The following is a 72089-nucleotide window of genomic DNA, read 5'->3' as shown; positions in this document are numbered from 1 at the left end:
TACAACAGGAGGGTCCATCCTACGACAATGTTTAATATCTCATTTCTTGAGGATGATGATTCTTAATTTCAATTTGTTCTCCACTTGGACTAATATATTGGTACTTGGTAACTAGCAAGCATAGCTCCTTGACCTTGAGGGCACCATACTCTGAAATTTGGTTGAGACTTGAGAGAGTCTAACGTTTTATAAAAAGTTTTATGCCAAGGTGATTTCTCTAATGTGAAACCAATTATTTTGTCATCCCCTTTGACAGACAGCTTCCCATGAATGCACTTTGCATCTGCAACACTTCATTTAATTATATTGCCCAAGTCTCATTGAAAGAATCATTTATGACAGAGTATAAATGTTTGGGTGTTCTCCCAAGAGTTATCCAAAGGGAGAAGTGTTGAAATAAATATAATTGATTATAACAAATAAAAAATAGTCCTTTATGGAGAAACGAATGAGACTAGTAGAATACCCTTGAAACAAGTTTTGTTGTTTAAGACTCAAATTGCTTCCCTTCAAAGGTTTGTCCAAAGGTCCAATGTTTGGGAGCAACATTGTAAGATGTAAGTGTGACACCATCACTGGAAGTAACCTCGAAAGAAAGAGGTTGGTTCTGTAGTAAGGCGCTTACATGCCAGTTTTGGCCCCAGTTCCTCCCCATAGGAAGCCAGCCAGTTCTTGAACCCTTAACTTTCACGGCAACAATGTCTCCTGTCCCAGCCACATTGCTGATCAGCACAGAAATGAAGATCCCAGAACCAGCGATCGTGAATCGGATTCCTCCTTCCCTTCTGCACTTTATCCTGCGCCAAACAGTAAACATTATGTATGCTTAATAAGTAACAATGTAACATAAACCAACCGATTGCATTCAACAACATCAAGATCCGTCTATGATATTTTACATAGGACTAAATCATCTAATAAATTTCATAGTATTTCAATATAATTCTTAAAAATAAACGTAAAGTAACTAACATTTTGTATTTTGTCTTGCATTTGAATCAACACTCTTTTCTTTTTAGGGAAAAAGACAGATAGTTCCTGACTTTTTAAATTTTTAACAAATACATCCTTGACAAAATTTAAATACAAAAAAGTCCCTGACTTTAACAAACGGAGGATAATTTCGTCCTTCCGTCTATTTGCCTCTCATACACCAAACGGAACTGGCTGACGTGGCTGAAACGGCGTCCAGGTGTCCGTTACGGTGCCACGCTGGAAGGAAAATAAAGTTCGAAGGACAAATAAGTCCTTCACGTCATTTTACAAATAAAGTTCCAAGGACAAATAAGTCTTTGAGAATTTTTTTTTTCCAAAATTAATAAACTCCTTTCCTAAATTCTCTCATTTATCTCTCTCCATTTTTATATTTCTCTCTACTATTTTTACTCTATATATAATTAATATTTTATATTAGTAATTTGATGAATCAAAATATGTCATTTGATATTTTTTTACAATTAAAATATTTTAAATGTAAAAGTATACACATTAAATTATTTTAAATTTTAGATAACGAATGTTAAAATTAATTATTAATAAAAAATTAGACTTTTTCATATAAAAATAATAACTAAAAATCTTATTATTTAATTTTTATCTGCGGATATTTTGGTCTTCTTAGTCATAAATTTTTGTCAACTTACGACTTTTTTGTAAAAGTAGTTTGATTTTATAAATCTTTTGTGTCATGCATAATTTATACTGTTAGAACAAAGTGAACTATAATTTAAAAAAAAATATTCTCGTAATGTTATTATGGATAAAAATACTAGTTCTAATATAATACACAAATACATTAATGCTAACTTAATACATGAATGATACACAAATGAACTAATGTTAACTTGATGCATAAATGAACTGATGCTAACTAATGCCACTGATATGATGAAAAATGAACTAATGCAATTTAACAAATTCTAATATAATACACAAATATACTAAAACTGAACTAATGCAATTTAAGAAAAAAAGTAGAAACAAAACAAGCCCAATTTCTGCAATTTTAATACAAATAATTTAAATTGCAGAATACAACAAGTTATCATAATAGAAACATAATAGAAGCATAATGAAAAAAAAAAATTCTCAATGATCTATTTGTCCTTCGAACTTTATTTGTAAAATGACGTCAATGACTTATTTGTCCTTCGAACTTTATTCCCCTTCCAGCGTGGCACCGTAACGGACATCTGGACACCGTTTCAACCACGTCAGCCAGTTCCGTTTGGTGTATGAGAGAGGCAAATAGACGGAATGACTAAATTGTCCTTCGTTTGTTAAAGTCAGGAACTTTTTTGTATTTAAATTTTGTGAGAGATGTATTTGTCAAAAGTTTAAAAAGTCAGAAATCTATCTGTCTTTTTTCTTTTTTTTAATATTAGTTTCCTAAAATGCTTCATTGTTAATATATTTATGAGCCACTTTTTGTTTTTTTTTTTTGTCAGGAAACACTCCTGGACTTAATATTTCTTTTCTTTGGTCATGTGGACTAAACGTTGATATACTGTCTACACAATTAAAACCGTTAACTACATCTATAGATCTGCCCAGATGCTTCTACTTTGGGCCCCGGGCCCCGGTCCCCAAATAAATTTTTAACTGTCACAAATATAAGACCAGAAGCAAACAAAAAAAAAGACCGAAATAAAAGTTGTACAAACAAAATGGATCAAACTACGTTTATAAAGACAAAAAATAAGCTTCTCAGCACCTACTAATACCAAAATGGGCTTTTTGCCCCTTCTAATACCCAAAAAAAGAGACAAAAAATAAGCTTTATAATTAAACTCATAATATAAATTATTTTGAATCTACCTCACGTATTTGATTTTGAGGAGTTCACTCTTGGGAGAAGAGAAACGCTCAAATATTAAACTAGAATAATGAATAGAATAAATTAAGAAACCTATACATTACGGATCTAGATACACTGGGCACTGGCTCTTCTATAATTTAATTGATAATGAACTTTTAGCGGAAAGTGAACGCCAATCCCTAGTTTGATGAAAACCAAATCATATCCAACTAAAAAGTTATACACACTTTAACCAAACCATAATCTATGAGGCAGCAGCTAATAATAACACATGGAGAATGCTAGAGGGAAAATGACTTTGTTGAACAATATGAATAACCACCAATCAAATAAAAATACACTACATCTCAAAATTAATCCTCTAAATTTTAATATTAAAATAACCATCCGTAAAATGAACGTAAAATGAACATTTGATATATTTATTGTTTACATTGTTTAATATTTTCATTATTTATCTATACTTTTCAATAACACAAATACAGACAACACAGGCTCTAAGCAGGCTGATATCTGATTTTGAAGATTTAAAATTACTAGTTACGTATTGTTTTAACTAATATTTAGTGTGACATTTTTTACTGTTATGCAGGTTGAATAATAATTAAGAAAAAAACAAGAGTAGATTAGCACAGTAGCCAGTAGGTACCTCCGATACTGAACCGGCAGGTTCCCTTGCTTCCAGATCGCGATCTTCTCGAAGGTGTCAACGGGGACCACGAAGTGCTGCTTCGGAGGGTTGCACCTCCCGCCGCCACTCTCCTCGTCGGCGTCGACACCGTAATTAGGTGCACAGAAGTCTGTCGCCGTTACCATCACCGACCTTCCGGGGATGCACCACCGACGGTCGAACGGAGAATCCTCCTCGGCACACCGCAGCTCGAAGCAGGCACCACAGATCTGCCCCTGCTCAAACACCGCGTGGCTGAGGATCGCCGCGGCCGCCGCACCAGTGCCGTCAGAGTAGCCGCAGGCGCCTCCAAGCGCGTCGGTGGAATTGGCGGGGGTGTAGTAGGTGGCGTGTGCGGACAGCCATTCCGCATAAGGAGGAGAAGAGTGAGAAGAATGGGAAGAAGAGTTAAACGGCGCCGCCGGAGGTGAAGGAGAATAGTAGAGAGAGGTGGATGGTGAAGTGAGAATTACTAGTGTGATGGAGAAGATGGCGAGTATAGTAGATAGGGAGATTTGCATTTGCTTCCTTTCGTGTCTAGTTTGAAGGTTTAGGGTTGCCAACTTGAGAATCGTGACGATGATAAATAATGATGGTCGCAAAATTATTACTACTTCGTCTCCATCCCCACTCATCCCCATTTTGAACCCTCTTTTTATACCACTGCTTTCGATTCCCCTTTTTTTCTTGGATAAAGGAACACTAACTCACTGGCAGCTGCCATTCAATTTTTACTTGACCTTTCCACCAGAAGTAAAACACTTATTTTTATGGTAAATGCTATGGTGTCTAAAATGTGTGCCTATTTATTAAAAAGAGTTAAAAATTAATATTTAATTTAAAAATATAAAAATAAATTATTTTTAAAAATTCAAAATTTACTACAAAAAGAAAGTTAAGCAAAATTTAGATACTAAATCATAAGCACCATAGAATTGGCCTACTTTTATTCTGTTTGGTTAAACAGTTTGATTAAACTTCTTTTAAAAAAATAGTTTAAATAATAAATATTTATATTAAAAGTAACTTATAAATAAATTATTTTGTGTTTGATTATTTAATTCTAAAAGTATTTATTTTAAGAGAAGAACGATAAAAAAAATTATTATAAAAAAAACTATTTTTTTAACTTTTCTATAAATATTAAAATAACTTTTTTAAAAAATTATAATTTTATCCAAAATTAATTTATTAATAGAGATTAAAATCGTGATATGCAACATTATGAGTGAATGACATGTAATCCACAAATATAAATCTACCATGGCCAGTAACCTAAAAAATGTAGATCACGTTTTATTTTTAGAGACACAAAAAGCAAAAGCTGTAACAGCTGCAAAATGCAACTTGCGTTTGTCAGGAAGGACCATCCAGTTGACGAAACGTGTCCCAGCTCCCTGCAACCTGCTGTGTTGACCGCCTTGCTAATGCACCAAACGAATGTTGCGTTTGTCAGGAAGCAGTACAAAATCGCAAGTTGCGATTGTCAGGAAGCAGTGCATGCATGTGCAAAACGTGTTAAATGAGGGTCTTAAGCAAGCCTTTAAAATGAAAAACATAGGTAGAAAGGAGAAGAGTTAAAACAAAACGTAAGCTACCACTTATAGGGAGAGATTCAAACGCTTAGGGGAGGAAAAGGGTTTGGAGAATAGTGTGGGAGGAAGAAGAAGAATAGAAGCTTTAGGATTTTATTTTATAAAAAAAAAATAGTTCATAATTTTATGTTACTTGAAGAACACATTATTGAATATTTAGATCATCTTTAATGGATAATTTTTTTTATTTTATGATGAATGAATATATTTATTTATATATTTTTATTTTTGTTTCAACTAGTAATTTTATTATTATTATTATTATTAGTAGTAGTAGTAGTAATCGTTTTTATGATGATGATGATGATGATGATGATGATGATGATGATGATGATGATTATTATTATTATTATTATTATTATTATTATAGAGTGGCACCCAATAGATCGAGTTAGACGACAGTTTAGGTTGCAGCAGCTTCCACCAAATCCGCATTTTAGATCGGTCGTGATCATTGCAGGTGTTTAAGCAACGCCCAGAATCATGACTGGAGAGATCGGACCAGGGAATGACTTGACATGTGGCATTATGGCCGTTATGATTTACTGCAGGTAAGGGTGCACAGACCCGGTCCGGCCCGAAGGCCCGGCCCGGTCCCGAACACTTTAGGGGCTAATTTGGTGTGATTTTATCGGGTTTAGGACCGGATAAGGGTCTCAAAAATAGATCCGGTCATTATTTTGGGTCGGGTCCGGGCCATAGCTCGGGTCACCCGAAGTCGGCCTGGTGGCCCGGTGATTATACACAATTAATATTTTGTGTTATTAGTGATGAATCATGACTATTCTTATGTGGAATTTAAGTATTGTAAACCTTAATATTTTGTGTTATTAGTCATTATAAGACTATAAGTTAATGTTTTATGTTTAGAATGCATAAGACTTTAGACTAATGCATAATATTATGTTATTTGTATTGATTTAAATATTTGGTATTATTAGACGATATTAGTATTGATTGTGGTTTTGCTTTAGTATTGATTGTGGTTATGCTTTAATTTTAAAGAAGGGTTGGTTCTTGTTATATTTTTCTAAGTGAATTTTATCATGTTAAATAATGGTTGGAGTCTTGGAAATTTAGATATTTTTATATGTTAGCTTACAAGAAGGTATCAACGTAATGTAATGTTAACGGTCCAGTTTCACCTGGTTTTCACCCGGTATAATTGTGGCCCGAAAGTGTATTGGTTTCATCGGGTCTAGGGTCGGGTTCGGGTCTAATAAATAGATCCGGTGTATATTTCGAGTCGGGTCTGGGTTCCATCAAATCCGGCTTCGTCCGGCCCATGTGCACCCCTAACTGCAGGTAAGGGACGAGATTGTCGACTTCCATCCCCTCCCATTATACTATGACTGGTACACACAGCAGTACGAGAGTCACCTATGACTGTCAGATAGAGTTGCAGGTGAAGAGGTTGACACGAACGCTCAACAAGAAGATCCACCACAACCAGCTGGACCTCAGCATAAAGAACTGGCCTATGACCAAGGGTTTCAGGTATCATTAAGGTTTATTAGCATTAATGTTATAGTTGTTAATTATTATCATTATTGTTACCGTTATTGATGAGCATCATTCATTTTCATTTAGGTTCCGGCACATGACCACCACTTTCAGGCCCGAGCATATGAGCACCAGTTCATGATGTCGGGGTATGAGCAGCAGTATCAGGTGCCAGCATATGAGCAACACTTTCAGGAGCCGGCATATGCCCAACACTTTTAGGCACCGACCTACGGTCAACAGTGCCCGGCATATGAGGAGCAACAACCGTACATATCGGAAGGCAACGGGGCCCTACATATCACATATGGTAATTCCAGCAGATGGTCAGTTCAGTTCGTTGGGTGGGCTTGATTCGATCAGCTTATCTCAGCTCATGAGAGACACAACCTATCTATTTTCGGCGCCAAAGCAGTAAGGGCCTGCTGGTTCTGAGCCATTTGTTGGTCGTCGCGCCACATCAGATCATGCCAATGACTTCGAGATGGATCGATCGTCAGGTCATGTAGATCCTCCTTATGCTTTCGCACTATCGCGCACCGAGTTGTTCGACTTGAATGAATACCCGCAGCCAGAAAAGAGATTTCTGGGACATGACCTGCAGCAGGAGTCTCATCATGGTGGAGATAGTGCTCCGGGCATGAGTAGTTCCGATTTGTACGACACTGGCGGTGCCAGCATGCCAGATGTCGGTGTTGGTGACGCCGGTATTTCTTAGGGTCGTTTGTATAATTTACGGACACAGACTGCGCTACTGGATAAATACACCCTATCTCAGTATGTGAAGAAGGCGCCGAGGAAGTAAGTTGTTGTAGTTTAGTTCAATCCGTTTGAGTTTATCTTTTTATTCAGTGTTGTAGATCGTACATTATATTTAGATGTTTCTATTAGTCATCGTAGTTATTATTGTGTATTTAGATTTGTATCGTATTTTTATGTTAGAGTTCTGTCTGTTGCACATTTTATCTAACTTCATAGTTATTATTCAGTGTTTAACGCATACATAAATAGACTGCGCAAAGACATAAAAAGCTTACACACTAGTTTGAACTAGGTAATGAAGGTACATAGAAAGTTACATAAAAAGTTAAATAGGTCATAAAAAGTTAATGACTAGTTTAAAATGCGTTAACATATGAAAGACTTAATCACGATAGACCCCCGGCGGAGCTTGGACCTACGCGCTGGGGACATCGGCTTCGACTATGTCCCTCCCGTCCACTTATAGTACACCGGCGAGGACCATGCATATCCTGCGAATCCATCTCATTCAAGTATGGGCTTCATTTTGGTCTTCCTTTGGTCGGACGCCTTAATGTCCAGTTCGCGATCACCTTCGCTCCTTCGTATGGGAGCCCACGTAGATGGGTCACCCATCGGGACAAACTCGCATCTGTAGACCTTACAAATTTCAGACATCTTGTACACGTCATGCACATATACTTGCCAATCAATACACTGGTTAGTACAACATGCAAGGACGTGGCGATATGGGAGTCGTTCGACTTGGAAATGGCCACAATCGTAGTGTTGTTGCGCAAGGTTAACAGTGTAAATGGAACCATCTTGAATTTCGCGAACCTCAAATATCTCGTTGCGCCTGTCGAACCGATTGACCACAATGTTTCCTACACGTCGAAAACTTTCTTCTACTCTTTTGGTGGCAAATTCTAAATACGTGAATTCATTGCGGACACGTTCATGAGCCTCGACAGTGAATAATTCGTTTAGCTGATAGAAAGTAGACCTAATAATGGCAGTCACAGGGAGGTTGCGTGCACCCATCAGGACAGAATTAATACACTCTACCAAGTTTGTCGTCATATGTCCCCAATGATGACATCCGTTGAATGCCAACACCTATTTCTGAACACCGATGCCATCGCACCATTAAGTATATGCCTCAACCCACTCTTTAAGCCTTTGGTAGTTTTCATTGTACTCATGTTCTGTCCTATAATAGCATATGAACAAACCATGTAATCATAAGCAGATGATTAAAAATTACTATGAAAATACCCAAAACAATGAATGCAGTTACCTGTGTTAACCACGAGTTTATGCAAATATGGAGCCTTGAGCCTTTTTAAGAAATTGGACACGATGTGCCTGATACAGAACATGTGCCACGCTCTTGGTGGTGACCATACACCGTTACTGCGAGCTATTGCTGCGTCGATGGAGTTATGACAGTCAGAAATGATGCTGATGCCATCAATGGTAACAACATATCCCCGCAAATTGGTTAAGAAAAACTCTCACACGTGTAAATCCCGTTAAATTAGTAAATAATAAGTTGATAAATTAATTCTTAATAAATAAAATTAGAAATATGAATATTATATCAAATTAGGATAGAGATCATCGAAATAAGAATTTTGACACTAATTTCGAAGAAAACGGTCCAAGATTGGACTGAACAGGCCGAACCGGTTATACCGAGCTCCAACCGGCCCAGCAATTAAAATGAACCCAACCTTCTCATCTTCCCCAAATCAGCAATATACAGCGCTGAAACAAATAAGGGGGGAAGGAGAAGAGAAGCTTGCCGAAAACCCTTACGGTAATTCAAAACGCCATAACTCATCCGTCCAAGCTCCGATCGCCGCACCGTTTGTGGCCATGCGTCCACCACGTCTAGCTCTACGTTTCTACTGGAACAATTTTATAGGTAAGCCATTAATCACTCTCAGCCACTCTTTTCTCCCAATTTTCAAAAATTTTATAGGGGTATTGAATTTCTTTGCTTTTTGATGTTTTAGGATCCAATTAGCTTGAGGAAAATGTTCACTCTTGCTTATATGAAGCTTGGGTAAGGTGAGGATATCATAAATTTGATTTAAATTACTGAATTTATGTTTTGAGTATTAAATTGGGTATATATGTGTTATGAATGTGTATTAGGTTGTGAATAAATAATTAGAGTTTGAAATTGTGGACGTTGGAATTTTGATGGAGGCTAGGCATTAGTATTTTGATTGAGCTTTGGGGCTGTGTTTGTGTTGGGTGAATTGCTTTGGTCGCTATGTGGGAATCGGCCAAGGTATGGTTTATGTTTCTTACATTTAATATATAATGTTATGTGAAAACTTAGTCTAGATGACCGTATGATAGGTTGGAATGCATGTGTATATATTTATTGTTAGTATCTTGTGAGAAAACATGTTTGGCTTGGTGCTGGTTGATTAATTGATGATTTGGAGAAGTATGGACTTGAGGTATGTTTATGATGGTGGTTGTTGAGATGATAAGGAAGGCTATATTGTGTTATAGGTCTAGGATTTGTAAACTATGATTTTTGGTTGGTTTTGGTTGATGGATTTGAATATTGTAAGTGCATTATTGTTAATTTAAGGTAGGTTTATTGTGCTGATTATTAAAATGATGAGAAAGGGGTATATTGTATTGAAGAATGCAGGTTTAGTGGTGAAAGGAAGGGAGTTTTTGAATGAAAATCGAGGTTTGGGAAATTTTGCACAAGTTGATTTTTGGCCGAATTTCGGCGAGACATAACTTGGCTTTTGGACCCTCAATTTGCTCCCAACTTGTTTTATAGTAAAAATTGGGTTTGTGAAGTTTATGCTATTCGAATAACGGGAGAAAAATATTTTAAATCGAAGAACTTATTGTTGTTGGAAGATTGTACCTAAAAACTTTTTTTTTTTTGCAATTCTGTAGCGTTGCCATTGAATCTGTTTTTTTTTTAAAGAACGTACGTCCATGCGTACGCGTGACCCACGCGCACGCGTGGCATGGATTTTTGGCAATGCGTATTCGTAAGGAGCTAGCAAGCATGTTCACGCGTACGCATGACCCACGCGTACGCGTGACACGAGGGACTCACTTACGCGTACACGTGGCCCCTATTTCAGCAAACATGGTTTTCAGAATTTTAAACCGCACTTCAACCTTCTAAACCTCTATTTTCATTTCTCTAGTCATTAATAATAGTATTAAACCTGATAATCAGATGAAGTTAGGAAACGGGAATAACTTGGAGGTGAAGTAAAGTTGAAAAGTGATGAATTGATTATGAAATGTTATGGATGATCATGTATGATACTTGGCTTGATAATCAAATGAATGATCATGTATGATACTTGGTTTGAATGATTAAAAGATTTGAGGTACGAGATTCCCTGGATAAAGTACCGTGGCTTGTCACCACGACGTAAGGGTGACCAGACACCTATAAATTCCCGGGAATGGTACCCCCATTGAGCGATTTGATATATGTATGAGAAAAAGCTTTGCATAGACTCATGGGTTTGCCTAAGTGCATTTACTTTGTTAAGTGTATATTTGCTATCTGCAGTGCTTGTAACCTTCTTGTGTTTGCTTTTATCTGTTTATTTGTCTATGAAATGCTGACGGAGATAGAGGTATAGAGGAATGGTAGTATGGCACTTAGATTTAAGATTAAGTTTAGTTAGGTTTAGATACTCTTAGAAAACCATCTTTTATGGCTTCTATTTAATACTTTAAGCTCTATAATCTGAGTGTCGGCATTCTAGGATTGCCTTTGGCATTCCCAGGACCTTATATATTATGTGTGTGGCACCTTTACCATACTGAGAACCTCTGGTTCTCACCCCATACTATGTTGTTGTTTTTCAGATGCAGGTTGAGAGGCATCTCGTTAGGCGTCTGAACTCCTGAAGCGAAGTGGTTTCTAGGTTATTTTGTTGTACAGTGATGTATATATATGTACTTAGCTTTCTCTCCGCATAACTTGTTCTTTTTTATCCTCTTAGAGGTTTATGAGGAGACAGAATTTTGTTTATGTACATTTGGGGTTTTGGATATGTATATATATGTGTGTGTGTGTGTGTGTGTGTGTAAATATTCTCCGGCCAGCCTTGACTTCGCGGTTGAGTTAGGAGCTCGTTATTTTGTATCTTTGGCACTCTATTCCTACTTTTATTATCTTATGTTTGATAGTTATAGTTTTTTTAGCACGCAACTTAACTCGTTTCGTGAGCGTTGAGATTTTATTTTGCGATTTTTATTTCATCTATTCTTCAAAATTCCTAGTATATTATAATCTTCCTGCTATTATATGTATACATTATATTGTTGAGGTCGTAATACCACACCACCTTTGTTTTACGGCTTAAGTGTAAAGCTTAGTGTGGTAGGGTGTTACAACGCGTCTGCCGTCTTGCCCCCGACTATCGTAAACGCAATAGGCACAATGTTTTGATTCCTATCTTGTGCAACCGCCACTAGAAGTGCACATTTATATTTTTCGTACAGGTGTGTCCCATCAACCTGCACCAATGACTTGCAGTGTTTGAATGCTACAATACACGAATAGAAGTTTCAAAAAACGCGATAGATAACTCTTATACCTTGAACCTCCTCACTCTCGCGGTAAACGGGGAGTGTTTTGATTTGAACATGAGACCTTGGCATCTTCACAGTCATTACTTTCAACCATACTGGCAGAGTCTGCTAAGAAACTTTCCAATCACCGAAAACTTTTGCTACAAATTTCTGCTTTGCCAACCAAGCTTTGCGGTAACTTAAAGTGTATTTGAACTAGGATTGAACTTCTGCAATAATAGAATTTACCTTTATTGACAGGTTTGCTTCGACCAACGGCCTAATAGCATCTGCAATTGTGTCTGAGTCTAACTTGTCATGATCTTGTGAAATCATGCTCATGGTGCACGTGTGTTTGCCATTGTATCTCCTGATCTCCTAACAAGCTTTCTTTCGAATCAAGCTAGCTCGGATAAGCCAATCGCACCCTGCACAATAACCCTTGCATTTCGCATAGAATATCCGCGGCTCAGACTCATACACAGTGTAATCAACTCCTCTAAAGATAGTGTAGGTTTTTATTGCAGATATCACCAACTCTTTAGAACCAAATTCCATTATGATACTAAACTCAACATCTTTCGCTGCAACGTTGCCTTCACCTACGACATGCGAACCACCATCAGTCAAATAAGGCAAATAAAATGCACACGGGTAGTAATTTGAATTAATAATCATAACATACTCATATTCGCATACTCAGGAAATTCTGAGGCATGCATGGCTTCGAGATTTAGAGTCCGCATAAAAGACGAAACACCAAAGGGGTGCTGTCTTACAATCGCATCCGCTTCATTTTGTACTGCCGGATTGCCTGCCAAGTCTCCGAATCGTTTTCGTCATCGACTTCGTAGTTAGTTTCGAACTCCTCTTCACTGTCGTTGTTATCTTCTTCCCAAGCTATATCCCTGAGCTCATCAACATTGACCTCCTCACCAACCGCGTCCAGCCCCACTGTTGTTCGAACTCAACATACAGCTCTATCATCGGCACGTGAAATCGAATTTGTTGATAAATGCAGAACATCTGCTGCATACTTACGTCGTTAGTGATGGATATTATTTGAAGCTGTATCGGCCCACCAAATACTTATACAGGATTCTTGTATAACATGTTGCTCACCCTTTTCGAAATGTGACTTTGTATGTTATCACAATGACTATTTTGCAACTCTACAAAATTCATGGTGCATGGAATAGCTTGAAAATGGATATTCACAAACAAAAGTCACTCTTTCGCGTGTGTTTGGTATAATCTTTCCATTATAATACACTCGCAAATTTGCAACACCTTCCATAATTTCAACCTCACCTAACCCGACTTTTTTTACACAAATAACGGTAAAAAAAATTCACAACTATGACATATACGGAAGAGAATGGAATAGAAGTAGAAATAAAGTGAGGGACTCCAAATGAACTCCGAATCGTATTTATAGACAACACTCTTGATTAAAATATTTTTTCTCCTAAAAACGCAACCTACGATTTGCGTCCTTAAAAAAAACTAACACCAAAAAAAATGCAGCCTGCGTTTTGTTGTTTCAAAAAAATCTTAAAATATTGTCCATCCATAAAAATGTAGAATGCGTTTGGACCAAAAGAAAATTAAAAAAAATAATAACGTGAAAACAATAAAATAGAGGCTGCGTTTTATTATTTTGATGAACAAAAGAATATAAAAAACTATTGAAAATAGTAAAATGCAAGTTGCGATCTATACTAACACCGTAGCAGTAAAATTTTTGTTCATCCGTCTATTTCATTGCACTACATCATTATTGTTTTCGTATAAAAAAAATGAGCCTAATTTTATTTTGAAAATTATACCAAATATCAATATTATACCTTTTCATAAATTAAAAGTTAAAAAATAACTTATGAACCTATCCAAATAAAAATAAGGTTTAATTACTCTGTTAGTTCCTATAGTTTCACCAAATTTTTAATTAGGTCCATATACTTTTTTTCTTTCAATTGGGTTCTTACACTGTTTTTAATTTTATAATTACATCATTTTTATGTTAAAAATGTTAAAATTAACATAATATTTTTACCAAAATACATGCGGTCAAAGATTTAATTAAGTTTTTAATTATAAATACCTTCAATTTGCAAAGAAATATTCAGTTAACTCTAATATTTTTTACACTAGAAAGTACTTAATTACAAAATTAAAGAAGTGGAAAAATTAGGTCCATATACTTTTTTTCTTTCAATTGGGTTCTTACACTATTTTTAATTTTATAATTACATCATTTTCATGTTAAAAATGTTAAAATTAACATAATATTTTTACCAAAATACATGCAGTCAAAGATTTAATTAAGTTTTTAATTATAAATACCTTCAATTTGCAAAAAAATATTTAGTTAACTCTAATATTTTTTACACTAGGAAGTACTTAATTACAAAATTAAAAAAGTGTAGGGATCCAATTGAAAAAAAAAGTATAAGAACCTAATTAAAAATTTAGTAAAATTATAAAAACTAACAAAATAATTAAACCTAAAAATAACCATGGTTGCATTTTAATCTGATATAACCTAATAGTAGTTGTAGAAGCACTAAAACCCATGCTTTTCATTCCATTTATTAATTTTCATCCCAAGTTTTTAATATAAAAAAGATTTAGCTAATATGGTATATAATAAGATTATTAATAATAAATACATAATAAATATATATCTTTTTAAATTTGTAATTTTTAACATATGTATTTAGAATATAAAATAATAAAATTTATAAAAAAAAAATGTACAGGATCCAAAATCTACGCTGCAACACGACTTCTAGAATGCAGATGTGTTGCTACTTGCTAATGGTCATAGAAGGGCTATGCTTAGGGGTAGCAAACGGTCAAAATCCGCTTAATTCACAAAAAAAAGATAGATAGATTAAAAATTTAAAATCATCAAATTTAAAAGTTTGTCTAATTTACACTATCTAATTCGTGAATTTTGACAGACTTTAATAAGATAGGATAGACTTTTTTGGTGGGCTAAATATTTTTTTTATATAACTGTTTTTTATAAATTTTTATAATGTTATTGATTTATAATTATAAACAAAAATATTTATTTATATATTTTGGATAATATTTATTTTATTTTGGACAATATTAATTTTATTATTTTATTTTAAAAAATTTAATTTATAATTATATTTATTACATATTTATAATATAAAGATTTTAATATTTATGAAATTAAAAATTATAAATTTATTGAAATAATTATGAGATCATATATATATATTATTTAATATTTAATCATTTATAAAAAAAATATTTACGGATTTAACCCGCCAGCCCGCCGTTAGACAGAACGAGGGAAGAATTCAAGACCGTCTTACTAAGTAAAACAAGACGGCTGACAAACTTTTCAGACGGAACAAACTTTTCCATTTGCATCCGCCTACATTCTAAAAACGTTAGTAAAATGAGGCAAACCCCATTATTACTTAGAGTCTAAGACCATTCATTTCAAAATAACATAGAATAGAGAAAATTCCAAAAGCCAAGATACATATAATCAACCATATAATTTTGACTCATTTGCTTGAGATATGACTCCTACTATCCGCTTTCTCTAAAGTTATATTAACACTTTCGAGAAAAAAGCACATTATTAATCATCATTAAACTAAGATAGTAAAACCCACAAATAATACGTATTACAAATTTAAAAGAGATTAAAGCATCACTTTACCACTTTACTAATATTGTCACTTTAGAGGATCTTTTTTCTAATTCCTAATAAGTGAAAACTTTCATGCAGCTGTCTTTATGTGAAATTGATATTTGAAAATTGTTTAATGATTTGACAAGTTTAATTAGATTATCTAAATCATATAATAATTTTCAACTATCAACTTCATATGAAAATAGCGTCTTCATCGTAACAATGACCTGATAATGGTCAAGATGTAATGGTCAAGATGTAAAGACATTGACATACCTATTTATAACATCCAAGAGAGGGAGAAGATGAAAAACAGAAACAAATAAAATAGGAGTTGAAGAGAAAGGAAAAGTGTACGTGTGAAGAAACACAAGAACACACCAGGTCCTTAAAAAGTGCACCCTTAAGGTTACAAAAACAGACTGAAAATTTTGTTGGCAGATGATAAACTACCTCATGGACTTTGTCTACATAAGCCAACATTGGATAACTCCTCTTTAACAACCCACAAGAGATGCCTTGTTGGTAAAAACTGAAAGCCTATGAACAAGATATGTACCTTAACGAGGAACACTTCTAATGAGGACCAACTGAAAGATACAAACACTAGATAATTCACAGTTGAAATTAGGAAGAGAGAAGGGGTTAAAAGGAGGCTCAATAGAAAGCCTATCCCGACCATGGTAAAATGGAAAATAAAAGGTCGTCCTGGAGCTATATATATGAAAAAGAAAGTAAAGGCAGGTTTGTGGATATGAACAACTTGCACTTCAAGTATGCAGCACAAATGTCAAAAATTTCAGCTACTCTTATCTTTTCTACTCATCCCAAATCCTGATACTTCCAGCTAGCGCATCTCTCAAAGGAAAACCTGCTTTGAATATGATCTCATTGGAGGGAACTATAATGAAAGCCGGATGCCTTGCTCTTCCCTATCAGTGGAAGAGTGGTTTTTTTCTCTCTCAGCCATGAACCTTTTATATGGGACAAAACCTCTCCCACAGGTTTCAGTTCTCATTCTAGGCCTTAGCTTGGATGTTGCTCTAGTTTCGCTTGGAACAATATGGCTAGGAAGTTCCGATTTTCCTTCCCCCTTGCCAAAGCAATGCACATTTATGTGTACAGGAATTGGTTTGCATGCCTCAATTGATGAAGGTGAGGGTCTGCATGTGTTTGTTACCGATAGAGTCATCCCGAAAAGCTTTACAGTCTGACCAAATGATTCTTCTACCATGCTTGCTTTGATTTCTTTCTTGGATATCTGGATGTTACGATAAACAAAATAGAAAAGGAAAAGAATATGACATCATATATCTTTTTCTAAGGATTGCCAATATGACATAGTATTAATATTGGAGTCAATAGAATGAATTGGAATTGTAAGTACCACAAGAGGGTTCTCATTGTGAGCTGAATCGGCATTTAGTCCAGCTTCCTCGGATGGGGTTTTAGGTTCCACAAGTGTAAATCCACTTGAATTGACCCCGCTAACGGATGACATTGGGGATAAGCTTCCGTTAGGTGTATCTGAATCTGAGGAACCATGACTGTCTGAACCAACCCCAGTTAACACTGACTTGGGAGATTGGTTCTCTTGATCAAAATCTGCTTGTGACTTCAGAGAATTAGACCTGTTCGGCTGCTCTTTGGCGGAAGTTATTTTATTAGGAGTCCCTACTAGCTTACGGGGGTAAGGATGCATCGGCTTTCGTTTTGGTCTTGGAGGAGGAATTTCAATTGACTCTGCAGAGTTGATAATCTTACCACTAGAGTCACGGAGAACCTGCCATGAATATATAACATAGAAGAGTTAAAGTGAATTCAAGCATAGATTAGTTAACCCTTCAATACCAAAGAAGATATTACTTTGGATACACAGTGGTCATTAACATTCAAACATATTATGGTTACTAGAATAGAGCAGTAAACCTTAGAAAAAAACTTCTGAGCATGACTTCGAATCTGAACAGCAGTCTTTGTGCCAACATGTTCTGTGGTGAAACAATAGAGGACTCCAAAACTTTAGAACAACCACAATCAAACTTCTTTAATGCTTATTTATATCTTTCTTTGGCTAGAAATCCTAATAGTACACACTACACACTCCATAGAAAATGAAGTTTGAAAATTAATGATACCTTCGATACGACGCCAGGCCCTGCCATGTAACTTTAAAGCCTCAAGGAACTTCTTGTGCTCTTCATCCGTCCACCTCTCTCTTTGTTTCTTGATGGTGTACGGCTTCCTCACCTATTGAAGTACAGAGAAACTTGATCAAAACAAAGATGACGCCAGCACACAAAAATCAAATCTTAACATGCCAAAGCCACCAATAGATGAGAATCTAGGGAGAACCTTGAGAGCACCATCATTTGTGGTTGAAAACTGGTCTTTGAGTTGAATATCTGTAACAGAATGCAGTTCAGAACCCGAAGATACTCCATTTCCTACTGGAGGACTACCCTGTGATGTGTTAACTCGATTTTGATCCTACATTAGATTCAAACAGCATGTATATAGTTATAGTGTGATCATTATTAATTCATAACAGGAAATCATTTATCCACCAGTCATTAATCTTCCACGAAAATTCTTCACTTCACGTGAAAATACTTCCAAAAATTAATCAGTAATGAAAGCTTCTGCATTCTCTAAAAGGGAGGAAAGCAAAGCAGGTTCCTGCTCCTAATAAATTGTTTCTTGGGGCGAATCATTTAAAATTTACACTATCGTGAAGGAACGAAACCCATCTATATTTGACATTTGAAAACAGAAAAACCATAACATTAGAGTCCTATGTTTCCCATCATTTTGTCAAAACTCTGCTACCATTGACAATTTCAACTTCCACATGAACATGAGACTATGATAATATGTATAATTATCTATTATTGTTTCCATCAAAGGCCAAAAAAATGATATAGCAGGGAAAATTTTATACGTACTTGAATGGCCATAACTGCAGAAACCAGTGCTCAAACTCAAAAGTGCCAAGCTTTCTTCAACTTTGTCTTCCCTCGTCCAAAGACAGAAACAACAGACACCAAAAAAGCCACTCTTTGCTTACTCAAATCCCCACCCAACAATAGTATGGTCTACATAAACAATCAAATGAACAAATTTTGTACAGAAAAAAGGACCTTCTTCCCCAGTTCCATGTCTCACCACTTTCATCAAACACCAATTTTCAGCTAAAAAACTACATACAGAACCCTCTTGGCTATAAGATCCGGTGATCCCGCACTACAAAGCATGTTCATGAAAAAACAATAGTATCCACACAAATCTGGATCCTTTTGTATAGAGAACCAAGAAAACTCATCAGAATCTTGTTTGCAATATAGAAAAGCGGAAATGGAATGAGTCACCAAAAATTGAAGGAAATTGTGAGGGAAAATAAGCAAAAACAATAGGAGGAGATATTCACAAACACCTTGCAGGCAGAAATAGAAAACAGCGGGTTTCTTTTTTTCGATCACCGGAGCAACCAAACTCGTCGTGAATTGGCACCGGTGATCAATGTAATCAAGCTCCTAAACACACTCCGATGAGAAATAACCAAAATTGTTTGGTGTAAACTACAGAGAGAGAAAGTTCTAAGCTTTGAAACGTTAGGAGGAGAAGAAGTGAAGAGAAGAGGAAGATGGAAGTTACAAGTGAAATCTCTGACTCTCGAGAGGGCTCTCATGGTTGTGAGAAAAAAACGAAAAAGAAAAAGGGGCAAGGAGAGGGTGACTGGTGACACGTCAGATGCTTGATTTCTATTTTCATTTTACTTGAAAAAAAGAAGTCATATTTTTTTAAATATTCTAAAAACAGTATTAATAAATATTTTAAACGTATTTTCAAAAAAAATATATAAATAAAAATACTTTTTAAAATTCCAATAATGTAAACTGAAGAAAATTTTTTTGATAAAATATTTTTCTGTAGTACTAAGTATACAAATGAACAAAAAATATAGCATTTTTAAACATTTTTAAATTCATATTTTTAGCAATTAAAAAGACAATTATTAACTAAACTCGATTTATTATTCCGACATCGAAATCTCGAGAATTCAAAGGAATCTTGTGGCTCATGTCAAAGGAGTTTGCGCACACGTGGCGTTCAGTGGTGGCGTAGGTTCCTCGCTTTTTTGAAAAACGGAAATTTTGTTTTACTTCGGTGGGCGGAGGAAGCAGACTGTGGATAAAGCCGCACGCGCCAAATTTTGCTACGCGCGGCTTTGGGCGTGCCACGTGTGTCCATTCATTTCCCTGCACAAATAAGTTGTGGCCGATGTTCTTTTCCTAATTTTCAAAACAGATAAATGTCACTATTTTGAATTTATCCGTCTCCCATCAAATATTCTCCTTATCTTCTATTATTATTATTATTATTATTATTATTATTATTATTATTATTATTATTATTATTATTATTATTATGTGTATATTTTGAGAAAGATCTGATAATTAAGAATATCTATTATTCATCGTCCAAAGATATAATTTCTTCATTAAATTATCAAGAGTGTTTGGATTAATTATTTACTAATTTAAAAATTTAATTTGATGTGCACACAAAATTTTATTTATATTTCTTACTTATTTATAGTAATTTTGACTTTTTGTTATATTTTTTTCATATAAAAATGTCAAAACCTTTCATCCAATTATAAATACGAATAGTTTTTTTATTTAAGATGTATGTCGTCATTTTTGCCATGTAGATTATTAGATGTGTTTATTTTTGTTGTGACTTTTAGAATTGGTCTTTTTATTAAGATAAATAAAACGAATATAGTTTTTTCCCGTAAAAATTTTAATGTGAAAAATTCACAAAAATACACACAAAATAAAGCCTAAAATATAAAATACAATATAATAAAAAAGTTAAACAGAAAACTATGCTAGGAAAGAAGGAATTGAGAAACACAAATAGAATCGAGAGTGACTGAATGAGCCAGAGCTGTGCAAATGGTGCAGTACAGACATCACATGGATAAATATTGTAATTGAAAAAAAAAAGATAATTGATATAAAAAAATAAAATAAAATTGGATTCATTATATTATTAATGTGAGGATATTTTTTAGGCTAAAATATCTTGAGCCTCTGAAAAATAAGAAGAGTGTGGGTTGGCGAAGCCATGCATGATTTGTGGATCGAAAATAAAAGAGGGTCAGAGGGACCCTTGCGCTTTTGGCCACGTCACAGCCACATGCCGTCACACTTAAGAAACAGCGCCACGTGTCACAGCGGAAAGAAAATAGAGTTCGTTCTAGACCACTCGTTTCTTTTCTCATTTTTTATTAAGCTCAAAATTCTCTGGCCACATGTTTCTATTTAGGGTTTTTAATTTAATTAAATTAAATAAGAAAATGGTAGAGGGTAAGTATTAGGCAATGCCAGAGAGTGGAAGGCTGCCATCAGCGCAAAAAATGAGGCCCAACGCAGTGTCTGTGCGGAAGAGGAAGAGAACTGTCTAGTAGTGTGACTAATCTTTTTTGTGGACTCATTATTTTATTTAATTTAATTATATATTATTATATTATAGCTTTACTAGTAAGTGTTTTACAAGTAAAATATGATTATGATGATAATTTTTTTGAGTTTCTTTTATAAAACTTATTAACAAAATTCTTATTAAGTTATCATTAAAAAATATTACTTTTGTTTCATACTTTCATAAGATGAATAAGTATAACGATATAAAATAAATATAAGAAAAATGAGTTTTTAAAATTATTATATTAGCGGCAGTTGTCTTAATCATTGTAATATTAAAACTCAAAACAAATGTAAATGTATAATTTGAGAACAATGCAAAAATATTTTATATTTATCACATCATGGAAATTAAACTCCTACTAATATTAACAAGAATCTTGTTAACAAGTGTTTTTTATAGGTTCAATTTGCTTTTAAATTAAAGATCGGACTTTATTTTAAACGTATTGTGTAAAATTAAAAAACGATAATATTACTTTTATTTTCATAATGTTATTTTACACGTTATTTTTTGTAATATATATTTATATAAATTTATAAAAAATAATATTGTTAAAATAAAAGTGACAATCAAATCATCATGGGTAAATTTCAGGCTGTGAGTATATTTTAATAATTTAATCCATTGGTTTGGTGTCTCAATCTTGATTAACATTAATGAAGCCATATTGATGTTGTTCTGATGCTTGAAATAGCCGGGACACGTTGTTGAGTTTCAGTCCTTTGTTTTTGCTTTTGAGGTGATTAAGACTGGGTTTTATTGTTGCTTTGCCTTTATTAATTAATTTGACAATGATGATTGATAACCCTTGGCTTTTAAACTCTTCCCTAAAGTGGGATTCTTGATAGTTTTTCAACTTTAGCTTCAGACATATATATATATATATATATATATATAATGCTAAAAAAACATCTAAAGTTATTTTATATAATATAATATTTATAATTTTATACATATAATATTTATAATTATAATAATTATAATAATATTAATAAACATTAAATAAAATAATTTTAAATTATTTAATTTTATTTTTATTGTTTTTCAACATTATATACTGTGGCTTTATTTTCATGTTTACTTCTACCAAGTGGTTAAGAACCCCGAGGTGGGCAGGTGGCTGTATGCATTTGCTATTGTTATATGTTTGCTTTAATCAAGTTTTTACTAACTATTTTTGTTAAAAAATATGAAATATTATTTACAATTTGATTTTTATATTTGATTTATTGATTTCAGATTAATTTTGTAATGTTTTATAAGTGAATATTTTAGAATTATTACGTTATTTTCTTAAAGATAATTACAAGCAATGATTTAATTTAAAAAATTTATCTAATGTAAAAATTTAATTATAAAATTTAAAATGATAAAAATTTAAGTAAATATTTAATAAATTATATAGACTATTAGAGTAATTAGGTTTTTTTTTATCTTTTACAGTATTTTTTAATCAAATAGATTATGGATTAATCTATCGTGAATTTAAACTTTATTCAAGGGTTTGTGTTGGCCAATAAATTATTGTATATATAAAGTAAGATCGAACTACTTGTATTTTATTTAAGTGGACGAATGAACTAATTACTACTCCATTAACTCAAGTTAGTTTTTGTATTCTTCTATTATAAAAGCTACTACTATTTTAAAAAATAACTATTTTTATTATAGTTTCTACTAATTAAAAACACTAAAGTAAAATTTATTAGCATTATATTTGAATAATTTTTCGCTTTAGTTTCATTAAGCATGTCAAAGAGTCAAACCGATTAGAAATTAATCGTTTGATATTGGCCGAGAATACTTAGAGTTAGCACCTAGCAATAATTAGGGAGTAACTAACACTAGAAAAATAATAATATAAAATTATTTAATTTAATTTAATTTAATTTTTATAATTATATATTTATTATATCTAAAAGTTTTTTATTTATTTTAATAATAATTAAGAATTACAACACATTAAAAAAAAAAAACAAATTATGACTCCCTTTAATTTCAAACTATATACCCTTCTATCATTTTCATAATTAGGTAGTGCGTTGTATTTCATATAGAAATAATGCGTTTGGTTCAGTTAAGATTTTTATAGACATGCTGCGTCGAGTAGTCAAGTTACTTGAAATACCGAAACACATAATTAGAGTTGAGTGTGAGGATTGAGAGTTTGGAATTGAGCCAGCCAATGGTGGTGTCATTAGCTCTCAGGGATACGATATACTTGTAAAGATATCTAAAATAAATGAATAACATATAATGGTGCTATATATTTAAAGAATATCGGATGGAGTTATGGCTATGCTACAATATCGTGATTACAAATGCCCTAGGTGGAGCCGTGGCCGGTGGGTGAGCTTTCCACATTAGAAGCAGCAATGGATAGATAAAATTTGAACTCAATCATAATCTTATTTACAGATTAAATTTGTTGTTAGAATTCAATCTTATTTTATTGCGAATTGAAAACAATCTTAATTCTTACTTGCATTTAATTTACGAATATACATTGATGGTTTTTAGTGGCTAAGAGAAGGGGTTGAATTTTATCTCCTTTTTATTAATTACATTTTTTGATTTTTGAGGAGTTTTTTTTTATTTTTGTCTCGTTCCTAGTCACAAGACTTTTATTTTTGTCTCGTCACTTGGCACGAGATATTTTTAGTTTTAGCTCCTGTGCAGTAGAAACAGAAATGGGGTAGAAGAGAGAGAAAGTTACACCCAGATATATCCTGGTTCAACTGCTAAGTGCAGTGCAGCCTACATCCAGTCTCCATCACAACAATGATGAAATTTCACTATAATCAACCTGATTACAAACTGTAAAGTGCTAACCCAACTTACAAGGGGATTCCCACAGAATCATGAAATACAACATAGATGAACAAAGGAACTCTACGGACATCTATGGCTTTTTCTTTTAATTTTGCACTCTTTGCCTTTTTTTACTCTATGGCTTTTTCATACAAACCTCACTGTTTGCCTTTTTCCATGAGACTCAAGACATGACAAAATTAAACAGAAAAATACAAAAACATAATACATTGAAGGAGAAGAAAATCTGTAAGCTTAGGTAGCTATGAGACTTCTGTGCCTTGCACTCTTACACTTTTTCCTTGAATCAAACCGTGACTGTTCACCCCTTTTATAGAGAGGAGAAGCCTTCACAGTTGAAACAAAAACCAAGCTTAACTTCTTTTTCTTCACCCATAACCGGTTCGGCCAGAGAGAGAGAATAGGTAACCCATGCAAAATCCATCATGCAAATACCTCTAGTTCTTCCTTGGTCATCATCCTTCATCAATTCGAGCGCTCCATCCTTGGCTTGTTCTCCAAGATGAAATTCTGGTCCTTGATGCTTCATGATGATGATGATGGCTTTATATGCTCCATTCTCTGCCTCTTCCATCACGTAACCATCCTAGCTACCTTCTGTGGTGGTTGAGCAGAATCAGAGACAAGCCAACTCTTCAAGGATCTTCACCTTGCTGGCCAAGATCTTTTCTTCCATTTTTTTGGTATGAAGAAGCTAAGATCTCATCACCAAATCTTTCCTCAAGTGATAAGAATCTCAGCCACAACATACTTTATGTTTTCTTTTTCTTGCCATCATTGTGATGGTCTTGTGACTTACTTTTCCTTCTTTTCGGTGACTCAAAGTTACTTCCATGGTTTACTGTGTATTGTCCGAAAAGAAGAGAGAGATGAGAGAATAGAAAATGTAGAAAGAGAAGCAATCAAGTGTTTTTGAATAATTAAAACTAAAATGAATTAATTTACTTCCCTTTCTTTGCTATTGGTAGCGTGCAACACTATGGCAATCAATCAACTCAATTGCAAATTTCTCTCTCATATTTTCCATGCAATAAATGACAATTTAATGAAATTTGGAATCCATCACATGGTAAAATGCTTGGATCCGTTAGTAGCAATTTTTGCTTTCTTCTTCTCTTGATTTCGGATCAAGCATGAGGAACATTCATCAAAATTAAAATTGGGCTTAGTAGCAACAACATTTAATCTGGCCCAATAAAGTTTTGATTTATCCAAACTAATTGGGCTTATGGCAATGTTTGTGTTCTGGCCCAATTGATCACAAATTGCTTCAGCCACATATTATAGGAAACATACACCAAGGCTGAATGTTGATTTTGATTTGGGCTTGCAATATTTCTTTTATGTTTCGGCCCAAATAAAACCTGCATTGCAAAAATAAATTTATTCAAAACATATGATTTAATATTTTTGTAATTAATCATATTAATAATGTTTAGTCATCACAAATGTTAATTTAGAGTTTTCCAAACTCATCAATCTCCTCCTTGATGACAAACATTATTAAAATTGAAATGGAAAGAAATTTAAAATTGGGTAAAGAATACTCCATTTGAGTTTTGAATTTCTCCCCCTTTCAAATTGTCACATGGCTCCCCCTTAATATATGCCATTTTTACCAAGGGAAGCACTAACCTGTAACATTTTAATCAAGTCTCAAGTAACTATGTTATTTAGCATATTTATTACATGATGCTAAATGCTTGATTTATGAGCAGATTTGGATTGATAATCAAAACTCATTTGATATCATAAATTGATTTTCTGCTCAATCATACAAAATAATCAACCAAAATATCTTTGAAAAATAAGTTGCTGTTCAATCTATTTTAAAAATATTTTCTAATCAATAAATCAGAACAACACAGTTATGGTAGAAAAATATTTTAATCATGGCATGATCATTTCAATCACAGCAACTTTCAAAGATTTGATTTCCATATTAATGCTTAAAGGATCTGCCAAAAGATAAAGTATTCAGCAAGCATGTTTACCAAGATAAATCAAAAGTATATTTCTAATCCAAAGCATATTCATCAAGGTAAATCAATTGCCTCCACAGATACATATTTCTAATCAAACATCAGCAAGCACAGTACTAAATGCATTACAATGTATAACAGGGGTGATCATAAATCAATCCACAAGGATTTCATCTCCAATTTTTATAATTTTAATTTTCAGCACTTTCTCCCCCTTTTGTCATCAAAGGGGCACCTGCAAAAAGAGTTTGACACAAAAAACATAATATGCAAAATATAACAGAGTATCACAGAGTATCACAAAGTATCACAAAGTATCAAAAAGTATCAAACCCAACAAAACATAATATCAGATTGAGCCTACTTAAGCCAATATCCTAAACTAAACAGAGAATTAATCATCAGATAGATGAAGGTCAGATTCCTCAGCCCCGTCTTCACTTGCATCTCCCAATTCCTTCTCCAAATTTTCTAACATTAAACTGACCCTGTCCTTGCATCTCATCCAAGCTCTTTCACTTTCATATGCCAGTTTGCATGCCGCCTTGTGAGATTGGACCATGAATTCGGACATAGTTGAAAATTCGGTAAGAATTTCTTTGATGGACTCGGTGGTTTTGGATGACTCAGGTCTGCTCTCATAGTCACTCTTCGAAGCCATGGATTTCTTGCTCTTGGTTTCTTTAACAGCTCCACCACCTTTGACCATTGACACTTTGTTTTCTACTGCCTCATTCAAAATGTCAACTTTAAAAAATTCAAAGATACTAGTTAAGAACATACCATAAGGCAGATTTGCCTTTTTGGTGCTTCTTACCGAGTCCCACATATGGCGGATCATAAGATAACCGAAAGTAATGGGAGTAGAGGTAACAAGTGCAAATAAGATGAGAGAGTCAGAATATGTTACTCTATTGTGAGAGCCGCTTTGAGGAGTCAAGATGTGGGTGATGATCCTGTGAAGCAATGAGTTGGTGGGACCAATGGCCTTGTGGGTAGGAGTAGTTCCATCCAAGCCTGAGAGATTTTCACATATGTGTTGAAGAATAACCTTATAGGTGACGCCGACTTGTGAGTCCTACCTTTCGGCCATGTATGCTCTCGACCCTTCTTCTTTATATCCCAAGGCCGTCCCAATGGTGGCAGTGTCAAGAGTGATGTGAACTTTCTTCACATATGAGTGGATGGTGCCATCAATGAGTCTCATGTTGGCATAGAATTGTCGGACTAAGCCAGGGTAAACCGGTTTTTGAATGTGAAGTAATGGAGTCCATTGAAGCAATTCAAACAGAGGAGACACATTTATTCCTTTGTTGGAGAGATTGTCAAGGTTGACAAGGTAGGTTAAACAGAGATGACGCCTTTCCAGAACATCTTTGTGGAATTCAAATGAGGCGCAGGAGTTGAATCTGGCAGGGTCATAGTGGGAATGTGTTTTGCTGAACTTGTTCTTGAATTCCATGGATTCCAAGTTGGCAAGTTCAGTGGTGTCGTGCAGTGCAAAACCGTCTGTCTTCTGAGTACTTTTTCCAGGAGTAGCCTTCTTGGGTGATGAATGCGGTGGTGATGAAATGGAGGATGCTTGTGATTCCTCTTCTTCTTCCACAGGTTCCTTTTCCTTCTTCATTCTTGAAGAAGTTTTTTTGGCTATGACTTTTCTTCTCATGGTGTCTGTGTGTTTGAAGGGAGATGAGGGTGATGATGATGTTATGGAATGAATGTGTATATGTGTATGAGATTGGGGTGTGGACGATTTTTGAGAAAGAAGAATCCGTTCGCTTTTTCTAGGGGCGGTTTTCTTTTTCATGGTAGTAAAAATGGAGGAGTGGAATATGAGGAGGTTGGGTAGGAACCGAATGGAGTGAGGGAGGAGGGAAGATAGGGAAGCATTAAATGTAGATCGGAGAGAGAATGTGGAGGAAGTTAATAACCATTAAGAGCACGGTTAATAACCAGGGGATTTCCAAGAATTTGAAAAAGTGGTTTCCTTAAATCAAATGATTAGTTGGAAGGAAAGATTTGATTTGACACTATGCCTCTTTCAACTACATTTGATAAGACCACAAAAGGATTTTGATTTTTCAAAAAAATGATGAACTAACAAAACGGTCAAGGTGGGGTCAAAGAGATTTGGTATGGCCCACGAAAATTAATTTTTGTGTAGCCTCCCCCTAGATCACATCCCTTCCTTCATTCTTATTTTTATCTCGTCCATTCCTACGAGACAAAACAGGGCAGAATTAAAATTTCACAAATTATCAACAGAAATAAGATCAATCATTCCCAAGCTTTTTCTTAATAAACAGAATATGTCTTCACAGAGGGGTTTTGTAAAAATGTCAGCAAGTTGATATTCAGATTTTACAAATTGAATATCAATAGTACCCTTTTGCACATGTTCTCTAATAAAATGATATTTGATCTCAATGTGCTTTGTTCTTGAGTGCAAAACAGGATTTTTTGAAATATTTATAGCACTCATGTTATCACAAAATAATGGTATACTATTGATCTTTAATTTGTAATCTTCCAACTGCGTTTTTAACCAAATTAATTGTGAGCAACATGCAGAAGTGGATATGTATTCAGCTTCAGCTGTGGATAGAGCTACTGTGGCTTGTTTTTTGCTTGACCACATGTTGAGTGAGCTTCCAAGGAAGCAACACATGTCGGAGGTGCTCCTTCTATCCACTCTATCTCCCGCATAATCTGCATCACAAAATCCTACTGCACAAAAATCATCAGATTTTGGATACCATAAGCCATAATCACTAGTTCCCTTAATATATCTAATGATGCGCTTAACGGCCGAAAGATAGGATTCCTTTGGGTGAGATTGAAACCTTGAGCATACACCCACACTTTGAACAATGTCCGGTCTAGAGGATGTAAGATACATGAGTGATCCTATCATACCTCTATACCTTGTTTCATCCACATCTTTCCCATTCTTATCTTTTTCAAGCTTAGTGTTTGGATGCATTGGAGTTCCCATTGGTTTGGAATTTTCTAGGCCAAATTTCTTGATTAATTCTTTAGCATACTTTCCTTGGTGAATAAAAGTACCACTAGGAGTTTGTTTAATTTGGAGGCCAAGAAAGAAAGTTAGCTCTCCCATTAAACTCATCTCAAACTCACTAGTCATGAGTTTTCCAAACTCTTCACACAATGACTCATTGGCCGATCCAAACACAATATCATCCACATAAACTTGAACTAGAAGTATATCATCATTAGATTCTTTAATGAATAAAGTTGTGTCCATGGTACCCCTTTGAAATTTATTTTCCAATAAGAAGGCACTAAGCCTTTCATACCAAGCTCTTGGAGCTTGCCTAAGGCCATAAAGGGCCTTTGATAATTTAAAAACATGATTTGGAAAATTTTTATGTTCAAAACCGGGGGGTTGAGCCACATACACTTCTCTATCAATAAAGCCATTAAGAAAAGCACATTTAACATCCATTTGAAACATTTTGAAACCCTTATAGGCAGCATAGGTAAGAAGCAATCTAATTGCTTCCATTCTAGCCACCGGAGCAAAAGACTCATCAAAATCTATACCCTCTTCTTGATCGTAACCTTGGGCCACTAATCTAGCCTTGTTACGAACAACTTGTCCATCCTCACCAAGTTTATTTTTAAAAACTCACTTAGTACTCATAACTTTCTTACCATCCGGATGAGGTACTAGTGTCCAAACCTCATTCTTGTCAAATTGAGCAAGCTCCTCTTGCATGGCTTTCACCCATGATGGATCTTCAAGAGCTTGTTTGACATTATTGGGCTCCATTTGTGACAAGAGTGCAAGATGGCTTGGTTCGGATTGTCTTTTGGTTGAGGATCTCGTTGTCACACCTTGAGAGGGATCTCCAATGATAAAGTCATGAGGATAACCCCTCATAGACTTCCATTCTCTTGGCTTCCTTTGAGGTGTTAAGCTTTGATGAGCTTCTGTGGACCTCACTGTTTCAATTTCTCTTGCTGGCTCAGGAGACAAAATGGAAATGTCTCCTTCATTCTGACGAGACAAAACTGGACTGGCAGATTCTTCATTTTAGGCAGACTTGGGATTTTCTTTGCTTGTTCTAGCTTCTTCACAATCTGAATCACTATCTATCACAGTACTGGAAATTAAATTAGAATCACAAAGAGTAACATGTATGGATTCCTCTATGGTTCTATGATCTTTGAGATAAATCCTATAGGCCTTGCTAGTGGTAGAGTATCCAACAAACATTCCTTCATAAGATTTTGGATCAAACTTGCCAAGATTTTCTTTGTTGTTAAGCACAAAACATTTGCATCCAAAAACATGAAAGTACTTAAGATTGGCAGGGATTCCTTTCCATAGCTCATAAGGAGTTCTTTTCAACCCTTTTCTAATTATTGTCCTATTCAAAATATAAAATTCTGTATTTACAGCTTCAGCCCATAGAAATTTAGGAACCTTATTCTCACATAACATAGCCCTAGTCATTTCTTGAAGGCTTCTATTCCTTCTTTCAACAAATCCATTTTGTTGAGGTGTTCTAGGACATGAAAAATTATGAGTAATTCCAAAGTCTTCACAGAATTTTTCAAAGTGTTGATTTTCAAATTCTTTTCCGTGATCACTTCTCAAATGGGCCACTTTTAAATCTTTTTCATTTTGAATTTTCTTGCAAAGAGTTGAGAAAGCATTGAAAGCATCATTTTTATGAGCAAGAAAAAGTACCCAACCAAATCTAGAGTAATCATCTACCACTACCAAATCATAGTGTTTACCTCCTAAACTTTGAATTCTTGTTGGACCAAAAAGATCAATGTGTAACATCTCTAATGGCCTTTTGGTTGAAATTTCATCTTTCGGTTTAAAAGAGGATTTAACTTGTTTGCCTAACTGACAAGCATCACAAGTAAGATCCTTATCAAATTTGATTTTAGGAATTCCTCTAACCAGATTTTTCTTTACTAGCTTAGAAATTTGGTACATGCTAGCATGACCCAACTTTCTATGCCATAGCCATTTTTCAGATTCAAGAGAAGTAAAACATGTTACATTTTGTTCTTTCAAGTCCTCAAGAGTTAATCCATACACATTGTTGCATCTTTTAGCTTCAAAAAGAATATCCCCAGTTTTTTCACAAACAACCAAACACACAAACTTTCTAAAAATAACTTCAAAACCTAAGTCACACAATTGGCTTACACTAAGTAAATTATGTTTCAAACAATTTACAAGAAGAACATCATTTATACAAGATGAAAAGCTTTTACCAACTTTTTCAATGGCCACTATCTTTCCTTTACCATCATCACCGAAAGTGACAAGTCCTCCATCATATTCATCAAGCTTTATGAAGAAGGTTGTCTTTCCGATCATATGCCTAGAGCATCCGCTGTCCATGTACCACATATTTTCCTTCCTCTTGGATGCTAGGCATACCTACAAAATGAGCTCAAGTGAACTTAGGTATCCAAATCTTCTTGGATCCTTTCACGTTAAACCATCTCTTATGTCCCAAATCATTGTAATAAAAAATAACTTTGTAAACTTTATCACCAATCATTCTTTCACAAAAAAATACTGAACGGGAAAATGACCGTTTCGGTTGCATAGCCTACAAAACCTTGGAGTTGCTGTTTTGTTAAAGTAGGTGGGATCTTGAAACCTTGTGTCATTAGAGGAAGAAGCTCTATTTTTAAAAGAAGGTTTCTTATCAGATTTATAAAACCCCAAACCAGCTTTATCAAATAGTGGTTTTTGACTAGTCAAAATTTGATTTAAATTTTCAAAACTTTGAGTAAACTTGGCTAAGTCATTTTCAAGACTTTTAACCTTTTTCAGCAACTCTTCATTTTCCTTGAAATAGTTTATATATGCAACTACTGAATGATCACTTTCGCAACTTCTAAGTTGAGCTTTCAACTGCTTATTTTCTTCCACAAGATCACAAGCAGTTTCGGCCTCCCTTAGCTTTTCTTTGAGAAAGTTATTTTCAGCTTTAAGAATGGTAATTTGTTGTTCAAGATCTTGATTATCAAGGAGAAAGCATCTTATTTTTTCAGAGATGTGATCTATCATAAGATGAAGGTCTTCAGTGTCAGGGTTTTGAAAGAATACCTGATCTATATGATTTGCCATGAGACAAGACTGTGACTTGGTCTCAGATTCATCATTACTGTCTGAGTCATTTTCCAAGTCTTCCCATGATGCCATCAGACCCTTCTTCTTCCCCCCTTTTTTCTTCTCCTCCTTTTTTAACTTTGGACAATCAAATTTGAAGTGTCCCATTTCCTTGCAGTTGTAACAAGTTACTTTGTTAAGGTCTTTCTTCATTTTCCTTGAGCTGCCGCCTTTGCCTTTGAACTTCACCATTTTCCTAAATTTTTTGGCAAACAACACAAATTCATTTTCAGAGGAGTTATCACTGGATTCATCATCTAGGGGGTTAGTCACAGAAGAAAAAGCAATTCCTTTCTTTTTTGAATCTTTTTTCAAATAAGTATTTTCAAAAGCAAGAAGGTTTCCTCTCAAATTATCCAATGTCATGGAATCAAGACTACTGCTCTCAGAAATAATTAAAGCTTTTGTTTCCCATTCTTTAGTGAGACATCTCAACATTCTTCTCACAAGCGCAGAATTAGAATGTGTTATTCCCATAACATCCAAGCCAACAATGATGGTGTTGAACCGTTCGAACAGTTCATCAATGGATTCTTCTTCCTTCATTGCAAACATTTTATACTCCCTGTTTAACATGTCTATCCGAGTCTTCTTTACAATAGTGGTTCCTTCATGAGTGATTTGCAATTTGTCCCAGATTTTTTTTGCCGTTGTGCATCGTGATACCCATCGGTATTCCTCGAAGCTGATAGCACAGTTGAGCAGATTTACAGCTTTAGCATTTAGCTCAACCTTCTTTCTATCTTCCTCGGTCCAGCTAGCTTCTGGTTTAAGTGTGACAACTCCTTCAGCACTTGTGTTGGTTGGAAATTGAGGACCTTCTAGGATGATCTTCTAAAGCCTGTAGTCTACTGCTTGCACAAAGATCTTCATTCTCTCCTTCCAATAGGTATAGTTTTTTCCATTGAAAGGAGGAAGTCTATTGCTTGACTGTCCTTCTGTAAGATTGTAGGACACCAAATTTGAGCCACTGCATTCTGCCATGTGGATCTTTTCTCCAAGCTGCAAAGCTTGATCTCTTTGAGACCAAGCTCTGATACCAATTGATGGTTTTTAGTGGCTAAGAGAAGGGGGGGTTGAATCTTAGCCCCCTTTTTATCAATTACACTTTTTGGTCTTTGAGGACACTTTTTTTTTATTTTTGTCTCGTCCCTAGCCATGAGACTTTTATTTTTTCTCGTCACTTGGCACGAGATATTTTTAGTTTTAGCTCCTGTGTAGTAGAAACAGAAATGGGATAGAAGATAGAGAAAGTTACACCCAGATATATCCTGGTTCAGCTGCTAAGTGCAGTGCAGCCTACATCCAGTCTCCATCACAACAATGATGAAATTTTACTATAATCAACCTGATTACAAACTGTAAAGTGCTAACCCAACTTACAAGGGGATTCCCACAGAATCATGAAACACAACATAGATGAACAAAGGAACTCTAAGGACATCTATGGTTTTTTCTTTTAATTTTGCACTCCCTGCCTTTTTCTGCTCTATGGCTTTTTCATACAAACCTCACTGTTTGCCTTTTTCCATGAGACTCAAGACATGACAAAATTAAACAGAAAAATACAAAACAGAATATATTGAAGGAGAAAAAAATCTGTAAGCTTAGGTAGCTATGAGACTTCTGTACCTTGCACTCTCACACTTTCTCCTTGAATCAAACCTTGACTGTTCACCCCTTTTATAGAGAGGAGAAGCCTTCACAATTGAAACAAAAATCAAGCTTAACTTCTTTTTCTTCACCCATAACCGGTTCGGCCAGAGAGAGAGAATAGGTAACCCATGCAAAACCCATCATGCAAATACATCTAGTTCTTCCTTGGTCATCATCCTTCATCAATCCGAGCGCTCCATCATTGGCTTGTTCTCCAAGATGAAATTCTGGCCCTTGATGCTTCATGATGATGATGATGATGACTTTATTTGCTCCATTCTCTGCCTCTTCCATCACGTAGCCACCCTAGCTACCTTCTGTGGTGGTTGAGAAGAATCAGAGACAAGCCAACTCTTCAAGGATCTTCACCTTGCTGGCCGAGATCTTTTCTTCCATTTTTTTAGTATGAAGAAGCTAAGATCTCATCACCAAATCTTTTCTCAAGTGATAAGAATCTCAATCACAACATACTTTATGTTTTCTTTTTCGTGCCATCATTGTGATGGTCTTGTGACTTGCTTTTCCTTCTTTTCGATGACTCAAAATTGCTTCCATGGATTGCTGTGTATTGTCCGAAAAGAAGAGAGAGATGAGAGAATAGAAAATGTAGAAAGAGAAGCAATCAAGTATTTTTGAATAATTAAAACTAAAATGAATTAATTTACTTCCCTTTTTTGCTATTGGTAGCGTGCAGCACTATGGCAATCAATCAACTCAATTGCAAATTTCTCTCTCATATTTCCCATGCAATAAATAAAAATTTAATGAAATTTGGAATCCATCACATGGTAAAATGCTTGGATCCGTTGAAAGCAATTTTTGCTTTCTTCTTCTCTTGATTTCAGATCAAGCATGAGGAACATTCATCAAAATTAAAATTGGGTTTAGTAGCAACAACATTTAATCTGACCCAATAAAATTTTGATTTATCCAAACTAATTGGGCTTATGGCAATGTTTGTGTTCTGGCCCAATTAATCACAAATTGCTTCAGCCACATATTATAGGAAACATACACCAAGGTTGAATGTTGGTTTTGATTTGGGCTTGCAATATTTCTTTTATGTTTCGACCCAAATAAAACCTGCATTGCAAAAATTAATTTATTCAAAACATATGATTTAATATTATTGTAATTAATCATATTAATAATGTTTAGTCATCACAAATGTTAATTTAGAGTTTTCCAAACTCATCATACATTTTATTTGTGACTTTTTATAAATATACAATATTATTATATAACCTAATGAATATGTAATTAAAAATTCAATACAAATAATATAATCATCCCACAAACAATATAATTATCCATAAATAATATAATCATTAAATATTTAATTTTATATAAATTTTTTTGTTTAATAATAAATTTTTTTTATACTAAGTAAAAAATTCTTAATTTTATATATATATATATATATATATATATATATATATATATATATATATATATATATATAATGAAAATTAGTTGAATAAAATTAAAATTTAACCCGCATCATATCCAATCTACACTTAAATCTGCTCCACAGTCAACCGTACCGATCGAATCAATAAAATTAGATACTCACAAGTAAAATATATGTTGCCACCCTTATTTTGCATAATGAAATGTGCAAGGTGGTTACAATATGAGTATGTAATAATACTTTTTATTAATATTAGTCAATTTTTTTAATTAATAATTAATTTTTATATTAAGAGTTAAATTTTAATATTTAAAATATAAAATATTAATAAAAAATAATAAATTTTATTAATCATATAATATTACTCTTAATGAAATTGATGACATGATATACTAACTAAATTCTAAATATGCTCTTGTTTATCTTTATTTTCAGGCTGTGAGAGATTTTACTCGAATCCTCTCTCATCCCAGTGTACAAGCTGAATTATTTTATGCAAAATACGAGAGAATTAAGTGCGCATAGTTTGTGTTTTATTTTTAATATTTTTATGTTTAAAATTAAAAAAAAAAAAGATAAAACTGTCAAAATAATTTTTTTCATAAAATCTTAAAAATAAAAAAAAACACAAATTAAATACACAATAATACTTTTAGTGAAAATAACAAATTAATTAATATTAATTAAAATAAAAATAAATATAAAAACATGTTAGTTATTTAATATTTCTCATTTTATTAGCCCAACAATTTTTTTTCTTGTATCTAGTCCAATAATTTATTTTAAAATAAACACAAGATTTAAGAAAAGGACTATTATTCAAACAAAAGTAAAAGTTCGCGTATACTTATCTTTATATAAAATTACTAGTTAAGAAAGTTAAAAATCACGTTTCCGGATAGATCAATCATACTTGTAACTTGTCACAAAGTCATGAGCTAACTTCTTTTTATTTGGTCGCGACCAATAAGCTAATTTCCAACCACATGATAAAAAGTTAAAAACTAAAGCCTTGCAGCATTGCACCCACTTAATAAAAACGAATCGTCATCACTTCCAAAGGCTGAACTAAACTGAGACCGAACTTCCTCTTAGTTTGTCCTAACTTGCCTGAAAATGGCAGATGCCCAAGTACCAATCAAGATGCCTAACATTAACAATAGAGATGACATGTCACATGTAAATACGTGAAGTAGTGTTGCGTTAATTAGTTCATGATTGCATTCCTAACTTGCAAAATAACAATAATGGAGGATCATATTGGCACTTATAGTAACACCAACACTCCCAAATCTATTGCCAATAATCAATTGCCAAACACTTTGAATTCCATAAGATTACATTTCTTAAATGGCCTCGAATAAGCGTACACATATACAAGGTTGACATGACCTAAATGGAATACACCAATGCAAACCAATCTAGATAACAATGTTCCTTTTTCTTTATTCTAAACCCACGTACCATTAAATTGACGTTCATCATCAAGTTGGCAAATTACAATAATAACACACAGGCACATTGTCATTATCTAGTTGCAAATGATTCTCTACTAAAAAAGTTATTCTAAACTTTTAAAAGCAGTAGTTTGTCAAAGCTTTATTAAATAAATAAAGCATGGTTAAACATACTCGCATTTACTAAAGAAAAGGCTTATGTCATCATGTTTTTATTGAATATTGATGAACATGTTGCAAAAGAACATAGTTGTTGAATTTTGTTTTAAACACAATAGATCAACACAATAAAGTGAATCATAAAAAAAAAATAGAAACATGGGACAAAAAGCAAATTTTAATTTTTTTAATTATTTTAGATATTACCATCAATAACTAAAAAAATCAATACAACACTATAATATTACTCCTTGTAGTTTTTTATTGAAGATGCAATAATATTCGCAATATCCAATATCTTATTGTAAAATATTTTTTAATTTTTTTAATCAAATATTTCAAATAAATGAAATAATAGATGACAAATTCATCAACCATTTTTTGCAAATTTTTTTTTCATTGTCACTGTCATCCAACTCTCAGAATGTTTCTTTATCATGCCTGAAAAGGTCCAAAAACTCCTAGCATCGCAAGCCCAAGTACACTACGTTTGTCAAAAATACTCACAGACAACAAACAATTCATGAATATTTTTAACATTTTTAATTACTACATAGTACACATAAATTGTCATTAGGATCAATAACACTCAATGTGCTCACCCTCTTTTTAGTATTAGCTCTATTAACTAATACAAATCAAATAAAAATTTCGGCTGAAGATGAAACAACTTCTTTTAAATAATTTTAGTAAAACTATAACTTTATACATCTTCTGATACCATTTATGCCTATAAAACCTACACAAAAATTAATAATAAACACCCATTCATTTTTTTATCAAACTTTTACGCAACTGAATCTTCTCTTTCTTGTGTCAACTTGACTAAGTATAAGACACAATAAAATTGACTAAACAATTCTGATTTCCATTAGTTTGTCAAAGCTTTATAAAATAAATAAAGCACGGGTAAACATACTCGCATTTACTTAAAAAAAATGGCTTGTATCATCATGTATTTATTGAATATTAATGTAACATTTTGCAAAAGCCCATAATTATTGAATATCTTACATCAAATAAAGATTCGAGTTTACAATTTAACAACTGGATAATAAATATTCAACTATAACTAATAATATATTAAAATTAATATTATCTCACAAAAATATATTATATTTTACTAAAAAATGAACATCCAATATATCTATTATTCATATTGTTTAATATTTTCATTGTCTACCTATATTTTTTCTTTTAGTTTTTCTTTTAGTAATTAAGCATGGTATTAGAAAGAGGAGAAATTAGGAGGTAAAACATCTAGAAATCTTTGTTTGGTGTTTACCAGCTATCTGAACATGATATATGCGAGTATTATGATATTGAGAGATGCTGGTAGCCAATCCCTATGCATATATATACACCATGGTATGGCATGTGGAATGATAAACATAACATGAACAGTGTCACTATGCTTAAGAAGGTTGACAACTTGAAATTCTGCTACAGCATACTGTCTTTTACAATTATGATGATGATGATAATATATAGGATGATATAAGATAGGATATAATAAGTACATCTATCTATTTATATACATGAGTACAGAAGTTAGTTATAACAGAAAGACAAACCTTGAGTTGAATTAATTTGCTGCTGCAACAGATAATTCTAGTTAGTGAATAACATAATTATTCCTTTACTAAAGCTTCTTGATTTTTTTTTTATCATTGTTGTATACTCTAACAAACTAGCATGTATATTTACATTATTATTAAAATATTTGATTGATAAATCATTGGTGTAAACTGATCTATATATACTTATACTATTAAATTTGATTTTCTTTTAAAAAAATAGTATATATTTACAATGGATCAAAATTTATTAATTATTATGTAATTTGATCCTTCTTAGGCAAGTCTACATCAGCCACAAAATCATCAACCTTCTATAATTTTTATCAGACAATTGTATAATTGTAAATATAGCAAATATCCTTTTTTTTTGTTGAGAAGTAAAAATAGACAAATTCTATGGTGTTTTTTGTTTTGGTATTTAAATTATCCAAATTAATTTTTAAAGTAAAAAACAAATATTTAAAATGTATTAAATATTAATTAGGTATATATTTTAATAAATTAGCCCCATTTTGTAAAGCACCCTAACAATCACCAAAATATTAAATATCAGTTGAAACTCGAATGCTTCCAGAATCGTGAGGTGACGTCAACAATGTAGAAAAAGCCCACGACAAACTAAAGGGCTCAATTGAATATAAGAATTTGAATTTCAGATCCAATGGGCTCAGAACAAGTTTCTCAATGTTTGCGTCAAAGGGCCGCTACTCTACTCTTTTTCAAAACCGAACAAGCCGGGGGCGTTCGTTCTTTGTTCTTCTATCGTCCTCAGATTTGTTAAGGGTTTGTTTGGATACAGGTCTCTTGGTAATTTTAAATTTGGTGGTGTTATCATCATCATATTTTTAATGCCAGCTTAACGCATTAAAGGAAAATGAAACATTACGCCAGATTTTATTTTGGGTGAGTAGGGTAAAGTTGATTAAGAGGTTATTAATGCTTTTTATTATTTAAAGCGTGTAATACTTTATATTTGATCGATAAAAAATTTATGTATTTATATTTTTGATATTTAAAAGATAAGAATATTCTTGTCATACATGTCGCACTTACCTTAATATGTCATGAACCACACACTTCCCAAATCTCTGTAATTGGTATATTCACGTCTTCCGCACTTCACCCACCAGAAGTATTCACCTCCACGTCTTCGATAATAGCATCACCTCCAATCCCGACAACGTCCACCACATCCTCAAGACCAAGTTCCACAACTATCTTAAGGGCACGTTTTTCTTCACTTTCTGGCAAGTAATGTAGATTGTTGGATATTAGAACATCGTGAGAAGATTTTTTTCGACATCATATGCAAATTCTCATTGGAATAGATCTCGAGTGCTTTATTCCTTCTTTCCCAAAGTCAAAGCTAATAGACAGTTTCGACCTCGCATCCAAGCTATCATACAATAAGCAATGTCGTCGTCGTCGCTCATATGGAAACTAAAGGGATTATTGAACATTGGTTCGGAGAAGAAGCTAAAAAAAGCAATCAGAGTGGTGGACAATGTGGCCATAGAGATGACAGGAAAGAAGAAGAGGGAGATGACGACAACGACAACAAATCTTAACAAATCAAACTTGCTGTCTAGATTTATGGGATCTATCGAAAAGAACAAGTACTTGAGAGATATAGTCATTAGTCTCCTGAGTATGAATTAGTTGAAAACAAGTTGAAGATTTTTAACATTAAAATTGTAGAGTGTGTATTGTGTAGCTTGAATTTGCAGTATTAAACTGTTAGGATTATGCGAGATATGATGAATTAATTATTAAAAAATTAATTAAATAATTAATTTTAATTAAAAACTAAAATATCTAATCCAAAATTATTTAAAGACTAAAATTAATAAATACTCATAATTTTATTATTACAACTTATACGATTATACTTATTGAGACAACTTTTATTTTGTTATTTAATATAAATGTTATCACTTTTAAAAAATTATTTAAAAAAAAAAAGAAAGCAACTTTTGAAACCGTCAAATACAAAATCCACTTCAGTTTATTACACATTTGAGCCGTGGCTCCAACCAAACAAGGCCTTAAAATTCCGTGTGACGTATAAATATTCCTAGGGGTGTTCGCGGTGCGGTTTGGATCGGTTTTGAGTCAAAAACTCATCCGATCCGAACACTAATTTTACTTGCGGTGCGGTTTGGATTGGATGATGTTTTAAAAAAAATTCGATCCGATCCGATCCAATTTCAAGCGGTTTGGATTGGATTGGATTTGCGGTTTTGTAAATTAAAAAAATTAAATACATATAACAAGTCTTAACATCAAATTTTAAATAATTAACAATGACATAATAAGTCTCAACAATATCTTAAAAAACTAACGATAACATAACATAGAAATAAAATTATAGGTTAGTTAAAATAAATAATAAATAACATTTTGAACATAAACTATTTATTAAATAATAATAATACATGAATAATATAAAAATATATAATAAATTAAACATGTTATAAGTATAATTATAAATATAATAATAAAATAATAATATTATAGTACATTGTGCAGTTTGGATTGGATTGGATCGGTTTTGAAAAGTAGATCCAAAATCCGATCCGATCCAACGGTTTGTAAAAAATAAAATCCAATCAGATCCAAATTAGTGCGGTTTTAATCGGTTTCGGTTTGGATTGGATTGGATGAGCGGTTTAATTTGGATCGGTTTGGATTTGAACACCCCTAAATATTCCGGTGCATATTCTGTCTAAATAAGCATTAACGTGTTGTTTGTCTGTCAACCTCTGAAATCACCACCACACCCCTCGATCTCTTTCATCTCCCTTATAACCACACCACCACTCTCTCCCTTTATTCGCATCTCTCCCTATACCCATCACTGACACACAGAAACACACTCTCTTCTGGAACTTTCTTCTCCTTCTTCTTCGCCAATGGCCACCGCCACTCTCAGCCCCGCCGATACCGACAAGCTCTCCAATCTCAAATCTGCAGTTGCCGGATTGAACCAAATCAGGTTCTATACTCCATTCATAGCGCATTTCTGCTTCCTTTTACTTCTTTTTCTCTCGATCTCTTTTCTCCTTTGTATTCTCGTGAAAATCGCTGTTTGCGCGCCAAATTTTGTCGCGATTTCCAATCGGAACTTGATTTGTTTTTTGGCAGTGAGAATGAGAAGAACGGCTTCATCAACCTCGTCTCTCGTTACCTCAGGTCTGGATCCTTATTTCAGGAATCTTACTTAATGTTAAATCATGATTAATGATAATGATTAGATTCACTCAGCATGTGTCTTTTACTCTCGAACTATGCTAATTGCTACGTTATGGCGGAGAATTTCATTTTACTTTGAGTCTGATTAGCTTGATCGATTTTCATGCATGACGATGGATCGCAGTGGCGAAGCTCAACATGTTGAGTGGAGCAAGATCCAGACGCCTACGGATGAAGTCGTTGTGCCTTATGACAGTCTAGCGCCAACTCCTGAAGGTAAGTTTCTTTTTCGCGTTTTTCTTTTGTCTGATTGGTTTATCTGAATCCGATGTGACTAATCAATGTGTTTGCTGCCTGAACTGAAACTGGTGCAGCCTCTTCCGAGGTGAAGAGCCTCTTGGACAAGCTTGTGGTGCTTAAGCTCAATGGAGGCTTGGGGACAACTATGGGTTGCACTGGTCCAAAGTATGCCGAATCAGATTTTATTATTTTACTTGTTTATTGTAATTATTTGTATTTTTTTATGCTTACTTTAGATGCGGAATTTTCAGTATGTGATTTAAAGATTAAGATCATCTGTCTGATGTTGCCAATGAATGTCTGGTTCGTGCTTCTTTGATGCTTATCGCAATGATCAGTCTGATAAACTCTATTGACTAGAATTTGGAACATCACTGGCGTTTCGATTGGTTTTTCAGCTTGGTTATTTAATCACCAGTAAAAAGAAGGAAATTAAAAAATAATTTCCTTTCAAGCTAGACTTCGTCACTTTATTATTAGTATTGTCATGAAAGTTTATAGATTCGTGAACGAGAAAAATTATGGAAACTATTTTTTAATATATCATATCACATTGTTCCATGGCATGTATGTAACTCTTAATTTATGTATAAATGTAATGCAGATCTGTCATTGAAGTTCGTGATGGGCTGACTTTTCTTGATTTAATTGTTATCCAAATTGAGGTTAGTTTACGGTCCTCTCTTTGCTTGGCCTTTATTTTGTGTCCTTTCCACTGATAAATACACTTCGTGTGCACTTTCCACTGATAACATAAATTGTTGTAGAACCTCAATGCCAAATATGGAAGCAATGTTCCGTTGCTGTTGATGAACTCATTCAACACTCATGATGACACTCAAAAGGTATATAAAAATTTTCTAACTCTTCTGGCTGGAATTATGCGATAAATTATTGCAGATCTAACAATTTAACTATCTGTAGATTGTTGAAAAATACAAGAGCTCAAACATTGAGATTCATACCTTTAACCAGGTTTGTATCACTTAGTTTCTTGCTTCATTTTGGTTTTTTTTTAGAATTCAAGCTCTAAATTCTCATCTGAGATTGGTTTTGCAAATTCAAATTTATGCAGAGCCAATATCCCCGATTGGTTGTTGATGACTTTTTGCCATTCCCATCCAAAGGGCAGACTGGCAGAGATGGGTGGTATGATTTCATTTGTGTATTTTGCCTTTGTTATTCAACTGCATTGATGTGACTAGTGTCACTCGAGTCATGTATTTCTCTCCCTTTGAATTGGCAGTCCAGGACTGCTATAAATATAGTTTGTTGATGAATCAGAGGTTGATTTAGATACTTACATAGCATATCTATCCTTTAAACTACTATTTAGATGGCTATTCAGATTCAGAAAGATATGATTCTATGGCCAATTAACTACACTTGGGAGCTCAGTTGAACAACTTTCGTTGTTTTTGGTATGTGATTTGTCTCCTGCATTTCAATGTCATGTTTCAGCAATCCCGGAGATAACAATCTGAATTAAATCGACTTTTCATGCATGGGAGGGAACATTTGTAGTTTATATTGTCTGTTTTGTTTTGGCAGTCATCATTATTTCAGGGCTGTTATTAGTGTACCCCGAGTTGTATATGATGTGACACAATTAGGCACAAACTTTGGCATAAAATATCTATCAAATTTAAGTAATATCATATTCCAAGTACATCTTAAACACGTGTATTATCATATTATGGTTATGCTGGAAGTAGAACACATGCTTTGTTGTTGTTGTTGTTGTGGAATTTGTCGTGTGTTCGTTAGTCAGCTGCCATAACTTTGGCCTTTGAGCATGTCTTTGCTCATAGCTTCCTAAGCTTGGTTTATGAGTAATTCCTTCATGCATAGGTACCCTCCTGGCCATGGAGATGTCTTCCCATCATTACTGAATAGTGGAAAACTTGATGCACTATTGTCACAGGTTTACACCAGAACTCAATTTATTTTTATTTGTGGATGGACAAAGTCTTATATTTCACCCTTTTTTTCCTTTTAAGAATCGTAGCTATCACTGTTTTCCCCCCATTTTTTCCCTCTTACAGGGTAAGGAGTACGTGTTTGTTGCCAATTCAGATAACTTGGGTGCTGTAGTTGATTTGAGTATCCTTATTTAATATTCCGCGCTGCTTCATTTTTGGTTGTACTGCTTTTCAATTCTATATGAAGGTGGTACCTTTAGTATCATCCAGCCTCCTTGACTGGTTAATTTAGAAATCTTAAATCATTTGATCCAGAACAAGAATGAATACTGCATGGAGGTGAAGAACGATCATTATCATCAGCAACTGCCTTTGAGCTGTAGACCTCACATGATTTTGATTAATTTACTTATATTTTTTGGTGCCTGTTATGCAGGTGACTCCCAAAACATTGGCTGATGTGAAGGGTGGCACTTTGATTTCTTATGAAGGAAGAGTTCAGGCACGTAACCATTGCTGAATCACCACTTCTCAATCAAGATTTAGCTGATTAAATCTGTACTGTGATGGTTGCAAATGTCTAACTTAAAAACTGCTCCTGTTAATAAATCCTCCACAAATTTTATCTGAAAATTCGAAGGGGAAAGATATTTTGCTTGCTAGTTTGATAATTGCCCCGCTCTAAAGCATTTTTGGTTTCTGTGCCTTAAAACAAAATTTTAAAACTGTATTGTCCATTCGAAATTTGCAATAGTGTCAATAAGTGATGCTTATCTTTGATTCTCTAATGCAGTTGCTGGAGATTGCCCAAGTCCCAGATGAACACGTGAGCTACTAATCTCTCTCATATTCTCTTTTGAATCATCCCTAGTTCCCAAGTGGAGGGGGGAAATTGCTTTAGGGCATTATTTAGTTATTTTCTATGATGAGCTCTGTTTTCCGGTTTCTCTAATGAAGTAGGAAATGGTGTCTCCCATGATAGGAAATTAGAAATTCAGGAGCACTTATTACTAGACATATATGAATATTCAGCTGCTACTAACTGATAACCATCGATGATATGAAATACAATCATCAGTTGTTAAAATAATTCCCATCATCATTTATGCACTATAAACATTGATGGTTTAAGATGATTTTGCTTGATAATGACACCTATATTAGGAATTTAAGTTAGAATCATGTTCCAAATACAAGTCTAGAACTTTGATTGACACAACAATTATTTCTTTAACATATGATGCTATCTTTTATGCAGGTCAATGAATTCAAGTCGATCGAGAAGTTCAAAATTTTCAACACAAATAATTTGTATGTTTTTTGGTTAGCTATCTAGTTATTTTAGATTATATGCTCTTTTGGGGTATTGATAACATACAATTTACAGGTGGGTGAACTTGAAGGCAGTTAAAAGACTTGTTGAAGCTGATGCTCTTAAGATGGAGATTATTCCTAATCCAAAGGTGTATATTGCATACTTATAGATGTGAAATAGCTCATCTTTCCATTTTATTTAGAAAATTGCTGACACGTGAGTTTTAGGAAGTTGATGGAGTAAAAGTTCTTCAGCTAGAAACTGCAGCTGGTGCAGCAATAAGGGTACTGAATGCATATTAACATGTTACTAAAATGATCTTAATGTTGAAACTGTTTAGTGCTCTGACATTTCTCTCTCTTAACAGTTCTTTGACAAGGCTATTGGAATTAATGTTCCTCGATCCCGCTTCCTTCCGGTGAAGGCAACTTCAGATTTGCTGCTTGTCCAGGTTATGGTTTTTTTATTCAAGTGATTGGAAATTGATTGGTACTTGATCTTTCGTTAAATGTAGTTTTTCTTGTTTTGCAGTCCGACCTCTACACTTTACAGGATGGATTTGTTACTAGGAACCCAGCAAGGGCAAATCCAGAAAACCCATCTATTGAGTTGGGGCCAGAATTTAAGAAGGTTAAGATCTATATAACACCGACTACATTGTATAACATGGTTAATGCAATTATTGATGTTCCCAATCTCGTTCACAGGTTAGCAACTTCTTGAATCGTTTTAAGTCAATCCCTAGTATAGTTGAGCTCGACAGCTTAAAAGTGGCAGGCGATGTATGGTTTGGAGCTGGTGTTGTCCTCAAGGTTTGGGATCTAATCCTCATATTATTTTGGTTATTTTACGGGGTAGAGAAAAGCTTACTGTTGCTTAATAGTGATAAAATTTCTGTACTCCAAATTTTCGTAGCCCAATTGTTATGGTCCACATTCTTCAGGATTAGAGTAATTGTGATGATCATATTGGAAGTTTGATCATCCAGCAAATCCTCTATTTCCCCTCCCCTATCCACGTGCATATACACCAAAGGAATTCCCCTTGCAATGATTAAAGTCAGAGTTGCATTATCCTGTTTTAGGAACCCAGAATTGTTTTTCTAATATAAGCCTGATGCTAAAATTTTGAAATAGGAACCATATAAAGTTGGAATATCTTATACACAGTTTGATATTCTTATAGTTATACCTGATATTGTTTGAAGTCTATAGGCTTAATTAAAAAACAAAAGCATTATGCTATGAAAAAATGAAAAGCATTTACTTAAGACATAGTTATAGCATCGTTTAATCATGTATCTAAGTTTAACTAGAAGCATGAGGTTTGGTTGTGGTGGTTGTATGAAAGTAAACTTTGAATAACAGAATACTGATCATGTTATATTTAATCGACGTTCAAGGCTTCAAGCTAACCCGAAGTGAACCCTTCGATGAGGGTTCCTCTTTTATGTTTTCATTGCTAGCAATTCATTTTCTGCCTTGATAAGGGGAAAAAAAAATCGCTCATCAGTTGAGGCTATGAAACTTTTTTTAATTCGCTTTTGATAGCTGTTATCCTCGTGGTTTGGTACAGGGAAAAGTAAGTATCGTCGCAAAGTCGGGTGTAAAGCTGGAAATACCTGACAAAGCTGTCCTTGCAAACAAGGTATTTTACCAACTTTAGTGTACAAAAGGGCAGTGTTTTATAAGTTCATCGTTTTAAGTACCTTGAATTGTGATGCGCAGGAAATTAATGGCCCAGAGGATCTGTGAGGAAACTAATGGAGTGTTGATGTGTAGCCTGGCAGTCGTGGGCTATTTTATGTATTGTGTTTAAGCTGCATAGGAAAAGAAAAATAAAGTAGTTTTTGTTGAGGTTATCTGCATATGGAGCTTTACGGTTAACTTTGTAAAGTTTCCATTAAATGTGTGATTTGTGAGCAATTGACAAGGACTCAAGGAGGACCATGTTTTAGACCATTTTTGTATAATAATTTGTTGCGTTAGCTTTCCGGGGGGAAAAATGTGGAAAATAGCCGTACTTCGTACCGCCGCCAATTCTCACAAGGCAGGCTCAAAATAAACAACGTATACAGATCGAAAAATTCAAGAGACAGAACTAAAATAAACTAACAAGCAGTAAACGTGAAATGGTATTTCCCTTGGCTATAGATATGAAATAAGTATTGGCCTACACAAACATTGCCTAATTTTTTATGCAGGGAAGTGAATTAAGAGAAAAATAAATGAATCTCAGGGAGCTGAAGGATCCCGGGGTCTCACCGCAAGGCCAGGAATCAAGCTCTAAAAACTTGACTTGATGAACACTGGAAGGGTGAAAACTAAAATTGCAGAAACTAATGCAGGAAGCGTGGTATGAATTTCCAAAGAAAGAGATGTAAGGATTTTTATTATAGAAACTCAATGGAACAGTGCTATATATATATATGGTATAAATTGAAGAGAGTATAATCTGATAAATGAGGAATGATTATAGAGGAGCGTGGAAAATGCAAAAGAAGAGAAAGTTCTGTGAGAAAACAGGGAGAGAATGCAGAATAACAGAAAAGAGAGAGAACAATCAATCATTGCTGCTTTCCTCATTAGTCTTTCTTCTAATTTTCTTCCTTACAAACACTCACAAATCAAAATTTCAGAGGAAATGAGATAGAGGAAAATTGATATTTTTCATGTTAGATTCTAATGGAATACACTCAGTACGTATGTTGAAATGCAACTCCTTAGATCCTTAGTGAGGGCGTTCGTATATTGCCTCTGAAAAAGTTTTCAATGAAACAAAGAGCTGAAATGAATCGTTGATTTATCATTGAGTAATTGGATGTGTTATAATAGATGAGGCAACTTTGCTATATATAGCAAGCTACCATAGAATTCTGTTGAAAATAGAAAACAGAATAACAGAATTGAAAATAAGTTAGATTTGACTATCACTTAACAATTGTGTTTTGATCTTCTTGATCTTGATCCTCTTGATCTTGATCTGTTATATTACATACTCTATTTCTATTACCTTCCCTCAAACTCATGGTGATTTTGGAAATAACTTTGAGTTTGAAACGAAACTTCTCAAAAGTATGAGTTGATAAGGCTTTAGTGAAAATGTGAGCAACCTGTTCTATAGAGGGTATGTGCACAACCTTCAATTGATTCTGATTAACCTTTTCACGAACAAAATGCAAATCCAAGTGAAAGTGTTTTCAGTCAATTTATCAAGAACAAATGCAGTAAAGGACTGAGGAAAAGGGGAAGAAGAAGAAGAAGTGGCTGGGTTTTGATGAGGGATAATTGAGGCCATGGGTCTTTTAACTATGCTCTTGATACCATGAAAGAGTTTTCAATGAAACAAAGAGCTGAAATAAATTGTTGATTTATTATTGAGTAATTGGATGTGTTACAATAGATGAAGTAACTCTGCTATATATAGCAAGCTACCATAGAATTCTATTGAAAATAGAAAATAGAATAACATAATTGAAAACAAACTAAGCTTGACTATCACTTAACAACTTTGTCTTGATCTTCTTAATCTTGATCTATTATATTACATACTCTATTTCTATTAGCCTCGATATTTTGTTCCCTAAATTAAGAATGCATGAAATGCTTGAACCTTGTCTTGGACCAGAATGAGAAAACGTTTGGATTTCAGTATGGCTCAATAATTTTTTTTTTATAAACATTGATTTGTTAACAATTCGATGTTGTTAGTCTCAAGATCATTTTGATCAATGATGATCATAAAATTTACACTTATAATTTTATATGTTATTTCCTTATCAAGTTTGGCTGTCATTACTGTCTTAGTTAACATTCTTTTGTCCGAATTTTATCCCTAATGTTACTAGCTAGTCTAGGTTTTTTTATTCTCTCTCTTTTTCTCTTCTAAATTAGAAATTGTATTTTTTTCCCCTAATTCTTTTCACATTTTATGCTAGCTCAAAAATTTTCACTTATATATATTTTTTCATGGTATTCCTCAATCCGACAGGATAATAACTAATCCGTTATGGATCGGAGCTCTATTTAAGGATTTGTCGTTGACCAATGGATTGTTACATGCATAAGGCGAGATTCAAACCTCCGACATTTACTTAAACTGACTAGTAAACTAACCATTAGACCAACCCAACTTGATTATTTTCACTTATAATTTTTATTCACTTCAATAATACCTATCTTTGATGTATAAAAAGCTTTTGTATTTGGAATTTCAGTTCCTCCAATTTTTAATTTTGATTTTGGTTCTAAAAGATTATAATTTCGTTTTGGTTTCTTTGTTAGTTTATTGTGATAAAAACGCATAACAATGTGCATAAAAAAATATTTCTAATTTTATTAATAAATATGAAATCAGTAAAGCTTTTAAATTTTTTTTAATCAAATAAATTATTTAAAATTGGAATTTTAATAGACTAATCATATAAAGATATCAAGTTAGGATTTTTTATTTAAATAGATTAAAAAAACTTATTTACTGAAATAAATAATTTTATAAATTATTACAAATATGTAGAATTACTTATCTCGTTTACACTGTAAACGAGATAAGACAGTGCGCGTGATACGTGTATATTTCGTTTACAGTGTAAATGAGATATGTGCAAGCTTATGTCGTTTACACTGTAAATGAGATACAATAAGACAATTTCTAACAACTATAAAAGGATGTGTAATGGCATTCTCCACATACATTTCATATATTCTTCTCCTACGTTTTTCTTCCAAAAAAATGGGCAAAAATGTCTAGCAGTAGCGGATATGTGGTTGTCTGTGTGTATCCCAATTGTCGTATGAGGAACAGTAACAATAGGGTGATATTTGAGTGTGATAATCCGTTACTGTTGCGCATTCGGCACGTAAGTTCGTTGTCTGAGTTGAAAAATATAGTATTGAGCAACCTCAGTGGTTTAAGGAGAAAAGAGATCGGAAGGATGGAGTATAGGTTGCTAGCACCGTTGCGTAATGGAATTTTTCGGTTTTGCCTGTTTCGACTCCAAGGCGATGAGCATGTGCAACTCAAGTTTGACATCCATGAAAAAATCATGGCGGAACAAGTGATGGAGCTTTCCACCGAGGTTAGTGATGTTGGTGACAGTAGATCCGTCCTCTCGATCTTTGTGCAGGATGACCCACCTCTTGCACCACCACCAATTCATGTTGCTAGTCCAGTGGAAGATATGGACGTGGGTGATGAAGACTCCGACAAAGAGTACATTGCGGATAGCAACGATAGTGCTTCTTCTAAAGATGATGATGATGAGAAGTTTGTACCGGAGACACCGGACGAGGCAGTGGTGCACTATGTTTTGCCTCCCCCCACCCGATTCCGACGCTATCAGATGTATCAAGTCACTATCATGCATTGGATCTGGACACGATGCATGAGAAATCTCCATTTTCCAACACCGGAAAAGACTATTACAACCTAGACGGTGGGGTGAGTTTTGGGTCGGCCATTGATTCAAAAGTAGAGATGCAGTAATGCAAGGTGTGAAGAACTACAGCATTCGCAGAAATACTGAGTAACGAATGGTCGAATCAAACCGATTAAAGTACCATGTGCATTGCCGCCAAGTTGCAACTGGATGTCCCTAGAGTCTTTGTGTAGCCCTCTGATAGAACCTCAGATATTGATAAAGTCAAGTTTAATTGTGGCGTATTTACTCATTTATGATTGCTATATCTAGTGTAGTTTCCAACCATGAATGTTTTATTTCGTTAGGGAGGTCCGGAGGGTTGGTGGAACGCATACGTGTTTAGCACCCACCATGTCCCAAGACCATTGACAATTGGACAGCAGCCTCATTTGCAAGGTCATCCTGCCGTTGATACAGCCCAACACATCTGTCAGCAACAGTGGCAGCCACCAGACGCCAGCGCTCTACGAGTGCCGTGATTAGGAAGTTTTCAAAGACAAAGTCCCTAAGAGGCACCGTGTCGTCGAAGCCAACCTCCCTCAAATACGGGACGATGGCATCCGGTGGTGGAAGCGTGTGACTCACTCGTCGAGGCAGAAGTAAGCGAGGCCTCTAACAAAAAAAAAATGATCACAATTAGAAAAAATTTGTATACGTGCATCGACATAACAAATTGAATTAACTATTGTATACATTTATTTAACAGAAATTTACACATATGTACTAACTGAATTTCTGTCAATAAAACTTTTTATGGTAATATTTACTTAGTTAATTAATAAACATTTTCTCAATACATTACTTAAAATAAAAACATTGACTAAATTTATTAATAATCTAATTCACAAACTTTTACTTAATAATTTAATTTAGATAAATACAAAATTACATAATTGTTTATTTAACTTAAAAAATAACTTTTACTTGGATAGTTAATAACTAAATTAATAAATTAAGAAACATGCAACCAATAAATTAACTTCAACGATTGAAAAATATCTACCCCAACATTTAATACCTAAATTAATAATTATGTAGTTAAAAACTTAATTACAAAACAATGAGAACCACATTTTTAGAATTATACCCTATCAGTGACCTGTTGCTACCGATACATTTAGCCACCTAGACCATAAATTGTATTCTAGTTCTTGGCAAGTACCTTAACCATGGCTATCCATATATGGGATAACATAAACATCAAGATAACGAAACTAACCGCGAAATCGGTTGCCCCAACGTAGTGCCATGTCGCGTGCAATCGATTTATGTCTGGATCACGTGCATCTACGCGCGCCATCTTCGTCTTACTAAAATATATGGTCAGAAAATAGAAGAAAAGAGGAGAAAGTGATGAAAACTGAAAAGGTTGAAAATGGGGAACAAAACCTCGCTGTAAACGACATCTATATATAGGCGTCACTCAATCTTATCTCATTTACAGTTTAAACGAGATAAGCTTACACGTATCTCGTTTTCACTGTAGACGAGATATACATGTGTCACGCGCATTGTCTTATCTCGTTTACGGTGTAAGCGAGTTACGTACAAACTTATCTCTTTTACACTATAAACGAGATAAATAATCCTACGTATTTTCATAATAATTTTTAAAATTATTTATTTCAATAAATAAAATATTTTTTAATTTATTTAAATAAAAGATTCTATCAAATTGTTGTGAATTATTATTTAAATAAATAACTATATTATATGTTTATTTTTTTAACATAGGTAGCTCAACACAATAAAGTGGAGCAGAAAGGAACAAAGGATAACAAAAAACAAAACATAAACACAAATAAAAATGATACGGAACGTAACCCAGGATAAGATAGAAGATCAAAGAAAGGGACTCCTCTACCTCAATTTGATTTCCTAATGCAACAGCTAAGGGAATCACTCCACCTCACCTGTTCACACCCAATTTTCTCAAAGAAACTCAAAGAAAATTTCATTCATCAGAAATTAAGAAAAAAAAGTGGCTACCAAGTTTTAGAGGGTTTTTATACCTCTTAAATTTAAAACCCTAACTCATAAGTTCACTAGAATAATAAAATGGGCCAAATCATAACTGGGCCTAAAACAAACAAATAACAAAAATAAAATAAACATAAAATAAATTCCAAGAAGGTGATGTCTCTTTTAATTCATCTTGACTAATGAGAATCTTCAATGCATCTTGTAAAATAGTAAGACATTTGACTTTTGATAATCGTTAATCATTGTCTTGCGCAATTCTTGATGCATCTCTTGAACACATGATTTAGCCATATTTGCAAAACCTTCTTTTATTCTCTTAGTTGTTGCTCTTGTAATTGGACCAATTGGCATATGACAGTTCTCAGTTTGTCCCACATGACTCGTATCATTCCATCCCTCCTAAAAAAGATTCGTCCTCGAATCTGCATCACAATCAAAAGGGGATAGGTCAGAGACATTAAAAGTAGCTGATACATTATACTCACCTGGGAGGTCAATCTTGTAAGCATTGTTATTGATCCTTTCGAGCACTTGAAATGGACCATCACCCCTAGGCTCTAACTTGGATTTTCTTTGAGTAGAAAATCTCTCCTTCCTCAAATGAACCCATACTCAGTCACCAGGTTCAAAGACAACTTGTCTTCGACCTTTATTCACCCGTTGAGCTGTCAACTTATTTTTCTTTTCAAGCAATTCACGTGCTTTCAAGTGCATAGCTTTAACCTTTTCAGCTTTACCTTCTGCATCCAAACTAACAATATCACTCAAAGACAAAGGTAATAAGTCCAAAACAGTTAGAGGATTAAAACCATACACAAGTTCAAAAGGAGAAAAGCCTGTAGAAGAATGAATAGTTCTATTATAAGCAAATTCAATAAAAGGTAAACAATCTTCCCAAGTTTTCAAATTCTTACCAACAACAGCACGTAATAAGGTCCCTAATGTTCTATTTACTACTTCAGTTTGACCATCAGTTTGAGGATGATAAGTAGTAGAGTATAATAATTTTGTGCTTAATTTACCCCATAAAACTTTCCAAAAATGACTCAAAAAATTTACGTCACGATCAGAAACAATAGTTTGGGGAACACCATGCAAACGCACAACCTCTCTAAAGAACAGATCAGCAATATTTGTTGCATCATCAGTTTTATGGCATTCAATAAAATGAGCCATTTTACTAAATCTGTCTACCACAACAAAAATGCTATCTCGACTTTTTTTTTGTTCGAGGCAAACCAAGAACAAAATCCATAAAAATATCAACCCACGGATGCATAGGAACAGGTAAAGGGGCATACAAACCATGTGGTAAAGACTTAGATTTAGCCTATTTACATGCAATACACTTAGCACAAAATTTTTCAACATCTCTACGCATGCGTGGCCAGTAAAAATGTTCAGATAACATATCCAATGTCTTATGCACACCAAAATGACCCATCAAACCTCATTATGTGATTCTAGAACAAGTAAGTCCCTCATAGAACAAGCAGGCATACAAATTCTATTATCATGAAACAGAAAACCTTCATGTCTATAAAATTTGTTAAATGCACTATGTTCACAAGAGGCATAAATAGCAGAAAAGTCAGAATCAGTGACATACAACTCCTTTAAAAACTCAAATCCCAATAACTTAGAAGTAAGTGTAGTAATCAAAGCATACCTCCGAGATAAAGCATCAGCAACAACATTATCTTTACCTTGTTTAAAGGCAATCACATAGGAAAATGTTTCAATAAATTCTACCCATTTAGCATGTCTTTTATCAAGCTTACCTTGTCCTTTTAAGTGCTTCAAAGATTCATGATCCGTGTGAATCACAAACTCCTTAGGTAAGAGGTAGTGTTGCCAAACCTCTAAAGCCCGAACCACAGCATATAATTCTTTGTCATATATTGAATATTTACGCTGAGCTAAATTCAACTTCTCACTGAAGAAGGCAATGGCTCGTTTTTCCTGCATCAAAACAGCACCTATACCAATCCCAAAAGCATCACATTTAATCTCAAAGGTTTTATCAAAGTTAGGTAAAACAAGAATAGAAGCAGAACACAAACAGTCTTTTAGAGTATGAAATGCAATTTCTTATTCCTTTTCCCATTTAAATCCAACATCCTTTTTTATAACCTCTGTGAGAGGTGCAACAATGGTAGAAAATTTTTTTACAAATCTTCTATAAAACCCAGCTAACCCATGAAAACTTCGTACGTCAGAAGCATTCTTAGGCGTTGGCCATTCACGAATAGCCTTTACCTTTTCCTCATCAACTTCAATTCCACTCGCACTCACAACAATACCAAGAAATATAACTCGATCAATACAAAAATTGAACTTTTTTAAGATTAGCATATAATTTTTCTTTACGAAGCACTTCCAAAACAGCTGAAACATGTGACAAGTGGTCATCCAAACAAGTGCTATAAATGATAATATCATCAAAATAAATAACAACAAATTTATCCAAAAAATCTCGCAAAACATGGTTCATTAGACGCATAAAAGTACTAGGTGCATTAGTTAACCCAAAAGGCATTACTAACCACTCATATAACCCATGTTTTGTTTTAAATGCATTTTTCCATTCATCCCCTGGATTCATTATAATTTGATGATACCCACTTTTCAAATCAATTTTAGTGAATATGCTTGCACCATATAACTCATCAAGCATGTCATCTAACCTAGGGATAAGGTAACGATACTTTACCGTAATTTTATTGACTGCACGACAATCCACACACATTCGCCAAGTACCATCCTTCTTTGGAACCAACAAAACTGGTACAGCACATGGATTCATACTCTCCCTGATATGACCTTTAGCTAATAACTCCTCCACTTGCCTTTGAAGCTCCTTTGTCTCTTCAGGATTACTCCTATAGGATGGTCTATTAGGAATGCTAGCACCAGAAATAAAATCAATTTGGTGCTCAATCTCACGTAATGGAGGCAAACCACATGGCACGTCAGTAGGGAAGACATCAGCAAATTTCTGTAATAAAGAGACAAAGCTATTTGGCAAATTTGGGTTAAGGTCAGTGTCAGAGAATAAAGTATCCCTAAATCAAACCATAAACAAAGCTTTCTTGCCTATTAAAGCACTCTTTAAATCTCTCTCATTTGCAAAGAAACACAATTTGCTCTCAACTTTCTCAATTTTCTCTGTATTTGTACTACTCTTATGACATGGACTCTTTTCTTTCTTTTCACTCACCTTTGGGCCTTTTGCAATATTCTTTTCTCTCATAGCCTCTTTTCTCTCAAATTTTTCTGTGATCCCACATCCCATGTTCCCCTTGGTATCCTGGTGAAGCTTCAACTGGTCAAGGTAAACTTCCTTAGGTGATAAAGGAGCAAGAGTGATCTTGTGACCATTAAAATCAAAGGAGAACCGATTCGTGTGACCATCATGAAATGCTCGACGGTCGAACTGCCAAGGTCTCCCCAGTAATAAATGATAAGCTTGCATTGGCACCACATCACACAATGCCTCATCAACATACTTTCCAACAGAGAATGCAATTGTCACCTGTTTGTCAACCTTGATCTCTCCACTGTCATTCAACCACTGCAACGTATATGGTTTAGGATGTCGAACACATGTCAAACCTAATTTCTCCACCATAAGTGTACTAGCTACATTAGTCCAACTCCTGCCATCAATAATCAGACTACACACTTTTTCACCCACCAAGCATCTAGTGTGAAAAAAATTTTGGCGTTGCTCTAGGCTATCTTCTTTCACCTGCAAATTCAAAGCACGTCTAACAACAAGAGATTCACCATGGACTGCATACTCAACATCACCATCGGAACAATCTTCCAAAGGTGGCATAATATTATGATCAGAATCATCACCATGATCAGAATCAAACACAATATTATCGCCTCTAATAACCATCAATCTCCTGTTTGGGCATTCATTAGCATAATGACCCATAACATGACATTTGAAGCATTTAATATCCCGATGCCTAGAAGTAGCAGAAGAAGAGTTAGAATTACCTTTCTTCTTCGTAGCATCAAACAACGCATTGGATTCAATACCCGTAGTCTTTGTTGTGTCAGCACCACGAGAGTCCCACTTGGGATTAGCATGAGACAATCCTCTTGGTGTTCTTCTTTGTTGTTGCCTCTCCACCTTCATGGCCATACTAACTAAATCCTCCATCTCCACATAATGGTGTAACTCCACCACATCAGTAATCGCTCTATTCAAACCACCTACAAATCGTGCCATAGTAACCTCAGTGTCCTCTTCTATGTTGGCAGTAATCATAAGCATCTCCATTTCCTTATGGTAGTCTTCAACGGACTTGGATCCTTGAGTCAGTCGATGTAACTTCTGATGCACTTCCCTGTAGTAGTATGATGGCACAAATCGTTTCTTCATGAGGCACTTCATAAGATCCCAAGACTCTATAGGGTGATCATCATTCCTCCGTCTTGTCTTCACTAGTTCATCCCACCAAAGCAAGGCATAGTCAGAGAATGCAACTGCTGCCAAACGAACTTTCTTTGCTTCCGAGTAATTATGACAAGCAAAAATTCTTTTCACCTTACGTTCCCACTCCAAATAAACTTCAGGATCATTTCTCCCTTTGAATGGTGGTATTTGCATCTTGATGGCGTTGATATTGCTATCTTGACTTTTATGTCGAGGTGTTAGAACCCCATTAGAGTCATCATCAGAAGGTACATGATTTGGACGCCGATTCCGGAAAGGTCTTTGTTTAGTATTCTTGGATAGTGTCTATGTCACCTCTTGCCTCTATACTTCCAATTCAGTCAAGCGATTAGTTAAGTGTTGAATGGCCCTTTGCATCAACTCCATGTCAACTACAGTATCTTCAGAATGAGCTGCCATAACTATGAACCTGTAACAAAAATTTATAAAAAGGACCTCACAATCACTCGCTCACGTGTTTCACTCAAAGATGGACACTCGTGTTTATTCTCAAAATTGGCTTTTACCCTCTATTGAACTTACCACTCTTGCCTTTTACCACTCTTAAATCTCTTTGACTGTTGTACTTTAGATATCAAATAAAAATAAAAGATAGAGAAAATCCGATGCAACGATAAGAGAAAAAAGATGGAAAGGATAATAAAAAGCGACAAAGACACAAAAGACAAAAGATAAGGATAATAAAAAAAAAAAATAATAATAATAATAATAATAACGTATGTAATTATTTATTTTTTTTTTGGAGATTGTTGCTTTATTTTTTTTAGAAGAACACAACGCTTTTTTTTTTAACTTTGCTGAAGTGCTCGTGCGTAAACTTTAAAGTACGTGCTCTCTTTTTTTTTGGTACTCAAAATGTGTTGGCAAGAGAAAATTTACTAATAATAAGAAGAAACTTCGTACTCTTTTTTTTTTAATAATGAGAAGGAAGATAATAAACTAATAAGAAAGAAATGATGAAAAGAATAATGAGGAACACAAAGGCAGCAAGGACAGACAATAATCTTAGGGAAAGGAATTAAAAGTCAATCAACAAGAAAAAAAGGCGGAAGGATAAACTGTCTATGCGTGGCTGGATTTTTTTTTTAATTTATTTAGAACACAAGAAGGATAAACATAGATTAATGAAAATTAATCTAATACCTGAATTCTGATACCAAATGATACGGAACGTAACCCAGGATAAGATGGAAGATCAAAGAAAGAAACTCCTCTACCTCAATTTGATTTCCTGATGCAACAGCTAAGAGAATCACTCTACCTCACTTGTTCACACCCAAGTTTCTCAAAGAAACTCAAAGAAAATTTCATTCATAAAAAATTAAGGAAAAAAAGTGGCTACCAAGTTTTAGAGAGTTTTTATACCTCTTAAATTTAAAACCCTAACTCATAAGTTCACTAGAATACTAAAATGTGTCAAATCATAACTGGGCCTAAAACAAACAAACAACAAAAATAAAATAAACATAAAATAAATTTCAAGAAGGTGATGTCTCTTTTAATTCATCTTGACTAATGAGAATCTTCAATGCATCTTGTAAAATAGTAAGACATTTGACTTTTGACAATCGTTAATAATTATCTTGCCCAATTCTTGATGCATCTCTTGAACACATGATTTAGCCATATTTGCAAAATCTTCTTTTATTCTCTTAGTTGTTGCTCTTGTAATTGGACCAATTGACATATGACAGTTCTCAGTTTGTCTCACATGACTCGTATAAAAAAGTTGTAATCCGTTGTCATCTCCGGTATTGCCATCAACAACCAAACGGATCAACTCCACACCATTCCTTGTAACTCAAGAAGGACAAAATCTTTACTCCTTCAACATTTGTCTCTACTGTCTGGAAAACTCTGCTATTCCGCCCCAACCAAATATTTCAAATAATCGCACAGAATCCTATCAGCCATTTCTTTTGCTCAGACTTCCCACCTGTTACTCTAGTCCAACTCTCAAAGAACTTGTTAACGATTCCCAGGATGGCCCATGCTCTATCAGTACACATCAACCAAGCACACCACACCTGTCACGTAAACTCACAAGTAAAAAATAAATGATATACAAATTCTATGTCCTTTTTACACAACACACATATATTGTCATGATGATTAACAATGCCGAGTCTACTCAGCCTCTTCTTCGTGTTGACCCTACCTAATAGCACAAACCATACAAATAGTTCAACTCTTGGAGGAACCAAGCCTCTCCAAATGGAGCTTGTGAAGTTGTAACTCGTGATGTCGTCTGAAAGAGTCTCTTTCTATAGCACCTGCACAAAAGAATTAGTAGAAAAAACACATTTTTTTTAATCAAAATTCCATACAACTGAATCCTCTCTATCAACCGATAACCTTAACACCCGTAACTGGTCATGAAGTTGATTGAGCAACTCTAACTCCCATTGGAAGCGTTCTCTCCTCCACTGGAAGTCCCATATCCACTCTAGCCCATCCCAAAACCTACAGTCCCCTATTACGGATCCTTGTTGATTTGAAATAGAGAAGAGTCTCGGAAAACAATCTTTCAAAGAGCCATCTTGTAACCAAGCATCCTCCAAAAAACAAATGTTTCTGGCATTTTCCGCCTCCATGGACAGACCCCTGGTCATCATATCTCTTGCTTGTTGCTCCTTAATATTAAGTTGTCAGATATCTTTCCACGGCCCCCCTCTTGATGGCAAAGGTTTGTTTGACAACATTATAGTTGGGTCCAACTGGTTACAAGAGCATACAACCTTCTTCCAAAGTGGGCAGTCTTTCTTTGAGAAGCGCCACCACCACTTGAATAGAAGCAACACATTCCTAATTAGAGCATCTCTCACCCCCAAGACACCTAACTTTTTCGGAGCTTGAACTACCTCCCATTTCACCAGTGGTATCCCGTTATTCCCATCTTCTTTACTCCACAAAAACCTTCTTTAAAGTCCAATGATCTTTTCTGCAACCCCCTTTGGCATCTTATACAGGCTTAAGTAGTAAATCGGCAGGCTATTGAGAACAGATTTTATGAGGACCAACTTACCCGCTTTGTTGAGAGATCTAGCTTTCCATAAGCTCAACTTGTCTTCCATCTTGTCTATGATTGGTTTTCAAGTCTTCACCAACCGAGGATTAGCGCCAAGAAAAATTCCAAAGTACCTGACAGGTAATACCGCTTCGGCACATTCCAACAGACCACACATATTCATCACCCATTCCTTCTCACAATTGACTGAAATTAGGCTCGACTTTTTAAAGTTGATACTCAGGCCAGACATTAACTCAAAACAACGCAGGAGCCTCTTATAATTCACTAGCGTCTTTGTTTCCTGTGGACAAAATAAGATTGTGTCGTCTGCAAATTAGAGATGCGACAATTCTATATTGTCCCTTCTCACCAGGCACCAGCAGTGGAGAAATTCTGCCATTCCTAACCACCTCCCCCACCATCATATGCAGAACGTCAACAACAAGAACAAACAGGAAAGGAGAGAGCGGATCGCCTTGTCTGAGGCCCCTCTCCATCTTGAACGGCTTGGTTGGTGACCCATTAATCAACACTGACATAGATGCTGTAGTCACACATTCCTTCACCCAGGTCCTCCATCTAAGACCAAAATCCATCTTCTGTAGCACTATATCCACAAAGCTCCATCTCACTCTGTCATAGGCTTTCTGAAAGTCCAGTTTAACAATTGTCGCTTGCTTCTTTCGCAGCTTAAGCCATTGGACCGTCTCACAAGCAATGAGGGCACCATCATGTATTTTGCGACCCTTTACAAACGCAGACTAAGTCTTCCCCACTAGATGTGGCATCACTAATCGCATTCTTCTTACCAGCACTTTGGATATCACCTTATAGACACAACCAACCATACTAATCGGTCTTAAGTCTTTGATTTTCTTGGCCTCCACAAATTTTGGAGCTAGCGCCACCCAAGTAACATTAGCATCTGTTGGTAGCTATGCATTCTGAAAAAAGCCTAACATAGCTGCAGTAAACTCCTGACCAAGCTCATTCTAACATTTCTTTATGAAGTTCATATTATAGTCATCACTACCTGGTGCTTTACTGGACTCACAATCCCAAACTGCGCTCGTACTTCCTCCGTTGATGGCATTTTCTCTAGCACTGTTGCCTCTTCATCAGTAATTTGATATAAAACATAATAATTAATGTAATGACTGCTTTTTTTAAAATATAAAAAATTACATGCAATTATCTTTATGTAAAATTGATATTAGAAAACTGTTAAATAATTTAATAAGTTTGACTAAAATATCATCTATCAGTTATCAACTATCACTTAATATGAAAATAACTACATAGAGTTTTCACCTTTTAAAATATAAAAAATACTTTATAATCAAGTGATTTATGATTTATCCAACCAAATTCAACTAAGTTGTATAACTGTTTTTCATATTCACGCACACTCTTCTTCTTCTCTACTGCCACCGTCGCCGTTACCGTCATCTCCTCCTCTTCCTCTTTCTTCCTTTTCATTTGAATTTCTCCTCCTCATTTTTTTTGTCATCCATCATCATCATCATTGTCATTAAGTACGGACCCATGCTTATGAATGGGGGCATTTGCCCGAGTCTCATTTCATATTTTTAAACCAAATATATATATATATATATATATATATATATATATATATATATATATATATATATATAATATACCCTCATTTTAAATTTTAAATGATCTCACTACAAATAAACTAAGCCCAACTATTAAAAGTCCAAACCCATTTTATCTTTTTATAATTTTGACTATTAGTTAACCTAATTAAATTTAGTCTTCTTCTATTTTCGAATCCGAGCCATCACTCATTTATTCTCTTAAACCCTTTTCTTAGTTTCATATTTTCAACCTTCTTTTTCTATTCCTTGTCTAGTAGTCATCTTCTCTTCATCAAAAAGTAAATTTTAAATTCTCTATTTTATTTTATATAACTCTTTATGACTCTATACATATTTCAATTTTATTGTGTCTCTTTTTGATATTTTCAATTGCAAGTTTTAATTCAAATAATTATAGCTTGTTTGAATCCAAGTTGTTACCTAGATTTTTTTTTAATTGGATTAACAGCTTGGTTGCTCTCCACTCACCGCACCATGAAAAAAACCTCATATTCTAAACTGTTCAAGCTGTGATGTTGATAGTTTGATGAACCATAAAGGACTAAGAGAGGGGAAAAATAAGTTCTTCTCATTGTTGAAGAGAATAAAAAATTCTCTTAGAAAATATTTGTTGAGTTATTACACCTTATATATATACTATGCACTCTTTATGTAGTCTTACTAAAAAATAATTACAATGGTAAGCCTATTATTGATAACAAAAAAATAATAATAATCTAGGTAACACAAGTGACTCATTTTTTGCATTTAATAGGGAGAAGTTGCATCGTTTAGCTGAATTTTATCCACATGAATTCTCTTCTATTCAACTTTTGGCACTTGATAATCAACTTGAGAATTTTATATTGGATATGCGTCTTGATGATCAATTCTCAAATATAAATGGAACCAGTAGACTATCTTAAAAGTTAGTTGAGACAAAAAAGTATATTGTTTATCCACTGGTATTTCTTCTGTTGAAATTAGTTTTGATTCTACCTGTGGCAACGGTATCAGGTGAGAGAACATTTTCTACTATGAATATCATAAAGAGTCGACTTCGTAATCGAATGGGAGATGAGTGGTTGAATGATTGTTTGGTTACATATATGGAAAGAGAGACATTCAATCAAGTTGATAGTAAAACAATTATTCAACATTTTCAAAATATTAAAACAAAAAGAGAAGTACCCTCAAGATTTGAAGCGAAGGAAGTTAGCGGCTAATGCAATTTTTTTTTGTATTCGAATAATTAATGTGCACTTTTATATTTTTAAATTAAAATTAATATATATTTTGATAGTAATGTGTATTATGTTTGTCCCCAACATAAATTTGTTGGATTCGTCATTGATCGTCATCGTTATCGTTATCATTATAATATTTTTTTTCTCTTTCATTTTTTTTTTCATTGCACATGTAAGATTTCAATCCAATATGTGTGCATTCAAGTCTAATATATAAAGCAATACTCTTAAAAAAAGAACTAAGAGCAACAAAATAGAAAAAAAAGAAAAAATAAGAATAAAAAAATGTAGCATTAAAGATGATATTAATCTATGTTAATGTAGTACATTTTTGGCGTTAAAATTAAAAAATTTTGGTGCTATTTTTATTTATGGCAAGAATTTAATTCAATAAGTGTAAACTTACATTTATTCAATTAAATAAGATTGTAATACAATACAAATATGTTCATTCAAATCTAATACGAGAACCACTCCTAAAAAAAGATGTAAGAGCAAAATAAAAGAAAGAAGAATAAGAAAAAAAATACATTAAAAAATATATTTTTGTATTTTATAACAAAATTTTGATGTTAAAATTATGAAATTTCAGTGTTATTTATATTTATGGCAAAAATTTAATCCAATAAATGTAAACATACATTCATTCAACTAAATAATATTCAAAACAACTCCTCCTCCTCTTCTTTTACATTCTTATAATTTTTTTTCACCCTTTTAGTATTACAGTTAAGAAATTTCAGTGTTAAAATTAAGAACTTTTAGTGTCACGATAAAAAAAAGTTCAGTATTATTTTATGATAAACTCTACATAATTCAAAACTCATTTTTTTTCTTTGTTATCATCATCATCTTTTTTTTTTTTTGTTTCAACTTCTCATAATTTATTTGTTTTACCTTTATAAGAATTAAAAAAAAAAAAGAAAAATCAAACAAAGAAAAAGATATACATAATGCTGTAAAAATCTCTAAGAAAAGGAGAAAGAAAAGAAAAAAAATGCAACCATAACAAAGCAATAAAAGAACGATAATAACAAAGAAAGATGTAAAGAAGACGAAGGAATGCAAAGGAGAAGAATAACACAAAAAAAAAAGAAAGAATGCAAGAAAAAAACGTGAAATATGAAAAGTTAACGTGTTCACATATACTAATAATGAACCTAATTTTTGTTGAGTTTAAATCAACTTAATTGGACTTGATTATTAAAAAAGCTAATAAATCAAACACATACTTTATAATAGTTTGGCACAATTAATCAAATTGGTTGGTTTAATGGTTTGTTCATTAGTTCGCTTAAGTAAGTATCAAGAGTTCAAATTCTGTAATAATCCATTGGCCAGCAACAAACTAATAAAACTTAGTATTTGGATTACAGTTTGCAAACGGAAGTTTGCATAAAATTGATTTTATAAAATTAATTTTGATGAAAAGTAAGTCTGTGTTAACGTGATTTATGTTTGACCATCTTTATATCAAAATTGATTATAGTAAAATAAATGTTGTTTGGATTATACTACTCAAAATCACTTTTAGATAAAAAATTACTAAAAGAGATATCAATTTTAAATAATTTTTTATATACATGCAAAAATCAGAACACTAACAAAAATAATATAAAAAATATTTATCATATAAATAAAATAAATACAATAAAAAAATAAAAATATGAAAGAGAGTAGTACTATAAATTTTATGTCAAACAACAAAAAATTCTATAATTTTTCTAGTACTATCAATATTTTTTAATTTAGTATTATTTTGAATTATAAATTTTTATTATTTATGACTCTATTGTTACGTATAATTAATTTTTTATTTATTTTGTCCTTTTTTATAGGATCATAATTTATATTATACAAAAAATTGAGTATAGCGAAATGAGTTATGTCAATTATAATTAATTATCGATAATTGATATCAATTAATTGATTGTATTAATTTTTAAGATATCAACGAAATATTGTGAAATTAATTATAATGAATTAATAATTAATAAATAAAAAAACAAAAAAGGACTTTTTTATTGCTTTTTAATGGCTACACGTTTTTATAATTTCACTTTCTTTTTATCTCTTCCCTTCACATTTATTTTTTTTAATTTATTGAACTAAATAAATTATACTAATTATTTGTATTAACTAATTAAGTACTTAAAAATATTATAAAAAATATTTTTAAAATGTGTCCGTAAGATACAAATTAACTAAATTATTTTTTAATTTAATGCGTTTGATTCATTCAATTGTATTAATTATAACTAATCAATTATGTAATTTGATTTGATTAGGATAAATATTTTATTTAATTTATTAAATTACATTAATCATAACTTCAAATATTTAATTTAATTAGAGTAAATATCAAATTATTTTAAATTTTGTTTAATTCATTAAACCAAATTAATTATAACTAATTTATTATTTAATTTGATCGAGATAAATATTAAATTATTTAATAAATAATATATAAAGCAATAAAATAAATGAACTCAATTAATTCAATTTATTATCTTATTATTTTATATATCTCTTTTCTTCCTCTCTATTTTGTATCTCAGGTAAATATTTGTAATTTTTTTTGTTTTTTTTATCGTAATTTTGTTAATATTTTTCTATGATTTTATTTTATATTAATTATTTTTTATTTATTTTGATTAATAATTCTTAAGAATATTATTATTTTATTTAAAGATAATTTAAATTTTTTGTAATATTTTTATAAAAGTTGATTAATAGATTTTTAACTCTATCAGAATACAGAAGGTTTTCAATGAACAAGAGAATGGTCTGAATTTGCATGAATTCTAAATATTCGAACTTATGATGTTGTTTCAATTGGTTGTCATTACGAGAATGACTTTAATCTATTAGTGTCTAAGGACTAGAATAGATCAAATATTATTTAAGTAATTTATTTCTAATATTGGTATTTGATTAAATTAGTTTTAGAGAAATTTAAATTGTTGACTTAATTTATATATTACGACTATTCTTTTTGAATATAATATTTTTATATTTTTAATATAATTTTTTTAAAATTTATTTTCTTTCTTAGATATATGTATCACCTTTTTTTTCTCATTTTATATTTCATATTAGTAATGTAATTATTAAAAAATATCTATTTAAAAAAATATTAAAACATCACTATTTAAAAAAAAGGAAAAGATACGTGAAAAACAGGAAAACAAAAAATTAAAACATCACTATTAGAAAAAAAATTGTTAATATTCGTATGAATGGGACTGAAATTGTGGAAGATATATGGATATTAAAAAAATTATACTACGATTGTAGAATAAAAAATAATCATATATATATATATATATATATATATATATATATATATAACGAAATAATTATAACAAAAAAATAATTAATATATGTGATTTAAATGTTTTTAATAATAACCGGTAACATGGAGTTTAACAAAATATAATTCATATATTTTTTTATTTATGTATATGTATAGAATTATTTATGTACATGTATATATATTAAAAAAAACTACCGTGATATATATAGAATTGTTTAACAAAATTAATATATACGTATACATAAATACAAAAATTATTATAATTTCTGGAAATTACACATAAATTCTTTTTTCTCTCAAATAAATTTATTCTAATTATATTACAATTAGCTCATGAATAATGCATGATTATATTAATTTTAAAAAATATCTTTATTATAATTATATCAAATTAATATTTAATATGTTATTAAACTACTTATCAATCATCGATATTTTTAATCATTCTAATTATATCAATTAATATAGTTCTAATTTTCATTCAAGTGTAATAATTTTATTAGAAAATAGTTAATGCACATATTAATAATGACCTATTTAATTTGATATCAATTAGTGAATAATAATAATAATAATAAAGCATGGAGGGAAATGATAATAATTTTGCTAAGTTCTAATTACCCGTTAGCACGGATATTATAAAAAATATTAAATTAACCCGTGATAATTACTAAAACTATAATCTTACAATTATTATAATAATGATATGATAATAGCATCGGTTGTAGTAATTATAATAAGAATATTTGATTCTAATCATAAAATAATCAAATCTTATGATATTAATAATGCACATTGATTTTAAATATTTTTAGTCATTTTAATTATATTAATTTTAAAAATATTAATATAATTCTAATTTTTTTTTATTATCCAATAATAATAACTTGAAAAAACCCGTATATAAACTATTTCAATTATCCGTGTATTATTATTAAAATTTTATTTATATGTTTACTTAATATACTAAAATTGGATTTTCCCCAAACTAATGGAAGTGAGGTGTCGATTCCTTATGAATCTATTTTTTTGCGAAAATGAATGCATTATTTTCTCTTCTAAGTTTATTTTATAAAAAATATCTTTATTATAATCATACTATAATTAGCATTTAAGTAATAATGCATAATTATACTAATTTAGAAAAATATCTTTATTTTTAGAAAGTACTATTCTCATGTAATAAAAGTACTATTCTCTCTTTTAAAATTATTTTTTGAAAAATATCTTTATTATAATTATATTATAATTAGTATTTAATAAATAATACATGATTATACTAATTTAAAAAATATATTTATTTTTAAAAAGTACTATTCTCATGTAATGAAAGCGCTATTTTCTCTTCTAAAATTATTTTTAGAAAAATACCTTTATTATAATTATATTACAATTAGCATTTAATGAATAATGCATGATTATACTTATTTAGGAAAATATTTTTATTATAATTATATAAAATAATTTATCTATCTATCTATCTACTTAATATACTAAAACTGGGTTTTTCTCCAACTACTAAAGGTGACGTGTCGATCTCTCATGCCTCCATTTTCCTCCAAAATGAATAAATTCTTTTCTATTCTAAATTAATTTATAAAAAAATATCTTTATTGTAATTATATTATAATTAATACTTAATGAATAATATATAATTATACTAATTTAGTAACATATCTTTATTATAATTATATCAAATCAATATTTAATACACTATTAAACTACTTATCAATTATCAATTAAAAATACTTTTAATAATTTTAATGACAATAATAATCTCAATAATAGTAATAATAATAATAATAAATCTTTGTTACCCGTGATATGATGAAATTATTCACGTTTATCAATTAATTTTTCTAAATTATTTTATAAAAAAATATCTTTATTATTATTATATTGTAATTATAATTTAATAAATAATATATAATTATATTAATTTAGAAACATATCTTCATTATAATTATATCAAATCAATATTTAATAAACTATTAAACTACTTATCAATTAACAATTAAAAATATTTTTAATCATTTTAATAATAATAATAATAATATCAATAATAGTAATACTAATAATAAAAATTCTTTGTTACCCGTGATATGAAATTATTCACGTATATATCAATTAATTATTCTATATTATTTTATCAAAAATATCTTTATTATAATTATATTATAATTAATATTTAATGAATAATATATAATTATACTAATTTAGGAATATACATTCATTATAATTATATCAAATCAATATTTAATGCATTATTAAAAAATTACCTTAATAATAAGTAATTTACATATTTATTTTTGTTTTACTAAAGTCTATATATAGTGTTTTCCTGTGATACATGAATCTAAATTTGAGAGTCAATTCATAATTTTATATTTAGTATTTTTTTTACTACTTCATAGAATAAGAATGTATTCTTCGTTTTTTATTGAAGTTGATCCTTTTAAGGTACAATTTATAATTTTTTATAATATTTTTCATATACTCATTCTATTATATTATTCTTTTGATAAATTATTATTTGTTGTTACTCTAAGTTATTCTTACCGTCTAATGTTCCAGTTCGATTGTCTTTTGCCACAATTATTTACAATGCATCATATCCATGAAATACCTCATCGAGTTCTCTTCACTAATTTGGGTTCCAACTATATGGATGTAAGCGTTCAAAGAAGGGGCAATAGTCTCTACTTTACCGAATGATAGTTGGATCTACTCACCTATTATGACCAACCTAATGGAATGTGGTTAAAGCTAGATTTCTTAGGAAGAGCTCGATTTTTTATTGAGAAATTGCATCCACAGAACTTTATAAGGCAAGTTCAAGTTCCATTCCCTCCATACTTTTTACACCTGCCCGAAAATCTTCGAAGTGGAGCACATAATAAGATTCAATTCCTTCAGTTTAAGTTCAGTTTTGCTAAATTCATAACAAATTTAGATATGCAATTTCAACGATTGGTAATATATTTAAATTTTCTTATTTTAAGTTGTTCATTATTAGAATAATTTTTTAACATATTTTGATTTTTTTCAGAAATTACTAGCTTTCTTTTGCATGGTTTTGCACGAATTCTAAATATTGAAACTTATGATGTTATTTCAGTTGGTTGTCATTATAAGAATGATTCTATATTATACGTGATTAAATTATAATTATAGAATTTTGAATTATTGCCTCAATTTATATATTATGCATATTTTTTTGTGGATGTGCTATTTTTAAATAATTTAATAAAATAAAGTAGTGTCAGGTATAATTAAGTTTATTTTTATCCTTTATTTTTTTTATTTGTATTTTCATTATATTTGACAAAAAATGCAACATATATATATATTAAATCGTTGACCTAAACACAATTTATTTTCCAATAAAAATAGATTTTATCTAAAAAAATAATGAAACATGAATAATGTATGATTATGTTATTTCTTCGATTAGCTAATTAATGCAAAATCGAGTATCCTTTTTTATTCGATTGAGGTCATATTCTGTTTGGTAAAATTTTCAATCACCTTAATTAAATCATGTCTTTGTGTCTTAACTTATACATGTAGTAATATGTTACATATTATTTGGTATATCTAAGTAGTTATTTCCCATAACGGAGATGTAAAAATCATATTAAGGTTTTTTGCCAAATAATTAGCTCATGAATAATATATGATTATATTATTTTGGAAAAATATTTTCATTATAATTATATCAAATCAATATTTAATTATGATAAAATATGTTAATTATAATTATATTATAGAATTATAATAATTATGATATTTATGTTATATATTTTAATCGTTTATGTAAGTAAATAAAATACAAATCAATCAAATCAGATTATCACAGTAAATAATATGTTCTATATTATTACGGGAAATAATCCGTGGATAAAATTAAAATTATACCCGTGCCATATAATTATAATTAATTAATTGGTATAAAATGAAATTATACCCGTGCCATGAGTAATAATCTAAATAATTATATCTTAACAAAATATAATTTGAAATAATTTATAAATAATTATTTTAACAAAAATAATTATTTAATAATTGATTTAAAAATCAATACAAAAAATAATTTTTAATAATAGTATTATTAACTGGGTAAATAATATAATTTTAAATTATTACTTGAAATATAAATAATATATGGAAATCTATCGAGTAAATCAATGATTTTGTACCTTAATAATTTGATAATTATTACTCAATTAACCAGTTAATTGAATTAGTAATAACAATTTTTAATTTCAAATTTTGTATATTAAGTAATTATTAAAAACTGGTAATAACGATTTACACAGAAAAATCATTGATAAATTCAATTAACCATGTAGAGTTTAATATACTAACAGTTTTAGTGTATTATTTATGACAAGGGAAATTATTTACTCAAATTTTCTAATAAAATTGAAATTAGTAATAATTTAAAAAAAGATTTATTAATAAAATTACTAATAATCACATTTTTATACACAGGATATATATTTTCTATATATTATTTAAATTTATGTTTTATATAACAATAATTTTATATACATTTATATATCACTTTTTTTAATGTATTCTTAAAAATACTGACATATAATTAATATAGATAACATATATACTTAATAAATATCTTTATTAAATTAATTATAACGATTAATACAAGATAAAAACATAAGTATAATCTAATTATAGCAAGAATTCTCATCAAAGTAATTGACTAATAATTTGAATATAATTGACTAATAATAATAATATTATATGGACATAAAATTAATTAGTTAACAAATTGAATTTAGCTTATGGAGTTTTATTTTCTACTCAAATTTTTAGGCATTACAGATTTTTATTATTTATATTTACGATAACTTTTGACCATAAAAAGAAAAAAATTAGTTTTGATTGTTTCCTATTTTATTTATATACAGTCATAATTAAATTTGATATAATTATAGTAAATCTCTATAATTATAGCAATATAAAATTGCTTCATATATAGCAATAATATTATACATATTTATATATCTCATCTTTTATCTTTTTTTTTTTCAAAATTTTGGCATATAATTAATGTAGATAATATATAATATTAAACTGTTTTGTTATGCATATATATGAATTTATAAAATACCCCGTATAATTTATACGTATGGCATAATACATATGTCAAAAAAAGATTTCATATTTTTTGTTAACCACTGTTTTGTTATATGAAATTGTAATTTAAATTAAATAATTTCTATTTATATAAAAGTTAATTTGGCTTTTTATTATTTAGAGTGTTTTTCAATCAATAATTTTATACTCTTCACTTTTTTTTCAGTTTCATTTTGAATTTTAATTTAGTACTTAAAGGTAGTGATATTCCATTGATACTGAAATAAAGTTACAAATTAAAAGAGTCCATTGGGTAGAATAAGTAAAATAATGTGATACCCACATTGCAACATTCAAATAAAACAACTTAGAATCTAAAATGTTTATCTTTTTCTTTCTCGCCGTCTATTATATTATCTATTCTATCTATTCTATTATATAAAAATCGAATTTTTACCTTTAATGATAGAATCAACGTAGAATGCTTCTACTTTATTTTGTTTAACTCATTAAAGTCAATTTATTATGATGAATTAATTATATCAACTAATTGATTTGAATAGATATTTAAGTATCACACAATTTAAAATTATGTATATTGTAAAACTCTGATTTTTGAAAATTAAATAATTAACTATTTATGAGGAAATATATTATATTGAGACGTAGTTTTTATTATTAATAATATTAAACTATTATTATTATTATTATTATTATTATTATTATTATTATTAAAGTTTAAAAAAAAAAGAAAAAAAGAACTGAAAGGAAAAGTAAGAAAGAATTGGCCGAAGCCATGTGGAAGCAAAAGAAAAGAAATAAGGCACGAGATATTAAGAGAACAAAGGAAAGGAAATTTGAAACGTGGGCTCCAT

At 32.2% G+C, this 72089-nt stretch overlaps 3 protein-coding genes and 1 pseudogene across 4 annotated transcripts in view; 1 reads left to right on the top strand and 3 right to left on the bottom strand.

Annotated features, from left to right (window-relative positions):
- Nucleotides 1–4135, bottom strand: part of LOC130936211 (expansin-A13) — a 4296-nt gene extending 161 nt beyond the window's left edge. Inside the window, exons 1-3 of one of the 2 annotated variants that reach the window (XM_057866249.1) lie at nt 3468–4135; nt 467–797; nt 1–283 (exon numbers count right to left, since the gene is read on the bottom strand). The exon at nt 1–283 is cut by the window's left edge and continues 161 nt beyond it. In XM_057866249.1, coding sequence (XP_057722232.1) covers nt 488–797; nt 3468–4129 — 972 coding nt within the window. In that variant the 5' untranslated portion in view covers nt 4130–4135 and the 3' untranslated portion in view covers nt 1–283; nt 467–487. Of the gene's footprint in view, nt 798–3467 lie in introns of both variants that reach the window. The other variant, XM_057866248.1, reaches the window with a different exon arrangement.
- An 11797-nt stretch (nt 4136–15932) lies between these two features.
- Nucleotides 15933–19255, bottom strand: LOC130935970 (protein REVEILLE 2-like). The gene is made up of 6 exons (XM_057865915.1): nt 18539–19255; nt 17949–18083; nt 17732–17843; nt 17523–17584; nt 16981–17376; nt 15933–16854 (listed from the first exon to the last, which is right to left on the bottom strand). The coding sequence occupies exons 1-6, from the start codon at nt 18548–18550 to the stop codon at nt 16495–16497; spliced, it is 1077 nt and encodes a 358-aa protein (XP_057721898.1). The 5' UTR covers nt 18551–19255; the 3' UTR covers nt 15933–16494.
- A 21840-nt stretch (nt 19256–41095) lies between these two features.
- LOC130935283 (UTP--glucose-1-phosphate uridylyltransferase) lies at nt 41096–47051 on the top strand. Its single transcript, XM_057864972.1, has 21 exons — nt 41096–41330; nt 41480–41527; nt 41712–41803; nt 41902–41992; nt 42432–42492; nt 42595–42672; nt 42752–42802; nt 42903–42976; nt 43679–43751; nt 43873–43930; nt 44042–44088; nt 44186–44251; nt 44543–44575; nt 45008–45060; nt 45137–45212; nt 45292–45348; nt 45432–45515; nt 45596–45694; nt 45772–45876; nt 46640–46711; nt 46792–47051. The coding sequence occupies exons 1-21, from the start codon at nt 41248–41250 to the stop codon at nt 46816–46818; spliced, it is 1428 nt and encodes a 475-aa protein (XP_057720955.1). The 5' UTR covers nt 41096–41247; the 3' UTR covers nt 46819–47051.
- Nucleotides 47052–52865: 5814 nt separating this feature from the next.
- Nucleotides 52866–61043, bottom strand: LOC130934620 (uncharacterized; annotated as a pseudogene).
- Nucleotides 61044–72089: the final 11046 nt, after the last annotated feature.

The sequence above is a fragment of the Arachis stenosperma genome, chromosome 6, assembly GCF_014773155.1.
Source record: "Arachis stenosperma cultivar V10309 chromosome 6, arast.V10309.gnm1.PFL2, whole genome shotgun sequence".
Lineage (NCBI taxonomy): Eukaryota > Viridiplantae > Streptophyta > Magnoliopsida > Fabales > Fabaceae > Arachis > Arachis stenosperma.
This window is presented reverse-complemented; position numbering and strand designations above follow the sequence as displayed.

What these genes read in the sequence shown, in the direction of transcription:
- LOC130935970 (XM_057865915.1), bottom strand. An exon ending in CAAATGATGGTGCTCTCAAG is followed by an intron (nt 17,844 to 17,948) that starts GTTCTCCCTAGA and finishes GTACTTCAATAG; the next exon opens with GTGAGGAAGCCGTACACCAT. An exon ending in ACAATGAGAACCCTCTTGTG is followed by an intron (nt 16,855 to 16,980) that starts GTACTTACAATT and finishes CGTAACATCCAG; the next exon opens with ATATCCAAGAAAGAAATCAA.
- LOC130935283 (XM_057864972.1), top strand. Translation starts at nt 41,248, where the DNA reads ATGGCCACCGCCACTCTCAGCCCCGCCGATACCGACAAGCTCTCCAAT. An exon ending in GGGTGCTGTAGTTGATTTGA is followed by an intron (nt 43,931 to 44,041) that starts GTATCCTTATTT and finishes TGGTTAATTTAG; the next exon opens with AAATCTTAAATCATTTGATC. An exon ending in TGGGGCCAGAATTTAAGAAG is followed by an intron (nt 45,695 to 45,771) that starts GTTAAGATCTAT and finishes TCTCGTTCACAG; the next exon opens with GTTAGCAACTTCTTGAATCG.